This window comes from Danaus plexippus, chromosome 17, assembly GCF_018135715.1.
Source record: "Danaus plexippus chromosome 17, MEX_DaPlex, whole genome shotgun sequence".
Taxonomy (NCBI): domain Eukaryota; kingdom Metazoa; phylum Arthropoda; class Insecta; order Lepidoptera; family Nymphalidae; genus Danaus; species Danaus plexippus.
Window position 1 is genome coordinate 8,695,340 of NC_083548.1, and position 72,089 is coordinate 8,767,428.

The following is a 72,089-nucleotide window of genomic DNA, read 5'->3' on the forward strand; positions in this document are numbered from 1 at the left end:
AGTGACAAATGTTTGACAACCGGAAATATCACCAGAGAGATTGAAACCGGGGCGCGAAGGCTGAACACATGTTTATAGGACATGGATATGTTGTAATGAGATCAACAAATAATAAAGTTTAAGGTGAGAGTCGGCGCCACAGTCGTGCTGCAATGAGTCATTAATTACAGGATGTAGTGGGCACTAGGTGTAAAGAAGGTCTCGGAGTGGAGACCAGGTCGCTCAGTAAGATATTGACCCACACTTCATAATGTGAACATTTATAATATCAGTAAGTTTGTTTTCGTTTCACGTTCAAGTCGGGGACAGTATGGAATTTCACATGGACCAGTCGCACGGCATTGTGTACGCTATGGCTCAGAGATAAAGGTTAAACTCGCAGGGGTTCCGTCTGATGATTAGTGTCACGCTCGTGGGAGCCCGTAACCACGCACTAACACTCGCAATTTGTTGGCTCGGGGCTCGTGTTACAGAAATCAATACAGATGAAATACATCCCAGGAAATTCCGAATTTGGGAACGACCAAAGTATGGCAATAAAGAATAATATGAAGGATAACTCGCCCTCACTATCAAAAGACGACCAGCGAACGGGAAACGGACCTGATGATACCACGTCCTGTATAGTGGAGGAGCTACTCTTAGGAAATATTAAAAGACAAAAACAAACACAATCAGAGGAGAGACGACAAAAAAATTAAGTGGTCATAATAAGATGATGAGGCTGGGACCGCGACAGACCTCCGCCGGGCATCGTTAAAGAGAGATGAGTTCTTTTAAAACATGGTATCATATAACAATAAACTTGGAAACATTCTCCTCCTCCTCACGTTATATTTAATACAACAATAAAATGCCTACAACACTGTCATTCTGATCGGGGTCTTGTTATTTGAAGACCGTTTTGTCAAACCCTCTCAACAAACGTAACTAAAAGGTGACCTTCACAGAAACACTCAGACCTCAGACACGTGTACCCTCATAGCTAACTGATAGAATGAACTAGGGAAAGCCCAAGAAATTATTTTTAAATATATATACATATGTACACATGTAGAATACGTGTAAGAAGGTTCTCATCCGGCGAAGAAAGAGACAGCAGAGCAGTCATTCAGGACTTAGGGCAATACAGAAGAGATGTTTACCGGAGAAAAGAGAGAGATGTAGATATTAAAGATGACGATTATAAAGTACTTGTCTTAGTAAAACTAGCCAAATATAATGAAATATGAAAGAAACGAGACACTCCTGCCAAATGTTGAACACGCAATGAAACACGGTTTGAGCCTAGTGTTTATTTGTGTTGGGACAGACGCGTCGGGTCCGAGACAGTTACAAAAATGAAACTCATTATATTCCTTGACTTCTTCATCAGAATAGACTTCACTAAGTTCACTGGCTCAGTGAACGGCTGCTTGTCAATATTGCTCAGAGCGTTAAGTGATTCCATTACGATATGTCGGAACCGAAGAAAAAACTCCAGCCGCCGTCCTCCACACACACCTAGACCACAACCTGGGACCACAACCTGGGACCACCGGCCACTTGAACATAACAGCACATACATACACATGTACGACGCGGTGTCGCCCTATCATTTAATTTCCAAACACAATATCGTCTCGCCAACACTCAAATCTTAAGGATCGCAGGTTGGGTCTGCTAAAGAGCACTCAACAGTTCTTGTAGAGGTCCATCTTGGTTTCCACGGTGTCGGCTTCGAACTGTTCCTCGACCTTCATCAGCACGTCCAGGACTTGCCTCTTGATCTGGTTTTGGTATTTCTTGGGAAGTCTTCTAGTACTCTGGCAGACGCTGGCGAAGAACAGGTCTAGCGACTCCTGGTGCTCGTTCCCTGGATCCCACACTTCAGACTCTACATCCTGGTCGGATGGGACCTCCGTCTCGTCTATCTTGATGTCTTGTCGGACATGACGTTGGTTTCTGGAAATATGCTTAATTAGTTAAGCGACTAGCTACGACCTGACGTTCATCGCAATTGAAGAACGACCAGGCCGTCACGAGTCTAGTGTGGGAAGAGACCCCTCACCTTCTCACGGTCATGTAGGGCAGGACAAAAGCCATCCGACTCTGAAAGCGCCACTTCTTGCAAGGCACGCCGGCCTTGGTGGTGGCACCCTTGCTGATCTTCTTCAGAGACTGTCTAAGCGAGTCGCGGAGGATCTTCCATTCCCGCTTCAACACCTCACCTGGAGACACACACACAATGTAACTTACGAGGCCATACTTTAATACCTACTACTTAATATTTCCTGGTATAGCTCGCTACCTTCCAATATAAATATCACATAAGTCATCTTCACAGCAGACACTTGTCTAGGTTAGTTAGGTCAGTACATGAACATGTTTAATACCCATTCAATCGGACATCAGAACATACCTTACTGAAGATGCCCGGAGTCACACTTCAACCGGACTGACCAAGTCCTCGTTGCTGTCTTATATCGATTCATTTTCCTGACAACGAAATCGATCGACCGAACAATGCTCTGTTCTTGATCAATAAACAATAGTGTCCAAGATGTTGCACATTATAAAACCTAACATTGAATACACCTCTATTGGTACGCGTATATGAAGGAACATCTCTCATTTAATATTCGACTTTGTGACATATGTCTAGTAAAGTCACAACACAATACGGTTGTAACAAACGGTGAAGGTCGCGTCGAGTCGTCTCAGTCGACATCCTTACCGTGGGTTTCAAACGGTTACCTCGATACGGACCGTTTACAGTTCTTTAAGTAATGGAACACCGAAGGTCGGCGAACGCGATACTATAATACAGTGTAATCGGTTTCGACACACAGCGGCCCGCAACAACACAAGTGTTAACCAGGGCGAGGGAGCGCGCGAGCGGTTCAGCGAGGACTAGACACTCACTCTCCACGCCCAGCCTGTCGGATATCTCGCCCCAGCAGCGGTCCCTGACGTCGATGTCCCGGTGGTTCTCGTGCCTCGTGTCGTACAGCACCGGGTACTTCTTCACCTCGTCGATGATCTTCTCCCTGTACTCTCTGACGCTCATCCCGTGTCCCGTGTTCTAGGAGCCGGGGGCACGTCTACTCAAAGCGAGTGGCTCGCTATACTGCGCTAAGGTAAGCGATGGCGAGGTTGCCGTTCCGTGCGCCGCCGCTCGCCGCCTCCATCGCTTATCGCGCTCGGTGGTCGGCGACGCTAACTTTCAGCCGAGTGATCGCCGACAAACATCAAACACGTCTTATATTATATCAATTTGTGGAAACCGTCATTAATATTAATAATATTGTCTTTATGCACATGTCGCCTTATTAACGATTAATATTGATTAGCAAGTATGTACATACAACAGTGATATGTTTTTGAGTCGTCAGTCACAGAGCGCGGTCCGCATCCGGCGCGAGGCGACGTTGCCAATTCGTCACCGCAGGAGACACTTTACAACCGCGGCCGCTAGATGGCGCGCGACATAAACTGTTACTCCGAACAGGTTCACCGTTGCAATATAACAATTAGGAAAACTACTAAAGCATTCCCGTCAATATGTATGTATGTCCCCCTAGAGCCAGCTGACGACTGTAGATATAGTTCGTTCTATAAATAACGTAGACCGATATAATAGAGGAGCTGTGATCATTTAAAATCAGTGCGTTGTACTCACATTGTAAATGTACACAACAAAACGAATTAACAACAGCGGCGTCGGTTCAGCTCACAAACATCTCCATGTAGTGACATATTCCATGGATCCCTGGTCGCTGATGTTTCTTTCTTTCTTTAATCGCAGTTGTTTTCGCCTCCTCGGTTCTTACAATTGTTGTATGTAATGTATTGCAAGGTGAGATATCGTCATACAATAAAAATAGCCGTTTACAATAATTATAACACGGTATATTTTTTATATCTTTTGTTTAAAAAGTAATTTATTTTCTTGCACGCTAAGTATGACTCATGTGTTCAAACTTGAATTGTAAGATATAAATCGAGATAGGAGCCGCTCTAGAGAGTGTTTACGATTTATAAAGAAGTTTTCTGATATTGAACACGTCCTCTCCCGTCCACCAATCCCTCAGTCCTCGGCCAGTGAGTCGCGGGGTCGCGGCTAGTCTCAATGTGACGTGTCTTGGGGTAGGTAAGTTTTAGAGTGAAGGGAGTCAGTCCTCGTTGAACATTAAATGAACACTTTCTCTATTGTTATCATGCATTAACACACAAGAGCAGACCTTCAAACAACACGTACTGCCGAGTGCCGGCGACCGGCAGCACCGCCCGGCAGACGGTCGAAGGTGAGCCGGAGACCTCAGGAGTCAGGAGGAAATATAAACATATAGAACTTATATAGTCTTCACCTCTTACAAGTACAGGAAGTACAAGAACATCTTTCAAGGAGTGTCGCTCCGTGTTCCGTTATACTTTGTCTCGTATTCGTGCCGGCGGTGGACACGAGCACAGACAGTGTGACACCTGAGTCCTGACTCAAACTAACAAGATCCTAACTAATACATTCATACTCGCTACACATCCATCCACCCACCGGTATCTGTGATTCGTGATCGTGTGGCAGTAACCAGTTCTATTACTTAATAATAATAAAAACTATGATTTCATTCCATCTCATCCGATACTTTAACAACTTTTCCTAAGTCGGTTATTATCTTCATGTAAACTGACAACTGATTTGCTCGTTCCAAGGAGCGTCGCTCGCTTCTCGTCTGACATCTCTTTCGTTCGCATACCATGTGAGGGAGCGTGAGTGACGTTGCCGCGTCGTGTGTGCCGTCTCTGTCGCACTCGCTGGCCCTGTATAAGGCCGTCCCTCTCCGCCGATGGGGCGACTAGACTCCTGGTCGCCACAGGACACTCGTATGTTACATAGCAACAACAGTCAACAGTCACTCAGCCAATATCTGAATTCCGACGCGAGTTGTTAAATGTTCGTAACGATGTGTTTTTTATTTCAGGTTCTTCGTAACACATAATATATAGTATAAGAGAGGCAATTCAAGTTTTTTAACGGGATCTAAAGTCGATGTATTAAGTTCGGGGAAAACAAACCTTTTGTCTCGAGAGAATACTTTTTTTAGTTCATGACATGCGATTGAAGAGCGTTAAATTATATTCAATATAAGTTGTTGCTGTTTAATGAGCGGGGAAAGTTTTTCGTCAGCGATGAGGTCATATATGTATATATTAAATCGATGTTTTAAAATATTTCAATACAATATTCAATATTTTTTGTTCCTTACTTAGTGGGTGTTTCAGATATTTTTTTTATTTTATATATTGCTTGTACGCCTTCTAGGCTTGGAGTCTTACAGGTACTCTGATATGGATGTTGTGTTGTACCCCCTAGCAGGCCTGCCGGGAGTCGGTCCTTCATATTAATGTTCTTGAGTAACAATAATACATTCGACACACTTCATTACCTAAAACATTTTATTGTCGACCCGTCTCCTCCGTTCCCTCCTCGGTCCGGGGCTGTTCACTTGTATGCATAGCTCGGAGATATACAAAGAACGACGCGGGGAGTGTCTCATGAGGTCCTCAGTGAACAGTACGATACCTTCAATGGTTTCAGTGTGTTAATCATTCATTATCTTAACTTTCTGAGTACGCAAAAATCTCCCGGTCCCCGCGCTGGTCCGTCCATGAGATTCTCTACTGATTCCTCATCCTTCACTTCTCAGTCTCTTACGACTAATTTTCTCGTTGTTTTTGGGGCCTTTATTATAATACTGTCATATTTACTATAGCCGTCCAAATCCACCAGGCCCAGATGGCACACACACCTTGGATCTCAGATACCTCGGGCCCTGGTACTCGTGTCTGAGGGATCATCGTGGATGACGTTTTTCTTCTTTTAACAGTCGCTGGTGAATTATTGTTTTAAACATCGCCAGTGAGACCAGTTAAGACGCCGGGCGGAGCGAGGACATACTGATGATGACGAGGGACGTTGGTGTGTAGTGGAAGACATCCAGCTGCCGGCTACCGTTGTTTTGCTTAGATTCATAAAGTACAACATCAGGAGAAAGGTGTCGGAACTAATCCATATTATAATTTATTGTATAGAGACACATCATCATCGAGGTCAATAAATATCCGGCCTCCGAGGGGGGGGGGGTGGTAATAATGTCCTATATACATTTATAGTATATAACGGTCGCGGGCCGTATGTGCGTGTCAGTGTAAATTGTAAACTATTCTATGGAGGTGGAAATATGAGACAGATTTAATATTAGCACACGTGTATCGGAGAGAGCGCGGTGCAGCATGCGCCGGGCGGCCTGTGGGGGTCATGGAGGGTTGTGTGGAGTCGAGCTCGGGTCGGGCCGGTCCGGGCAGCGCGCGCGGGGGGCTCTTTCAGTCGGGCGGAAGCGGCCGTCGGGGACGTTACAGGATGGTCAACACCAGCTGCGCCGTGTTCCAGTGTGACTCCACGTCATTCCGACACAGGGGAGTCAGGTTCCACCAGTTCCCGAGGGATGAGAGGTGAGCGGATATCGGTCAGTGTACTTCTAACGTGTGTCGTCGCTCGTCCAACACTATTATCCTGTAACAGTAGCGATTTATCGGCGATCCGAGGACTCGCAGCCTGCCTCAGCCCGCCTCTTACCGCTTCTAGTTTAGGGTGTAGCGCGCGGTGAGGGCCCCCACCTGTTGCTGTGTACGCGGCATCGCTCGTTCCGTACCGGTCGAGACACCCACCGTAGCGGTCAGAGATCTCCATACAATCCACGCGGTCGCCGTGGACGAGTTTTAATCTGAAAGAAATGTTTTCATACAGCGGGTGAACCATCCGTTTCAGGGCGCTGGTGTGGCTGGCGGCCTGCAGGCGGCCGGAGCTGCAGGGCAAGGACGTGGACCAGCTGAAGAACTTGCACATCTGCAGCCTGCACTTCGAGGAGTGGATGTACGGGAAGCAGCTGCTTAAGAAGACGGCCGTCCCCACGCTGAACCTGCCCTCATCGGAGACCAGCGACCGCGGCACGCAGACGGAGGTGTCGGCGCCGGTGACGCTGCACGTGGCCACCAGCCAGGGGGTGCAGACCGACGACGAGCTGATCATGGCGCTCACTAGGGCGGCCATGATGAGGGAGCTGGCCAAGATCCCAAGCGTCGGGCAGGCTCGCAAGAGGTTCTTCCGGGTGTACGGCACGGATCGCAGGGCGCGCCTCAAGATAGGAGTGAACTCCTCCATCAGCGTGGGCCAGTTTCTCCAGAGCTGCGACGCCTTCCTTCCGGACGCCGTCAGCGCCTTCGTCAAAGCGCACGTGGTGTGAGGCCGCCGAGGACACTTCCGTTCTTCGAAGAGCTTATCATTTTTGTATACTAACTATGCTCGTAATTCTACTAAGTCTTCTAAGTCGTTGGGGCCGAGGTGCGGATCGCTCACTACAGGGTAAACTCGACCGAGATATTCTTTAAGTTTCGGTGGTTTAAGCCTAGGTTAGGTCAGGGTGGTCGATTCTTTGAGAGACTTGTTCCAAATTGTTGCTAAATTTTTTGTGACTGTTTTCTAATTTTACGATCGTATTTAGATAGAATAATTAATGTACTAGTTAAATGAAATCTTTTAAGAAAATAAATGTGGAGTCGTTGTGATGATGTGTCTCATTGCTTCCGACCTTCGCGCCTCTTGACCGACTGAAACGCGCACGATACTGAATCGTTACACAGACTGGCGCGGGCGTAGAAGACTTGTCTCGATATAAACATTTATTTAACCTATTCTTTACCGCTCTTGATTTATTTGTTTTTATTTGACTTTACCTTAGATCGCCTGCAGTAGTTTTCAATCAGTTCATTTCTCACTTTATTATTAAATAAACGTTCGTGTGGTCGTGACGTCAGCTCGTGTCCGTCTTCCCCGGGGTCGGTGTTTATGGATCAGTATTGATGTACCGTTGCCCCAGGGACTGGTCGACCTATATACAAATCCACGTGACACATGTCGCTGTATGTGTGTCCCATGCCTATCGTTTTAACTTATTTTACAAGATTATAATCTGTAAAATGTATACATTTCTCTCTGAATCCAATTACGAATTCCACGCGAAAGAAGTCGCGGGCAAAAAGCATTACATACACATAATGAAGTGTAGTCCGCAGACATCCGACGCGATAGGTTTATAATTATGTAATATGAACGTCGGCCTGCTCGCAGCCTCCCGGTACAGCATGAGACGTCTCGTCGCTCCCTCTCGGTTCTCTGTTCACGGTTAGTTTTTTGCATTTTGTTAACTGAATAATTTTTTAAGATGCTGACCTTCATATGCTACTCTATGTATGGTACTGTTACTTATATGTATATATATATATATATATACATATATATATATATATATATATATATATATATATATATATATATATATATATATATATATGTTACTGCGAGAAACTGTCAGTCCGTCATATCTGTATAATTTAAGTGTGTGTTATTTTCTTACATTTAAACATAAAAAAACTAACTTCACAGGCTGACTCCGTCCTTATGTCGCTGGCAGTACGGTTTATACTGTGTTGTGATACAACCTTCTCTTATTATTAAGCTCGCGGTCGGCCGAGTGACATAACGCAACAAAAAACTGGCGAGTGTTTGGCGAAAGACAACCAAAAAACACATCGACTCCGGGACTGAGGAGTGAGGAGTGAGGAGCGAGGTGTGCTGGATATATGAAGATATGAAAGACAGGAGATAACTCCTCAGATACAGACAGGGGAGGATGCTCCTGGCGGGAGGAGAGGATGCAAGAGTTGGATAAGATATCGATTGCTAGGAAGTTCACTTATAACGTCATCTACGCTATCAATTCAAATCATAGTTAAGCTCGACGCGACCACAGTATTAGAATACTACACAGGAAAAACAGCAACGGATCTCGTGGAGCGTTTAAGACAGCGAGAATCAAATAACGACGAATGTACCTCGAGCGACATCGCCCATCAATATATCAGAGACTCCGCCAGGCTGGTGCCGGGCCCTGGCTAGCTACCGGGCCCGGTAGCTAGCCAGGTAGATATCCTACGCTACATGAATGTATGTAAAAGTATATAGATATATCACACGACGTCTAGGCGAGTCTCCTGACACGCTCACGTTTCATCGGCACAGATGCGCCGTACTTTATGTATGGGTGTGTATGTTAACGTTTCGAGCGGAGATGGGTGTAGGATGATAGTACGTTAATACGTAAGATGCTATGTACTAACAGAGGAAGCTCACTCCTCCCAGGTCAACAAGTCAAGCCTTCTATATACAAGTGTAGCTTAGAGTGTACTACATCAACATGCTTTTATATGCTACCAGCGGCTCACTTCGCCACAAGCGGGTGGATTCCTTTTGGAGTGTGGAGGAACACCTTCAGGCCAGTCACAGTCACCATACACATGGACAGTCGCCAGGACACGACGGCAGGTGGTAGGTGGTAGGATGGACGGTTCGGTAACACGTAGGTAATCAAAGATAACCAGTTTGTTAGAGGATCCGGATACCTTGATGTCTCCCAGGACCCAGGGTAGGGTTAGGCTTCACAAATATATTACTACCATACAATAGGGGTTTATCAATAAGTGTGTGTGTAGCCAGGAAGCAGACTCCCCTCGTCTGTAAACCTCGTCCTCAAGTCCCTCACACTCCGGCTTCTACTGAACAAGGCCATCCTCACCTGAAAGTACGAATTATTAAAATCCTAACAGGAACAACAGAAGCGGCGGACGAGCCAGGCAGCAGCTGTGTGCAGTGACGGGAGTCGGTTATAACAAATATAATGTTTCATAAACATATATAACGAAGCAAATGACACTATGATAACGTCGGAATCCAAAACAAACAAACAGCGATATAGAATTGGATTATTTAAAACCGTTTAAATACAACTGCCTGTATATGTATGCACGTCTCTATCTATAGCCGATACCCGTCAACGCTCCAACAAAGCATTTCCGTCCACGGTAACAGTTATCTGAAGGATCTCGTCTCTCGCTTCTCCGTCTGACTGACGAGTCGGCGCGGTAGCGCCTGAGCTGACGCCATCGACACATGGTGATGAACCGAGGGAACAGAACATCCTGTACATGATGAATGAGTCTGTCACATGTCGGTGAAGAGCCCGTATGTGAAGCTGCTCCGCGCCACTCGCCCCGGACTGCCTTTTGTCTCCCTCGCTCCTCGTAGAATTCCGTGGCTGTCTCTGAAGAGTTTTTGTCTAACCTTTGGGTATCTGAAGAGGGCCGGTATCCTATGCGGGTTTGCGGGTTGTCTCGAGAGTTGTTCGAGGGCCATTATGGTTACTTTTGTTCCTTTTTTGCAAAATATTTCTTTCGCACGCGAGACTTCGTTTGCATTACAAGGAACGTCGATTCAGGACTCCGTGTACGTCTTCCAAGCTGCCTCCTGTCTTGGTATATCCATCTGACAGTCTATATTCGGCGCCGGCTGGTCATGAACATCGTCTACGTGGTGAGGCGCCACCGCTCCGGGTCCCCGGTCGGCAGTCAGGAGGGATGTGACGTCGAAGTAACTCAAACGTTGAAATATATTTTATCTTCGGATATAAAACATTGCAGCTGAACGGACGGTGTAATAAACAAGCTTTTATTCGGTATTTACGACGGAGGCGACGGCGCGAGATCCGATAACAGGTCACAGGTCACCGGCTGAGTTCCACACGAATTATAACCGGCCCAGCTCGGGCCTATCACACGGCCGGTCAAAGGCCGACTGAGAATTATGACTTGTTGCTTACTAATATAATAATATAAGTTGTGTTTTTTGCCTCTGCCTGTAACTGTATAATAACAATTTCATTTAATGAATGTTTTATATCGCTTATCTTTAAACTGCACACAGTGATCTAAAGCCATTAGTTATAGCCCTCTAACAAGTTTAAGGTCGACATGCAAGAAGGACAACTCTAGACGCGAACGAGCCCACTTAAGTTGATTATATGACTTATTTTAATTTCATAGTGACTAAAGACATACGAGTGAGTTATATGACTGGTTTAAAGGAATATAATCACTGTAAAGAGTTACAAAATACAGTTAGGAACTATTCACAAATATAAGATGATGATCTGATGATCTGAGTTTTCCGCATGTATTCATTAAAATTATACTAATCTTTCCCGATACTTTCGTCGCAGATCATGGTCGCTGTAAAGGAACCGAAACGCGGGCACTCTGTCGTTACATAATATTAAAAAACTTTATTTCCGAAAATATTAGTTTCGTTGTAAATATAAGATTGTTCGCTTACAGGTTATTCTGAGTAGCATCAGGAATATCATTCCGTGCTGCATGTCGCACTACAAGCAGCGTTAGAGTAAGGGTGAAATGGAAGATGAGGGGAGAGCAGCAGTGCAGACCAGGTTGGCGCCTGTGGGAAGGCTCAAGTTGACCTCAGCTCAGGGTGGTGTTTATGCACGGTTACTGTCACTCAATCGTTCAGGCGACGGTTGCTGTTCCGTGGTGTGAATAATAAAAGTTAAGATAAAGACGTTTTATCTCCTTCAATAAAAATACAACCGAAAATATTAAGTCATAAGGTTTACTTTAACGTGTAGTCATGTCGTCGGCGTCTTAACAAATATTATAATAGAAAATATATAATTGTTATTGGTTTTAATATTTTATATGAATAACACCTAAATTATGTCCTGAGATTTATCTCAAGTATGTGATACTCCCGGCCATCGAAGCCTGTTCTTTATATCAGTGGTGAGCGACTCCCTGGACGTGTGACTGTAGCTGCTCCTCCTCCTGTAGTTTCCGAGCTACGTGCCAGAGACTTACTGATCTCTATAAATCAGTAGAACCCATCCCAGTAGCTGTATAGGAACTGTCCATCACACTATTTACTCGCGGTGATATTTTTTATTGTATAAGCTTAATATCTCCCAAATAACATTATTGACCCTCGACCCTCGACCCTCAACCCTCGACCCTCACCGGCGTGTTTACTTCATTGATATATTTTTTAATATAGTCTTTAATATTATGATAATGAAACAAGTCTGTGAGCCGTTTGCTGTTTTACTACACAGCTCTATCACCTCCTGTAACTCCTTATCATTGTACACCATTATAGCACGTATTCCTTCTGCCATAAGATCTATAATGGCACCGAGCCACCCAGGGACCGGAGAGGAGCGTAAGCCGGTAGCGAATAGCGAATAACATGTTAGGGTTTGTAACTGAATCTGTAGTAGGAAACTTTGTTAACAAAATTGATGACCACAAATATAGAAGGCTCTTTATAAACAGTTAGTACAAAATAACAGTTAAAGTTAGTTACCATTTTATGTTAATTTTTGTTTGTCAAGTAGTATCCCGTCTCACTAATATCCTCCGAGCCGACGGTCGACTTGTCAGTGGTCAGTATTATCTGAACTCTAGCTTTACGTCTTCCGTATCGATCGTGACTCGGGGGTCCCGGGATACATTATCAAAGAATTGAATTTAAACATCCCAAAAATATAATAATATAACTGATGACCCTGGCCCGACCGGTCGAGCGACTCCCGTCCCCCGACCAGCTCCCCGCGCCAGTCATCGTCACTCGGATGCAACCCTTCCTCCCCTCGACTTAAGGTGTATGTTCGCGCGGGTTCTCCCGAACTATCATCCGTCCCTGTCTCTCCTTTCTCTCCGTCTATGCCCCATCTCCCTCACTGTATCTGTCAAATCCAGTTATCACGAAGATGACAATTCAATATGAATACGTAGGCGGTAGGTCTGTAGAGTGTAGGAACACACAGACCACATGTATTATATATAATTAATATTAACGAGGCATCAAGTCAACGTTTGCGTGTAAGCTGGTGGTAGGGAGGACACGAGCTGTCGGGAGACGTGGTCCTTACAGCGATAGTCCTCCGATAACGTGACGTCACAGTAAAGTTACATCTAACGACAATGATTTGTACAAATGATATAACAGTATTGAAGTAGACTGGCAGACAACTTACAACTCTACGACATACAGTGATAGGGTCGAGGATGACCCGGCGCGAGTTCCTTCATGTGCCTCGTAAATGAAGATCGTTTTTAACTCGCTTTTATTAGCTTCACCTGTATGTTTGTATGTTTGTATGTTTGTAACCGACTCCTTTGAGCTCGATTTTGCCATACTTTGACCGATCAGATTTAATTGAAACTTTGCACACCTGTCAAAGACCGATGACAATGCAATAATTCGATTAAAAAATCCGATTATCCCAATTAGATTCGCCAGGATTAATTAATTCCTTTCCGCATCCTTTGCATGCGAGTAAGAGAGATAGAGCTAGTGTGCGAACTACGCATGCGTAGTTAATAGCTACACATTAAAGTCTGGCCCGGTTCATGTTCTTAAAAATAATAGTTTAGAAAACTAAAAAAACACGCTTTTATAAAAAATCCAACTAAAAACCAGAAAATAAAATTTAATAAATTTAGATTAAGAATAGTGTAAATAAAAAATTAATGTACATTATTGTAAAAAAGCGTGGGGTGCATTTACAGTGCTTCTTTATGATATTATCAAAGTAAAGATCATTCTGCTCATCTGTCAATTATATGTTTATAACTATTGACACTATGCACCCCACGCTTTTTTACAATAATGTACATTTATTTTTTATTGCGACATGCAATAGATGAACAAGAAACTATGAGGCAACATTATAACAGTTGAACTTTAATAAGATGTTGTCTGCGTGTCTTGTCATCTGTTACAACTCGCAGTGTGGCCGGCGTCTGACAGCTGGGACAACAGTCGCCTCACAAAATAATAGACACGATACTTCAGTTTCAGGAGCCGTGGTCTTTGATGGTCGCTGTCGGCAGTAGCAGCTCTTGCAGAAATACATTAAATTCCAGGATAGCGGAGGTGACCTCCCCCTCCCCTCACACCCTCACAGCCTGCACCCCTCTCTCCTCACCCCTGATAAACTCATTAGAGGATATATTTTATTGTTTCTAACGGGAGATATTCCATTTCCTTTCATATTCATAAAATTTGAGTGAAAAATGTTCCTGGATAATGAAATAATAAATTAATATTTTTAAGAAACGAATTTTCTTCTTTGGTCGTTATTTTTCCCTCGTGCCACCCTTCTTTCCAATATTTCTTTATTTGCTATCAAGTAACTAAATTAAATTTATAATTAGGAGAAATGTCAATGTTGATGTGGAGACGTCTGACGAGCCGAGTTTCAATGATTAAAATTTTAAACATTGTTAAAATACAACACACACTCACACACACACACACAAGTGACCTTCCAGCAACTTGTCTGTAATATAGAATGTGAGCTGAACCCTGGGGCCTGGTCTGTGAGCACTGTGCAGTCACTTTGTGTCATGTGTAACGCGGTAGGCACTGGCAGTGGTCAGCAGTGTGAACTATGAGCGACGCCTTCGTGTACATCTCTCACCTCGATGGCTTCTATTTAAGACGAAATCCTTAACTGTCTGTCTCCTGGTCCGTCTGAGGAGAAACGCTGATTCCTAAGTTCAGTGCCGTATAAAAAGTAGGAATATAATCTTAAAATGACCTCCGCCGAACTCCGAACGTATTGAACACGGATTGTGTAAGCTTACATAACGGACAGACCTCTACAGGGGAACAAACAAAAAACATTGTGGCCAGTGGGCGACCACACAAAAACATCGAGTGAGCGGACCGGACTCGCCGAGGACACACACGGGCTCACGAGACCACGAGGCGGGACACGGACCGGAGTGGAGCACTGAGAGGTCCAGGGGGGAAACACAGGAGGAGTCGCGGCTCACGATCAGCCCTCGAGAACTAGTTAATATTATGTTATAAGGAGACATCGAACGACCTTGACTAACGAAATAATATAAGGAGCGGCTTTGTAACTATTGTAATGTAACAACAGCGAATCACTTCATGGATGTGGAAATATTACACTTGGAAAATTTCTAACTTACCGGGTTCCGGTTTGCTAACGTACTTTAAACATGTGATGCGGTTTATTAATATATAAACCCGTGTGATTATAATGTAATGTACACACACGGCACACCGCCGTCTCTACCCATTACAACTTCATTTGCTAGTTGTTTTCCCTGTTTTTGTCCGCTCCTCAGCGGACTCGCCGAGCACAAAACATTCGTACATTATTTTTTTGTTACAATTGAATTAATGTTTGACTGAGAATGAATAAGAAGATTAGAGCTCTGGTAGATACCCCTCCCGGTGACGCTGTAAAAGCCAATAGGGCTAAGAGCCACAGTCACGACGAAAAAAAAGCTCTGGTAGAGACGACGATATTGATGGAAGAAGAGACGACCTTTACAGACAGACGAACTAGTGACAACATTGAATGATGTTTTAAGGTTCGGGTAAGACATGACCGGTTCGATCTAACGGATAATAAGGAATAATCATTGAAATAAAACCATCAAAATATGTCAGAGGAAGACGTTACCTCGAGTTCCATGCGAGTCCTCCAGACTCCTGTCACTTGATTATACTATAAGCGTACAATTAAAAAATATTAAATGATGTAGTTGTGGCAATGAATCAGAGCACAACAAATTAAAAGCGACCTTGAAGCTCAGTACACACAAGTTTATTGTTAAAATTAAATAATTACAGAATCTGTTACTGCACACAACTTCTTTTTGTAAAGCAGCCCGCTTGGCGGCCATTTTACATTTTAGTTTAAGTTATAACAATTTTAAAACATGGCGAAGAGTTCTGATCTCGTTTCACAATGTATTTTATTTTCGATTCAACGGATCAAGCTGTCAGTATTAGCGGACCGTCACCTGTGAGTCTCTTGTCACTCTTATAATATTTTAATTTATTTTTTCATTAAGAGTTCATCAATAATTTAACAATAATTTCTCCACATCTTGTTGCGGCCGCTCCGAGTGACGTCACAAGTCTCTCCTTTCTCTCTCATTCCCTTTCCGTTAAACGATGGTCCGTCTCTCTCGCACTCCCGATCTCTATTATGACGATAAGTGACATTGAGCGTAAGATTGGTAGCGAAATATACGACCATATTATACGGTCCATTTAATTGATGAAGCACAAAAATAGACCTTATTTATAGCATGATAAGATTCATACAAATATTAAAAAGGACATGTGTAAATTTGCTGTGTGTCAAAGGATGTTATGTTTACTCATATGCAGTCGGTTTATAGAAACACACAAAAACCGACCTTATCTCTTGCTAATAAGACGCACTATATATATAGGGAGGATTCGTGAAGGAAGATTTTCAGGCAAAAAGTGTTTTAGTCAGGGGGTGTCACCAGGATCGAGGACTCGAAGATGACTAGAGAGAGGGTGAGGAGGAGAAGGAGACTCGACGATAAGGAGTGCCACGAGACAGCTCAGTGGGGAGACATCTAGGAACTTAGTACTAGTGTCTCCGGTCTGGCCCCGTCGGAATTCGGATACCAGGCGTATTGATATTAAACTCCTGAAATATCCTGAGGAAGATCAGCCAGGGACATTGACGCTGGCTTCACCCAGGAGGAGCTCCTCGTCCACCGACCGACGAAAAATATTTATATCGGAGTAAAACAAAAAGGACTTTGAGTCACGACTCTCGGTGAAGGCGATTCGTTTTTCAATATTTCGCATGTTACCGTTTGTCGCACCCGAGACTAAACGTTACTTCACCTGCGACGGATAACATGAGTTCGTCAAATAGTTTATCCAAGCTCTGGACGACATGAATCAGTTGAAGTCTTAGAAGTAATGTTCTAGTAAAGTGAAGATGTTCCGTACACGCTGCTATCATCATATTTTCTATTTTATTGTAAATCTTCAACTCGACGCACAAGAATCGTAAAATAATAAAACAAGCAAATTTATTTTTCGCCGTGCTGTAATCACTAACTAGTAACTCCGACCTGCCGTTCGTGGACTTCACTAGACCATCCTTATATAAAACTCGGCCAATGACGAGTCACTTCAAACTTAGGTATTTTATTTTCTTATGTTGAGAACGAACCATCGAGCCTTCTCTCCGGCGGTGACTCCCTCCGACTCTCCCTGGTGGTGTCGGAGACTGCTCTCAGACGTTCCGCGTCCTCTCCCGGGGACTGGAACAGCTGTTTGACAAAAAATATTAACCGTATACTAGAAGTGTCCGTGTGTGTCTGTGTGTGTGTCCCTACCTGCTGCACACACGACCCTGGCGGTGTCGTACAACCTGCCTCGTAGTACAATACATATTGTAATAACGGACTTGCGACACTTGCAGAAATGAAAAAACTAACAAAATATTGTTATAACGTACAACCAACTAACTCACGGTGCACAGTGAGTGAGGCACCGCTAGAGGTGATATAAAAACAGATGGAGTCCAGACACGGAGCATAAGCAGTAGGACAGAGGAGGCGCTCCGAGAGGAGGTGGAGTATCTGATGGATGCAATACTTATATAGCAGGGATCCCTGAACTAAACTCTCGTAATAAACTATGAGTTCTGAATAAAGTCTCCCCCCCCCCGTCTCCTCCTATCCACCGCTCTCTCCTCCGCTCCTGTCGTCGCTCGGTATCCGTCGTATTCCGTATCTTCTTTGTTTCTCCTCCTGAGCGTCCTCGGCCCCGGTGTCCTCGCTCCCCGGCGGCAGGCCTCGTCTCCTCCCGCGACTCCTCCTCACTCTTCTCGCTGCATTATAAACTCATAGAATCTTCTAGAACGAATCAATTATATTCTGTTAAAACCTTTTGCTCAATAATTATTTCTATCTACGGTTACACACTGGCAACTTTTTAGTGAGCTTCGATCAATAGCCGCGCTCAGAGGAATCCCGACCTTCGAGCCTGGACTCATGGTTTTGATTTCCTCGAGCGGAGTCCTAGCGGGGTCTCCGGACGGTAACAGACCTTATGCCGCCGACATAGAGCTCAGCCTCTACGCGGGCCGGTGCGCCCATCCTCCTATCACAGGAGAGTCGACCTTATTCAATACACTTAAGGTTTAGTCTCCCCTGCTGCCGGTCTCCGCTTTCGTTCGCCTGTTACCAAGCGCGGTTCGCGGATCACCAACCTTTTTTTAGGGCGACCCCGCACCAACTTTCACCTTTATTCCTGAGCTTCTGTTTCCAGGCGCTGCCTCGTATATATTTATCAGAAAACAGTTTCATATTTTTTTTTATAAAAAAAAACTCCATGAGAAAGTTTCGTTGGGAGCTGAGGGGTGCATTTTTTGTTAATTTCTCATGAACAAGTCACTAGTTGCCAGTGGCTCGTGTAGATCGCGAACAAAGACACACGATATTCGAAAAGTTCTAATATCCGAATCGTTTAAGTCATTTATCCTTATATTGTTGCGCTATGGCCGAACATCGCGCCAACATATTTTCGACCTCGACACTACATGTCTTTGTTGTCGAAAAATAAAAAGTAAACAACGACCTGAAGTATGTTTTGTTTAATTTCATACGTAATGTTGAGTTCTGTAATAGACATTGGCAATACGGGGAGGGTCGCAGGTAAAGACATGTTCGGTGTAAGCGTGTCACGAGGACTGAGGAGTGAGCTACGTGAAGGAGAGATTAGTGATTATGATACACGAACACACGGACACACGGACGGTAAAAAATAATAAATGCAAAAAGGTTGTCGGCGGGAGGCGAGCCATAGATGCACTCACCCGCGCCACGTCACGTACGCACTAACCGCCTCCCGGCCGCCTGTTCTGTAACATGCCTTATTCCCTAGTGTTAAGGTCCACCGAGGCGTTCTTTTCTTTGTGAAGGTCGATGTCTGTTCCGTCGTTCCGGTCTTGAGCCGTGTCCGACCAGCTCCGTGTCTCTATGTGTGCGTGTATTGTCTGTGTGTGTGTGTGTACATCACGCCGGTCACGTAGGCTCGTCTAAGTGAGTTGCTACAGCGTATTTGGGACGTCATGATGTCGGTCTTTGTCTTCCTATATGATATCTTAAAGTTTCATGTATCGTTCAATATCACTCGCTCTCAGTCTTCACTCCTTCACGCCGTTGCCAAGTCACATATTTAAACTATTAGACTATATAAAAAGCGATAACTTACATTTTTGCATTTATAGAAGCTAAAAACATACAATCCCTCACCGTACTTGTTAATTTAAACTTTTGTGTGTGCCGGGTGCAAAATAGTTTGTATGTCCGTTTCGCTCGTGTGTAAGTGCACATAGCAACAGTCCATCAGCTGTGCCGAGCACGACCGAGGACAGGCGAGCGCACACGAGCACGGTCGAGCACAGTCGAGCACACGGTGACGAGCAGTCGAGCACTCGAGCACTCGAGCACACGATCCGTTGGATGTTTAGCTTGTAATCCCAAATATTGTAAATGTATCGAGAAGCGGTTTGTGTGTGTGTGTGTGTGTGTGTCGTAACCACACACTCATGTATATTGTGTGTAAGTAGAGTATAGACAAAGATGTGGGGATACTTACTAACAGATGATATACATACTTCGAGAAGATAAAAGATAATGTTAAAGATGAGGAGGGAGAGTGTGTGAGGTGGAGTGACCGACATACATACATACATACATACAATCAGGTGTGTCACTGAGCAGCGAACACAAAGGTGTTTGAGTGACGACAGACCGTCCCCTGCAGGGGCGGAAGAGCTGGAGTGTGTCGGGTGTACACACAACAACGAACACTCTTCCTTGTCTTCACATTGTTGTAAACGTTTATAACTCTTAGCTTGCCCTGGTTCCCGACTCTCCCTCCCTCCCTCACGGACTATTCTCGTCTTCGTATGTCATGTTCACCGAGTTCATTACTGAAGTCTCTGTGTCCGCGTCTCCGGCCATCTACGGCCTTCTGACTATGGGACTCCTATTCCTGTATTCAAAAAGTGCATGATCAAGTTAACCAGCCAGCCAGCCGACTACAGCTCGCCTCTCGAGCACCTCGCTACAAGTAAACACGAGGCTCCAGGGTGCAGGACATGAACTGTACCCGCGGAGGGTTTGATTACAGAAAATAGAAATAACAAAGTGTGGAGTTTGAGAATATGAAAAAATACGATTAATATAGCCTACTTAGTATTATGAAACAAAAAGAGTAAATAGTATTTAATGTATGTATGTTTATTGCTTATGTCTCGCGTCATAACTCCTCACATCTATTTAATTACATCTATAATGATGCAAGTGTCGGAGGGTTCCGTATCAATGGGTTCGTAGTTTTCTTGTTAATTTTTAAGACTTCTCGTGTTTGTTGTGAACCCAAAGGCCGTTCATAGTCAAACGATACCCTGGACGATGCTATCATTACCAGGGATTGCTTCGATCCGTACAGAGAGTAGTTAAGCTTGAACTCGCTCCATGTGTACTACTACTTCATCAGCCAACTCAGAGACAAAGAGTGAGAGCCGAAAACATAATTATCCTGTGAATGTGAAGGTCTGTGAGCGTGGAGGCAGCTCTCGATCTCCATCCGCTACAGAATTATGCTAATCCCATTAAGAACTGTTTGGTTTAAAGCAGCTTAAACTGAACCCTCGTCAGCATGACCGCGCCTCCGAGGCTCCTCTAGATGTATATAGTGGAGAACTTAAGTAAAGTTTTATTTATGTCTAGCTCCTAACTCAATGTACAGCCTAGCCCCTGAGCACTCGGAACGCGTAGAAACGGTGATCGGAGATGTGAAGATAAGATACGGAGACATCAATAGAAGCACAAAGAGATCCCACGAGAGCATGGACCGGGGGAGGTTGGCAGAGTTATTGGAAGCAAAAAAATTTAATTATTAAAAAAGCAGATAAGTTGGATACTGCTGAAACAGAGTTACTACTATCATTAGTGGAAACAGATAGGACTATCCGATCGAACGATCGAACGATCGAACGAACGATATCAATATTTTAATATATTGTGTAAACAACCGGGCGCTGCAGTCATCGATCGCCTTCAGATCACAAACAAAGGATGTTTAAAGCAAGTAGCCGGTGGCAGGATACGTGACTCCCGGGATCACTAATTTGGGGACAATTATAATATTAAGCGAGTCCCTCGCTCGTAACTCTCTTCTATAGACACCCGCCCTCCGCCCTCCGTCCTCCGGCCCTCGTCCTCGAAGGGTCGAAATTAGTGCACTTTGCATTTACCGCGTGTCCACTCGTTATGAGAGAAGGGAATTATTATTTCTGACCGGCTACCGACAGACCGCCACCAACGCCACCACCACCACCACCACCATGCTCAGCCACAACAGTTATCGGTATATGTTCATTTAATATAAACAATAAAAGGCGACTCTACTTCATTGTGTTTATTGTGTAAACAGAAAAATATTGTCCTACAGCTGAGGTGTGTGACAGGCGGGGACGGGTGATGAAACTAGTGTACAGAGATAGTTCTTTGTTAATTGCATCATATAGTAAGTAGGACGCGGACCCTCCCCGCCTCCGGAAAGATACGGACAGTGAGACACTCTCCCGACCACGAGGATCCGTCATACAATGTTATCCAGGGAGGACAGCTCCCATCTGAAAAGTGTTCAGTAGTGTAAGGCACACGTTCAGTAAGCGAGTCACTGGCAGTAACAGCATTTCACGTTTTCCTTCCCCGCGAACTGAAAGTGATCGCCACCCCGAGGTAATATTTCACCGACAGCTGAGAGGCTGCGGTAATTGTGCGAGTTGTTTTCGCTGTTCCGACACAGCTCCTCGCTAAGTGAACGGGCGTCGGCTGGGCGCTCGGCGTTCGCCTCGACAACAATATAATGATCCACTTCCGGTGACACTGCACCCGGGAAATATAAGGCTTTACACGTGACACGAAGGACGCGGGAAAATATCCGTCAGGAGCGAGCCAGAAGACAGAACAAGTGCTAGGGCAGAGGGACACGGGCAGCGGCACGAGTGACGTACCTATCGAGAACACGAGCAGTAAGACAAAGACTAGTCGTTTAAACTTTTATCACTCAAAGAATTACAGAAGATTAAACAAAGCTTAGGGAAAATAAGTCAGTAAATAACGGTGAGCTCGGGGTGCGCGGGGCCACGCCGGGGTCCGGGCGGACGGGACGGTGCCGGGGGCAGGGGTGTCGGGGAGGAGGGGTTTAGGAGACCCAAATTCATTCCTTTGTCCCGAAATTATAGCAGAACTTAAATTTTCTTTTGACTTTTACGGGTAGTCGGAACAGCATTCAACTCAGAATGAATGATGCGTGCCTCACGTGACGTATTTGTATTAATTATAAGTTAAACGGAGGAACACCTCTGAAGTAGGGAGGGTCCCTACACTCGTCATCATGAACACGGCCTGTATGTCCCAGCTGCAGGCCTCCAGGTCTCCAGGTCCACGTGTGACCTTTATCTATTATCATTCATGATGCTCGTTGTTTTTACATCTCAAGTGTTTACTCTCGGCCGTCGTCATAACAACTCTCGGTAATATCAAAATAAAGGACTAACTAATTCTCTCTCTCTCTCTCTCTCTCCGTGACGTCATCCGTATAATGAACGTATTTCGAGAACATGTTTTGACAACATAATGTATATATATATATAAATATATATATTAAAGCTATTTCTATAATGTTATGTAAACAGTAACATCCGACCACATTATTATAAAGGTTACAATTATTATTTGTCTCTGTCTGTATGTCTGTATGTTTGTGTGTGTCTACTGAACCAATTCCATTAGGAAGACATATCGGGAACCGAAGTCCGAAAACACTTGAACTACTTTTTGTGAACAAACTTACTTCCTGTACCTGTCTCTGTCTCTGTCATATATACACCGAGCACTAATAGCCGGTCACATCACAGCCTGACCGCAGCAAACAATAAATCGTTGATTGTCTGTAAGCGTGGATCCTCTGCGACCTGTCCGCGTCGCTGGGAGCAGCCCGTCGTATCCCGCCAGCCTCGTGCGTGCACTCGTCGTTCTTAACATTAACTTCATTGTATCTTCAATAAGTTTTTCTACGAGCGTGTCGGGGTGTGCTCAGTCCTCGTCTGCGCGTCGTTCATAGGAGACTTTAAACAGTCAACAAGCAGACGGAAGTATTTTTGAATAAATAAACGTTATACAAGTTTCTTTAAACATAAAGCATGTCCTGTACGTCCTGTGTGTCCCGTGTGACACTAAATACTTCCTATAGTGTATATATTCTATTTTTCTGTTTTCATGTAACTTAGTTCTCCGTCCTCGTCTTGATCACAGGCTGATGTTAAATTAACCATACTGAATCCTGAACAGCTACACTACTCTATTTACTTCAAACCTTATCACTTATTTAAATTTGAATTCATCTCAGTATCTCTATATTTCCGGAGGCAGTTTCGATTATTCTTAACCTTAAATTAAATATCTGTCTTATTGTTATAACATTCACAAATAAACATAAAGTAAGTCTACATCAAGAACCCGAGACCCGGGATCCTAAGTGGACCTGGAAAAGTTGGTGAATGGATGAGTGGAATTCAGTCACCGGCTGGGTATGAGCTGATGCAGATTGTAATGAATGCACCAGAACTAACTTCCTGTTGTGACAAGCTAGTGAGTCGGTGAGCTGGTGAGCCGTTCCGCATTGTTTCCTCAATGTAACGGAAGTAAAACGGAGACTTCAATTCCATGTTGGATGACGAGGAAGTTACCCGCGGACATACACACAGTGTACACAGTAAAGAATACGAGGAGCTGGTACCGAGGAGTGACACCGTGGTCGGGTCCACGAGGAGTCAGGAGACATAGTTACATTTAAAAATATATTCTATTGCGAGAATAGAGACATAATAAAATAATCGATTCATAATAATCATACGGCGTGACACAGATAATATGCACATTCTATATATAGTAAATAAATATCAAAAAGGTATTTATTTCTTATAAAAATGTATGAAAAAAACTTGATCGATGTTGAATGACTTACAAGGAATACCAAGTGCTGGTGTCTCACACCGACGACCTACGACATAAGACGAGGGACGTGACGGCCTGATGACTGATCTATATAGCATGTGAGGATATGGTATAGGTACTAAAAACCCTCCGTGAAGAAGAAATAATGTAATGAAATGTATGTAAATAATGTACACACACACAGACACAGACACGAGAGTCCTAGACTCGAGTCTACACAGTGCAGAGTGGAGACACAGCTGTCAGCTAGGAAAACGTATTATATGACGAAATGCACATAAAACAGATAAACTGTCGTTGATTACAATATAAGGAATAAAGTCAAGACAAAAACAATGTCTTTCTGTAAGAAAGGTCATGAAAATGTGGATGTAAGATTAAGTGACATCAAATCGTATGAGAACTACATACATACAACATTATACAATACAAATATAAATACAATAACTGTACTGCCACACGAGGAGAGCAAACCCGGGCTCGGAGACTAGTGTGTCGTGTCGCTATGATAATAGCAGATATAATATTGATAAAAAGAACTTTGATTTAAAATAATGTTGAACATTATGAAGGACAGGACACATCGAACTGAAAAACGTTCATTGACGAACAGGTCGGAGACCAGGTCACAGGCCTCCGCAGGACCTCTAATGTAATATTACGATTTGAATACAACGTCACCGGAGAGCAGCACCGGCCACGGGCACCCGGACCGGTTAGAACGAGTCGGAACCGGTCGCAACCGGTCCGGACTGGACGGGACCCACCGGGAGCGGGCCCGTGACCGAAATAATAAAAACTATTGGTAAAATAGCATTAATGAGACTTACTAAACTTTCAAATAGTGAAGATACAGTTTGAAGAAAATATCATAGTATTCATTAGTATCGGAACAGACACACAGACAGCTGTTATCGTGTGGGCTTGAAGAATTTATTTTTATATAAGTACAATCTTAGTAGCGACGTGCAGTGACGCGACGCGGATATGCTGTTCTGATAACCTCAGACATGATAACGTTCACTCAGAACCAGTTACAGCTGGACTCACCGACGCCCAGCTCTGAGATCACACTAACAGAGATGTTGACAAGTACACGTTACACTCCTGGATATATATAAGTGTAACGGAGCGTGGGGACATACTTATGACACGGTCAAGAAACACTCCGAGATAATTAAAGTCACATCAAACAATATATGACCCGCACCCCCCCCCCCAATATGAATATTAATATTAAGGAAACATGAGCCTTGTCTACTCCTGACTACACGGAGGATGGGCAGAACAGCCTCACCATGTTACTACTTAAATAAATGTAAAGCAAACATGTCACATGCCCGACCCCGCGCTCACGTCAGTTGCACTGTATTATCTATATTAATTAATAAGACACACAGACACACGCGCACACACACACACACACACACACACACACACACACACACACACACACACACGCACGTGTATTAATGTAGTTAATATTACTGTTTTTAATATTTTAATTTTCTCCTCATAATGTAAGGAACTTTTAATCCCTTGAACTCCTATACTCCGTGTCTTCAAGTCCACCCGACGTCACCCAGGCGCGGCGGGGAACAGTCTCTCATACATATTCCACATTCTCTAGAAATTCAATTTCTTTGGCTACACTATTGTTATTATATCATGATGGAAGCCGTCTCCAAACACTACCACGGATAATAGCTGTCGCGATCTGATGATGAAACAGAGGTGACGAATACTCGGAGAAGACGAGTGGTCAGGGAAAAAAGAATACTCACTAACGAGATCAGTTTGAGCGTTTATGAGAGAGAGAATGAATGCGGAGTCTGGTCTGTTGCAGCTGGTTGGAGATCATTACAGAAGGAAGAGAGGAATATATGAACAGTGTAGGATAAATAATAATAATTATTAAAGGTCATGCGAGTGTTGCATCAGCGCGTCACCGCGTCTCCGCGTCTCCGCGTCTCCCGAGTGTTGCGTCAGACACTTGGGTGATGCAATTAATAATGGATATTGATCGTAGAGGAAACTTTGTGTTGTGTGATGTTGTATGTTGCTATATGTCGGTATATGTTGCTATATGTTGCTGTATGTCGGTATATGTTGCTATATTTTGCTCTATATCGGTATATGTTGCTATATCTCTCCTGTAACACCTGGCTCGCGACATCCTCCGTCGTCTACTCGCCGACTGTTCGGTCTGTTATAAAACGGTTCATGACAGCTGCACCTGTAACACTGAACGAACAGCTCTCGCCCCTACTCCTACAGATACAGTTCTGAGTCTACTGAGCGTGGTCACCCCCTGGGGTTGGTATCACCATCCTGGTCCAAGATCAAGGTTACTGCCGTCACCGTGAACCGTGGCGAATGTGGCGAGTCGGTCCACTCTCTGAAGGGTAAATGCCTCTGCCGCCGGATGTACGTCTGTATGTCTGTGTGTATGTCGATGCTCGACCGGTCCGAGTGTTTGTAAACTCTCCTCGTCACAAACACAGGACATCCGAATGCAATGTGTCACATTTTTGTCATCAAATTCACAGGAACATGACGAGACGGTGGAGGCGGCCACACCCGCGGGCTGTAACTAACTCATGAAACGATTTCTTTAAACGGATCAGGAGCGTGCATGGTAACCGTCCACTATATACCTATAGCGTGACGTTGTCCGTGTGTGGCGTGACGTCACTCATCTCCGAGGGAGGTCACGAGCAGATGTGGATCAGATAGTAATGCTTCACATACAATAAGTGATCTCTCACCTTATATACTATCATGTGACTTATATGTACATACACAACCCACTACTACACTATATATTAATATTAAAGAAAGACTATTTAATTTCCTTCATTTCCTGACCGTCGACTTTATTATATCCGTGAACATTTAGCAAGACTGAAGATGGAGAGTCTTCAGGTGTACCATCAACTTGTATAATATATATACAGTCAATAAGTGACACGTTACTTAATTATTGTTGTTATATCTCATAACTTCTGCAGCATAAATATATTACGTTGTTAATGAATTATATTAAAAGAAGAAATTAAAGATTGTAACATGTATAAAAGTACTGGGAGTATGTAGAGCGGTGGGTAAGCGAGTGGCGTGTCGCAGACAGCTCGGCCGCACTTGTTGATTCACTCGACATTGAGATGACGTCGGCTTCATAGTGTGGTAACGGAAAGATTCCGATTACATACTTTATGATATATACAGGGCGGTGCAGGGCGGTACACGGCGGTGCACGGGGACGTTAAGACGCTCCTCAAATAAGAAAAACTACTCCGGTGTCGTGGTGTGTACTGCGTGTGCTGCCGTACGCCGAGTGCAGGATCAGCTCTTAAATACTAAGCTGGCGAATATCAAACACCTACAGGCTACAACTTAATGTAATGATAATAGTCCATATAGGCGTCCTTCATGACTGTGTGTGGCGATGCGTATGGACAGGTGATATGAAATTTGGCAACGCTGCTGTTACTATGTGTACCGGAGGCCCGGCGGCGGGGGCTGGGGGGTGAGGTGCGCGGGCGCAGGCGAACAATCCACTGCAAAATATTTACATTTGGTATGAACGCCGAGCCGCAGAGCGGGACAGGTTAATTGTGGTGTTTATGAAATGCCGCTGACAAAATGTACACCTTAAACACATGGGTATAAAGTATACAATACACTGTAGGGTGTGTCCGGGGCTCCACGAGTCCCGGTGTCGCAGCCACGAGCTCACTCTTCGTAATGTTTGCTTAGCGCACAACATGTTAATAATAACAAAGATATGCTAAACGAGATCATAAGAGCCCAGCGTCCTTGCAGGCGGTCACCCGTCACCGGTCACCAGGAGACTGTCCTGTAACGCGTAAAGGGAACGCGGGGAGCTCGTCAGGCGTGTCAGTTTGTGATGTATTAAATAAACTGACACGGAGAGCGACGGGCTCGTTCTGAGAAGCTTGCATCCAAGGAGGCGGCCGTCTTTGAAGTGCTCAGATGTGTACCGACTACCGGCAGGTACAGTCTCGCCTATTATATATGAATGTGAAACTCTCAACGGATCCATAACAATACTCCTAGAAGACCTGCCGCCTGCGCCCTTTGCCGTCCGCCTCGGCTACTATTAACATCATTAGGGTTCTTCATAGTTTTAATTCTCGATTGCTTGGAATTTCTCTTTATGAATATTTCATGGAAATGATAAACCCTACCAGCCGTAGACATCAAAAACATTAAACCTTTTTTATAGTTAAGCTCCGGGGGCATCTCATCGGATCGTCCTTCATCAGTATGAGGGTACGATCGGCGGTGTCGAGGAGCTGGTGACTCACACGGGACGTTGTTGTTATTTAAGTATTTCTTTATTATTGTAAACTGTTGTCGATAATGAACACGCGTCACAGTCGTTAATAAAATACATGTTTACACACACGTACACACAGGATACATGTCGCTACGCTCGTATCTTGCTGTTATTTTCTCTCTCATCTGATGAAAGTGTAATGTCGTATGTCCTACTTATGGTTACGTATTGCCGCACCCTGTTTTAATTAAACTGAGGGCAGGTCGGAGGCTAGAGGTCAACAATCTAAGCTGAACCGCCGTCGTGTTTCAGCATCTCCCAGTGAGATTAAACAGACAATGAAAACCGTTCAAACCGACAAACTGTTATATCTTTATAGTCATGTGATGTGATATCGGTCATATATTTAGACGTCGAAATTCCCGAATACCAATGAGACCTCGACCTCTGACCTCACACTGAAATTCAAATTAGTTTTATAAGACCCACAGAAAAACAGCGACACGCCTTTCAGTATATGTTAATGATGACACGATTATAATGGCATAAACAAAATATACACGATTTCATACGAGCGTACACAGAGAATGATAAGTGATACACTGACGAGACTTACTAGAACAGTTTGTAACAAAACATACAAAACAAATGACTAACGTGACATGACGAACCACGTGAAACATTAAGGATTTGTAAAAGCATAGGGTGATGGTGCTGCAGGCAGCACGTGTGTGGAGGAAGGTCTACCAGAACACGAAGGAAGCCCTGCGGAACTAAAATACATTCGTCATAATTAGGTCATTACAGACGACGGTCATAAACGATAACAAACGAATTGTGTTGAATTTATCACAAAATACCTGGAGCTGCTGCGACCTGGAAATCCGTCCTTACGGTACTACTACCACAACAGAGCGTATGTTAAAAGGGCCGCGAGCGGAGCCTGTAGGCATATATATATCGGCGCAAGCAGCTTCAATGACGGATGCAACATGGAAATAGCTCAAGGCTGGCATCAATTATTATAACAACTCATTGGTCGTCGTTACTATTGTTAAAAGTAAAACGAAATCAAAGACTGTTTAAAAGGAGAATAGAATTATGTTTGAATTCTGGTATAAATATGACGTCTGGACGGCCGACAGCGGACTGCAGAGTTCAGCGAGTGCGGATCATCAAGAATGTGATTATGAAGAACCTTCGAGAAATACAAGAACATTTAGAAGAATTGAAGTTTCATTTTAAAATATCTGGAACTTACCGAAACAAGTGACATTAGTGACGTCAGCGAGGCTGGCGTCCTGTCTTTAAAACAATGAATTTATAATAAATCCGATATATATGTATCGTTCAGTTCACTCATTATTCCGGCCGCTCGTAAACCGGGTCCTACCTATTTTGCACTCGTAAAAGTGTCTCGTAAATCGGTCCTCCCAAATGTTCCTTTGTCTGAGGACTGGTGGCAGAGGGTCGAGAACTGAGGGCGGAGGGCGGAGTGCGAGGGCCGGCTCCTGATTGTCCTCGATACCCTCCCGCTATAATCTCCGGCGATAAGCGCTCCCTCCGCCACACAACAACACAGAGACGCCATAGACGTCTAGAGCTCGACAATCATCTCACACTCACCGGCTTCCTGACGATATAAGATAAAATAAGTTGACGTAAAACGAAATGGAGACGGAAATAAGGAAATATATTTAATTAATTTAAATAAAACAACAAACAACTTGGAATATAACGGGGAAGAAGTTTTAACAAGCCGCATCATCAGGTCGAAGGTCACGGGCTCCCAGGCTCACGGGCTCCTCCGCCAGGGAACATTGACAAACTTTTAATGATGACTTTTATCCGTCCAGCCGAACCTCCTGAAGTGAGTTCTTCGATAACAACCCACAAGAGGCGAAGGAGCTCGCTCAGACAGTACGTATAATATGATTATAATACTTAATATTACAAAGAGACTTGAGAGTGTCCGTGGCGAGGAAACGACGTGTCTCTTATTTCCTAAACTTGTTCTCATCTATTCTTTTGTAATTAAAATTTTTGAACATAAAACAAAGTATTCGAAGAGCGTTTAATTTGTCCGTCCCCTGGGGGTGTGAGCGGACCCCGGCCCCGGGCGAGGGACGAGGGCACTCCTTGACCCCTCCGAGGACCAGTCATTAGATGCTATTTGAACAGGACCGCTCCAGATAAATAAGGACTACTTAATAATATATTAAGTATGTAGTTTTATGACTGGAGCAAGGAGTCCACGACGACATTTTAAAAATGTAGTCTAACATACAAATGAACAATCTCACAGTTTTCTTCTATTTGAAGTGTTATTCATCATAATTGATGTTTAACAATGACTCATCTCGAGTACATCTTTAAAAAGTGAGTTGACCTGAGGGTCGCCTCTGTCAGCCCCTACAGAGCGTGTTAACTGTTAAGTGTATAACATCACATGGATGTATAACAATGCACTCAGCGATCAATCAACTCTTCGATACCTTAACCTCCTTGTCTGGTGAGCGCATCACATCACATCGCATCAACAACTAATTAGTTCTCTCTGCAAACAACATGGCAATACGCCTGTGAGGTGAGAAGTGTGAGGTGTGTCTCCGGAACAGAACGTAATTTATGTATACAATTTAGTTTATACATTACGTGTTAGAGAGTTAAAGTACCTAATATTAGTTTTGTTAATTTTAAGTTATGTTCGTCGTGTCCCGTTCCGCGCCGTTACTATTCTCCGTTGACTGGTCCCGTAACCTCGCTCGCCCCGAACGGTCCCGAACGTGTCCGAACGTTCTCGAACGTCCGCGAACGAGGCGTCATTTCCCGCGCTCAGTCGTGACCGCTCTCGCGGTTGGTGTGAACCTGAATCGTCGTTCGTCGCTCTTTTCATATAACCTGTCTATGTTGATAGGTCACAGGTGATGTGCGGGGACGGTGGCGATGTGACGACCTCCGGACTCGGTCGCCTCACACCCGGCCTAGACAACACGATGTTCTAGTGAGTTCGGTGTCGTGTGTAGATCACGTCCAGATTCCGGGTCACATGCAGATGCGAGATGTCCGAGATGGAATGGACCAACGATCAGATAATACACCTGGTGAACGAGTATAGGAACAAACCCATGTTGTGGGACCCCGGTCACGACATGTACCGCACGCAGAGCATCAAGTACGAGGCGTGGTGCGACATCGCGGAGACCTTCCAATGCGAGATAACAGATCTGAGGAAGAAGATCAACTCGATCTTCGCGTCCCATAGGAGGGAGAAGGCCAAGGTGCGCGCCGGAGGACGTTCCAATTGGTTCCTGTACAACCACATGAGCTTCCTGCCGTCGCACGTCGAAAACGACGACAACGCGGAGCCTAGCGGGGTCAGAACAGATATATATATATATGTACATAGTAAGAATATATAGACACAGTCGAGAGACTGCAGGCGAGCGGCGACGACAATGCAGTAAGCCGCTTGAAGCCTGAGCTTCAACACGGGAGATTACTTTACACAACGACTCAGGAAATTTGATTCTTCATGTTGTCACTACACGACAAGCCGTACATGCGTATTGTTTATTATATTATACACTTTCATAGAACAAAAATAAAAGTATAGCGAACTTGTCAGTTTTAAACATTGGTATTTTGAAGCACGCGGCGCCTTACTGCCTTGCGGTTATTTTTTAAAAATAATAATTGAATCACAAAGTTACTCTTGAGACCTTAGGCGGAGTCGCAGTGAATCGAGCATCATCAGATATTCAAGATGAGAGCCGGCAAGAGATACACCAGCCATCGATGACTGCTGCTGGAGCGGCGCGGTCGCCTTTACGAATATAACGAACCTTCTAGAAGGAGCGGCGGTTCGCTCACTCTAACACAACACTAATATGTAATAACACTGTGTGTGATGCCGCCGGTCGGAGCTGGTCCAGCCTGACTCCAGTTCCTCTGATGGCCGTGACATACAGACACACATGTGCTATGTATTCATAGTGGATGGTTTTAAGTCCTCTGATAGCGGCAGATCTGCTGAATATATTTTTCATGTAACTGTCGCATTCTCGACTCTAACCACCGACCAGTAAGGCATAGTAGCGCGTCAACTATGAAGCGGAATTGCACACACTCACGCACACACGCACGCACGCACGCACGCTAACACGCACTCACAGACACACATACACACACACACACACACACACACAATATATGTACATATATTAAATTATTTTAAAATATGTGAAACGAAAATTAAATATACATACATATGTATCTAAACAAAATTTCCAAAAACTTTTTTCAGTTTAATTGCGTGTTCGATATTGATTAGTTTTCCATTTTCAGAAGAAAACGAGATCAAAAAGAAGGGAGATAGAGGAAGAAGAAAAAGTAACTACAGAAGAAGAATACGATCAGGAGGACGACGCTCCCATACATATAATAGTCAAAGAAGAGACAGACGTCGAAAGAACTCCACAGAAGACGAACCAGGGTAAACCGAGGTTACGGAGAGTCGTGAAGAAGAGGGTAGCCAGAGATGCTGAGAGATCTCGGTTCCTTCGACGGAAGGTCATCAAGAGGGCCGAGTACAAGAAGGACGAGTGTGACACCTTTGGGGAGTACATCGCCTCGTCGCTCAGGAAACACGACGAGAGGACCAGGTCCATGATCAAACAGGCCATCAACAACATACTGTTCGAGCAGGAGATGAAGAAGTACAGCGGAGGAGGGCATTACGTGCTGCTGTCAGGGATAGAAGACTCCAACCCTCTGGTGATAGGAGACGGCGGTGAAAAGTAGATGCACTGTCCTTCATCTGAGCTGCCAATTGTCGCGCGGGCTGAAGATGAAGGGCTCAGATGAAGGCTGCTGGTGTATAGTGACGAATTAATAAAGGATTGTTTTCTTTGATTGCTTTCTCTGTTTAAATCCCGTACTCCTGACCTCAACAGTAGATTTATATGTCAAGTTTCTCTCTCTGTCGTATCTGTGTTGTCCTCGAGTCAGTTTCGTAGTAAGTTGTTCTATAGCAGGGTGCTTCAACCAAACGCAGTACACGATAAAAGGAGAGCCATTACTCCACTGCACGTCATATTATTTATGATTATGAAGCCAGGCCTTTGTATCATAACCTGTGAACCTGGTTACACTCTGTGACACCATTAAGATAAATTTGGACATGGCGAGTCACAACAAAGGATCATAATGTTAAGAAGTGGAGGACATGTATTTTTGCACCGTCTCCACCATGCAGTCATCCCCTGGCTCTGACTCCACCAGACTGAACAGCGTCACTTAATAACACTGGAGCGATGAAGCCACACGATGATGTGTGTTGTATTATAACGTGCCGCGCCTCGACAGAGGTTAAACAGTTCATTAGTACAGAAACAACTGGAAAACACGAGGACGCCTCTGCCTCATACATTATACCAGGGAGAGAAGTCTCGACTTTCGTGTCGACAAACAAACAAACAAACAAACGTGTCGTATACTCGGACAATGTAACACACGCGGCGACGGAACCCGGCTCCAACAGCTAACGTATGATATAATAAAACATTGCTCTCGGTCTCCTGTCTGTATGTGCGATCAGTGTCCGTGGGTGCAGCTGTGACTCCTCTGTCTGTTATCACTAACTTGACTGTTATCAGTGCCTCCATCAGACTCGCCGTCGCCTGTCCCTCTATAACTCTTATAAGTCTTATTCTCATAGACCCAAAGTCTATTTTCGTATGATCGTTTCTTGTTGCCGGTTTGTTTTTCTTTTATATCACCTGTCGCTATTTGCGCTTATCGACTCGTCGCCAGCACCTCGTGCGTTCTACGTCGGCTTTATTTTTAATGCACTTAGATAACTTTTCCTTTGTCCCGGATGTACCTGTGGTGGTGAGGAGCTCCTAGGTGACGTCATCGTGGTTATTGCAGTGTAACAAATCGCCATTATAAAATATAATCAGGTTTAGTTCTGATTACAATAATAAGATAACGTTAACCTGACCGTGGTCAGACCAGCTCTCTCGACACGGCGCTGTACTACGATAGTTGACATATAATATATCCACAGAGAACCCCGAGCGATCCGCTCACGTACGTTTGTTAGTCATTCGAGTCAAAAGAACCGAACGAATTCCTAGAATTTCTATTAAACTGTTTATCAATGTACATATTACTTTTTATATAAAGTTATATATTCATTGAGCGTGTGTGTGTGTATTACAATACATATAACACACACATACACACACAGACAGCGTATCGAGGATCCTTGACACCAGCTGATAATTATAGCTCGTTGTATTGAGGACTGTCAGACGTTGGCATGCCGGGGCTCACGTACACGCGCGACCAGCTCGGGGAACGAGGCCGGAACACGGAATGAGGAAAACTGGTGAATTAATTCTAGTGAAAATACATTTACATCACCCGCTGTATGGGAAAAGTTAGGAGGGCGATAACTGACGACTTTTGGTCAGACATGACGGGCCTTGATTGAGTTACAGTAGACAGTTAGGGGCCCGTTACGGAGCTTCCATATCTTAAGTTATAAGCTAGGCATCATTGTCCGTGTGTCCGTGTGTCTGTCAATAGTCAACCTGCCCGATGAACCTTGGCTCGTCTGCAGGTAGCGCGTCACCTTCCCTATAAGGGTCCCTAGCCCTTCTCTTACATCTCTGTTTCTCTCATATGAAGCCGATGTTTCCGTCTCGTCTCGATTTGCTCCCCAGTTACCCAGAGACAAACTCGCTGGCCGACCTTCCTCGATTTACCCGATATTCCTCGCCGGGTCACATTCGCTTCGTCGCCGCCATTTCGTTTGTTGTAGAAACGATCCCAAAAGTGTGATTTTTTTTGTTTTGTGGTTCTAAAATTTCATAAAAATAAAAAAACAACCGGGTGTTCCGATTGTACGAGTTCGGAACAACCGCGGGCCCATCAGTCATGTGTGATGTATTGTTAAGGGTTATTGTAACACAGCCACGAGTTTCGAGTAGGCATGCAGTCGTCTAGACTTCACTGAAACCTAGCAGGTGTCAACTGACTCAGCGCTCAGCGTTATATTCACTTTAATATAAAGTAGGTTAAAATATATCATTGTGCATTCTTTGTTTCGATCGGTAGAAGAAATGTAAAGCGCCGAGTGTAAGGACATACGACTTTACTGAGTCAAGTATCTACACATATAATGTTAAAAATAATCATTGAACGACTTGAATAATTGGAGTAGAGCCGGTGAAAATGAGTCACGGCTCACGAGTCGCTAACTCTTATGGCTTCGGTAGAACTTTAAGCAATGATTCATATAATGTCACGGCGGTTGAGTGCATGCCATCCGCACGCCGGCCAGCCCCCGCCGCCCCCCGCGCCCCTTCGTCGCTCACTGGAAAACAGTTTTATATTCTATTATTACAAGTCCAGTTAAGATTAAAATTCAAGGTCGCCGGAATCCACGCGCACTTCGTTTCCTACCGGAAAGCGTCGTTTCGATTCCGAAGCGATCGAGACATTTACGAAAGTACACAATCAAGAGTCACGTAGAACGGTCGGAGCTGGTCTCCCGCTGCGACCCTCGCTCCGTCTCACCGGGCCACCTCACGATCTCCTTCTAAATGATTCTGGCGTTTTTTGCGCACACCATCATTACCTATGGTGTACTAACGACTGAGACGAAACGGTCACTTGAGTACATCCGCGCCGGATCAAATTTATGATAGGACTGTCGATTTAAAGCATTCAAAAAACTGTGTTTGAATTATTAAAGCAAATTAATGAGGGATTCGAATATAAAAACATAATTGTATCAGTAGCGAGGACAAAAACCACGAACACACTAAGATAAAGTTTCTTATAGAGAGGACCTCACAGCATAATAAGAATATAATTGAAAAGGAAATTACCTCACGTTACTGAACCTTACATGTTTTTTATCAGCGAAGTAAACATCATTAAAGCTACTCTACATATTTTATATATTAGCATTGCAAATCCCCGTGGTTGCAGTTCCCGCAGTACTTTGCTTCGGTCGCTGCGTTGCGCCACACACCTGTCACAGCTGACCTGTCCAAATTTAAGTGTTGAATCATGAGATTTATAAAATTTAAAATGTTACCAGACTCTTAGTGAATGTATCTGTTGTACTCAACTCGTTGGAAGTCCGCTCTTGGATCTGGCGGGGAGGCTGTGTCGGTGTTACATTTAAACCTATGATTCATTATAAACGTGTAGTAAATCTATAAATTTTCCACAGCACGCCGGCCAGTCTGGCGTGTTATCAGCGATGTGATAAGACCAGCGTTACGTGACTCGAGCGACTCGTCCAGAGGAGGGGCTCCCGGTCCAGAGACGTTGCGAGACACTCGCACACTGTTACAGATACATATAGATTAAAAATACGTCTTTGACTTCATTCCGGGTCCGTCCGTCCATGTACCGACAGTCAGAGTTAAGGACTGGAGAAATCTATTATATAGTATATTAATATTATTATTGTCGATATGATGAAATGGCACTTGTCTGGTGGTAGGACTTGTAGGTACTTTGGTTAACAACTTACAAGTGGTGAACATCCATCACATCCACACCGGCAATCACATTGCAAGTAGGTATAAGGTGGTCGGTAGGCATACGCAACGACCGATACTTCGTCTTTTTTACGGAACCACTTACATTACAAAGACTTTATATGTTTTGTGATTCACATTTGTAACTATGTATATTAAATTTCGTTGTCAATGTAGAATGTTAATGAGATTATCTAATTGATGTTGTACGTGACTCGCGCCATCTACTACAACATTAATACCCGGGTGACAGCGACCAGCCCAGACAGTCAGCACTCAGGCACTCACATCGGACACGCTGGAACTGAGTCGTGCGTTCACGTTTATGGTCTAACGTAAATAAATCCAAAAGTCACCTTGCACTGGAATAGTTTGCTATAAAAATACTATAAAACAACATTCAAAAGTTTTTCAATCCTTCCTTAAATATAATATTTGTCATTTCTCCTTACCTGACGACACTATCAGTTCATTGTCTGATGGTATGTTCTGCACACCAGCTCCGCCAGCTCCGCCAGCTCCACCAGCTTCATCCGACACTCGGTTTATTGTATATATGTAATTTAATTACAAAATCTGTTCATTTGTAAAGTACAAATATTTTTATAGTAATGAGGATGTTTGATAGTTCCGAGTCGCCGAGCCTCGAGGGATCACATTACAATATCGATCTGATTAAAAGTGTCTCAAGCGCGGTGACCTCTGACCCCGTAGTGAGCTGACCCAGAGCTCCCATCATCATTCCTGTCAAATATTGTCGCGGACCAGTCTCATGAAATAAACCATTCGTATTAGAATAGCAACACAACCCTTCCGTTTGACGGACAACCTTCAACTTTTCTTATAAATAAAACCAAATTCGAGCTTCTTGTATGAGTGAGTGAGGATTCCGGGAACCAGGGGTTACTTACTATAGTGACTACAAATATTACGAAATTATTGCAAAATATGAAACAATACGCGATGAGGTTAACGATGTGTCTGATTGTAGTTTCATATTATCGGCCTCTCACTAAAACTAACGACTTAAATCTTTTGTTAAAATTGTTTGTGTGTCCGTCTGTTTGCTCCGGTTAATCTCTAGGAGGGTTCTGACTCGAGTGCAGGTAATGCCATAAGGTGTACCGGATGCTATTTTGTTAACGGTTTACAAAAAGGGCGTTTTCCTTAAATACGTTCAAGTTCAGGTTCAATACGCGGGCGATGAAGCAGGCAACGGCCAGTATATAATGATCTACAAACATTACAATATTACATTATCGTTACAAGTCATCACGGACTTCTTTTTGTTGGCGACAGTTCTTTGTCGCTCCGACCATCCGCTGTCAGAATTAATTATTTGTTGAATCCGATGACGTAATTGATAAATATATTTCTATGCGACGAGTCGAATTATTTTAATATAATACTCGCACAACTTTTTCATTAATTTTCGTTAAACACACACAGAGTGATTCAGCGTCGACCGGCTTGAGTTATTGTGAAACACATCGGAGGCTCATGTTGCTGCGCGTCAGGACATGACCGGTGACTACACCTCGCTCAGCCGTCGGGCGACAATCAGGAAAAGTTAGGAGTCGACAAAGTTAGGAGTGAGCTGATTCAGGAGGTCAGAGTTACTGTATCCATTATTATTAGTTATTGGTTGTAATTACATTACTATTTAAATTTAAAACTATATGATACGCGTTTGAACCTCGAGACGCACGTTTTTTTTCTATGCGTTCTTCGTAATTTAAATCAAAATTTTTTTAGAGTAATCATTTCTTGTATGAAGCATCGCTCATATGTTTAGAGTTGAGACACGCCGGCTCCAGAGGCTCCAGAGGCTCCAGATGCTTTTTTGTATAATAATCATCAAATTGTTATGACTGAACTCGGTTTCTCTTTAAACCTTTCATTACACTCGTGTATATTAAGTTGTCAGGCAATTAAATAAAAAAGGTCCTGGAGGAGCGATGAATGTCAGTGAAACTCCCTAATTCAATCATATTTCCTTTTATAAAGAATGACGGTGAGTGAGTGAGTGAGTGGGTCCACGTCGTGCCCTCAGGAAACTGTCTCAGAACAGCTAATTGTTGATTGTATTGTTGTATGTTAAGCAAGACGAGCGGAGACACGCGACACACTAGTCCAGCGCCCAGCGGCGGCGGACCGCAAGCCTGCCGTGTAACCAACTTGCAATATGAATATAAACCAACACTACTTCTTTATATTAAGAATCCATGTTCCGTATCAATCACAGGTTCGATCGGTCTGTGGGTGGTTCGTGTGACGTGATCAGTAGAACTCGTTGGTTTTCACATTTGATGTTTTACTATTATTAACAAGTGTTGAATAAAATTGACATCTTGAATGTATCACGTTTCCATTGCTGTTACAAAACTTCCATATATATTAACACACTCACTCATATATAATAATATTTTATACAATTATCAGTAAAGACATGTTCTCTCTAATATTTGTAATATTCATTTCAGCTGTGTCACGTCCTGAGCCGCTTAGCAACAGACGCCGGTGACGTCACCGCCAGCTGATAGCGCGCCGACACACACACACACACACACACACACACACACACACACACACACAAACAGTAGCTCGAGACTTATTCGAGACCGTGTCTTCGTTTTTATATAACCTGTGAACAATGGCCCGACCTCATGCGGAATCTCATGGACGTGACTGACGTGTGTTGAAATCTTCTCCCTGGGGTATAGCCTTCCTCCATTCCTCTAGGTCTTACAAGAGTGTCTCTCGCATTAACACAAGATCTTAATCACAAGTAACATAAAAACGAAAAAAAAATGTTAAGTGGCTGAGACTTTGGAATTCGGAGGATGTTCAGGATGAAATAACACACACAGAGCGAGTGAGTGAGTAAGTGAAGGTGTCGCTGAGCCTTGGGAGACTGTTACATTAGGTTATGAATAGAGAAAAATTTTGTCATTACAATGACTACTTCTACATAAGGTTCTTCTGCCAAGTCTGCAGTGAGGTCTACCATGATCGGCAAACCAGCTTCGAGGTGTCGTCAGAGCACATTTCTTTAAGATCAGTTTGTACACGGAGCCGTTCAGTATGTGAGTGTGTGTGTGCGTGTGAGTCTGTTAGTGTTGTTTCAGAGCCTCGCCTTCCCAGTTAATCATATATCATGATGGAAACTGTGGAAAAAGACGACATAATAACTGGTCGAGTTAACAGAAGACACTCACTCACCGGCCACCACAGCAACACTCACACCAGACCTTCATGTAGGATTAGCGTCCCTGGACAGTTGTTGTTAGGACTATATTATTATTGAATTGTTTAAATAAAACGATTGGTTAATATTCTGTAACGAATTTATCGTTATCTAAGTACAAGTAAGTAAAGTCAGTTTACTATCAGCCGAATATATTTATATCATCTCTGTGTAACGTCACGCAGTGTCGAAGCACTGGAACTAGTTACACACGGCCAAGTGAATGAGATTTAAATCTAATCGTTGACTCGTTACATCGACGGGGTTCAGGCTGGCTCCCGGGGGGGCGGCAGGAGCCCCGGGGGAAGGATCGGGGGAAAGACAGGGAGAGCGGGGGAGAATTGTGTTTAGAAAAATATGCACAAATTGAATATATCCCGATGACAACTAAAACTCTTCAAACAACGTAGATATTAAATAAAAGATGAGTCAGTGAGTGCTGGTCGGCTGTGCGTGGGAGTGGTAGCGACGGTTGTTCTTCGTTCGCAACATTGTCTGAACCCAACTCCGCCGTCCACTCTCCTCTTGCCTTCGTCGCCATTATTATTTTTATTACTGACGGCCTCTGAACCGTGAACGTATTTTGTGTTCTAAATGAATTCTCTAATCATGTCCTCAACTTATAATTATACATCTCGAGTAAGCGGCTCATCGCCCCGACTTGAAACATTCGGTGATTACAGGCCTCGCAAATGAACTAACCAATTTTTCCCCCCACGATCAACTATTAGTTTATTATAGTGTACTCTATGTATACTGTAACTGAAGGAGAGGAACTGCTCACATTTCATCATAACTCATATATATTCATCATTCACAACTAATGTAGTGGGTCTTTACTCGCTAACGTGTGACGACTTGTGACTTGAGCGCTGTCCGCGACTCGGTTGTGATTTGTGTTCGTCGATGTGTTGCCATGGCAACCCTCAAGGTCACCATGCGCGGCCGGGGACATGCTGGGACAGTCGTTCTTTTCGGCAAAGGTGAAATTATTACCGTCACGGGGTTACCAAGGCGTCCCAATGGTAAACAAAGCTGTCGACCGTCAACCGTGGCAGGCTGGGGTTGACTGTGTGATGCGTGTGATCGATCTCAACTCATCACACTGTGTGAAGTGTCCACCTAACATTATAATACAAGCCGTTTCACACTCGCATCGTTGTGACGTCGACTTCAACTTTCCCTCCATCGCCAGGCGACCGTCGTCTTTATGACTACAGATTACATAATATATTTATTATATATATTTCGACTTGATTTGTATTACAATAATTTTTAGGGAACCTTTATAACCGTGTACTTGAGGATAGTTCGTTAATTGTTTCCGAACCCTTTTTATAGGTTTTTTATTAGCTTCACCTGCATGTTTGTAACCGACTTCTTTGGGCGCGATTTTGACCTACTTTAAACGGCAAGATTTCGTTCAAACTTTGTAGATTTATCGAGGACGGATGACAATACACTAATTTGATAAAATTATTCCATTTTTCAATTTGCAAAATGTGATTTTTGTTAATTTATATAATTTTCATCTATAGTCGATAAGGTAAGAAACTTAATTAAAATTGAAAAAAAAAGCTATTATAAATAAACCAAACTAAAAAGTAGAAAATAAATAATAGTTAAAAAAAAACTAAAAAACACGCTTTTTATAGAAAACCGAACTAAAAAATAGAAAATAAATTTTAATAAATTTAAATTAACAAAATAGTGAGATCTAAGATTTTCGCGAGTACTCATTTAAATGAAACTAGTATTATTCGGTTTTACTACGCGGATTTTATTATTTAAAAACTACATTTTTTTTTTGATTTCTATAAAAAGCGTGTTTTTTTAGTTTTTTTAAACTATTATTTCCAACTTTTTTGTAGTTATACAAAAACCAATCTTATGTATCAGAAGTGCGTTCCGTGTACCGAGAGATCGCTCGCGTTGAAAAATAAACTTTGCCAAAATGCAATTGAACTCGAATTACTTTAACAGAATTACAAAAGAAGCTATACATTGTTCGTGTGGAGTGAAGGCTCGCATTGAATTTTGAGCTTTACTGCCACAGTACTATATTCCGTACTACAGTCTACATTCCGATGGGTGGACGCGTCAAAATAATGGTTCAATTTTCAAAAAGCGAACAAAGGAGCTGTCGAGTCTCGCGGGTTGTGTTTCGACTTTAATTACAACAGTTTCTTTAATAGAGTGGGAGGGCGAGTCGGGAGACATCATATGTAAGTTTGTTGAGGTTATATAATACATAATGAGAAATAAACAAGTGAGCTTCGGGCCGCGGTCCCCGCGTTGTTTGTAAGTCATTATGGGGAAGGTATCGCGGCCGGCGACGACGTATAGCTCACGAGCGATTACGACGAGGATATAATATGAGAGGAGTTTCATTATAACCCTTATTAGTGTAGCTACTGCAGGAATGTGGACGCTGGGCCGAGCTGATAGGGTCGGGAGTGGCTCGGCGAGGGTTGCCGGTGGCGCGATACATAAATCAAAAGTTATAGCCCGAAATCGGTGCTTCGGTTCGCTCGCTCGGGCTCCGGCTCCGGCCAGCGAGCGGGGCTCGCTCGCTGTCATTACGGGGATTTAATACTTTAGTTACGATCCTCTTAACGGACGAATAATTGAATATGGCTTCCGATAAATCATTAACATAAATGATGTTTGGAGAGTTATGCGATGCTGAGAGCTATTTATATAGCTAGAGGATATACCTCAATGTGTACATACAAGTGGAGCGAAACACTACAACTGGGAGACTTCAACGATCTGACGGTGTAGAACTGTAATCAACAAAACAAATTATTGCTTTACTTATCAATAGGTATCGGCGACCTTGAAACACCAATATTAATACATATTTAATATCGCATTACGAGAGCCAACTGCCCAAGTAAGTTCCGCTTACTCTGCCAGCACTGGCTTCTATTGTCTTGTAAGCAGTTTCAATATTTTATATTAAAATTATAACAATATAAATGTATTTAAGTTTTGAGAGCTCTCGATCGGTCCATAAGACATGATTACATTAAGATCAGTCGGTCAGAGATAAGTCGAACGTTAAAACTGCTGATAACCTCCATCTGTTAATCTCGTCTGTGTACGGACGACCACATTAACCTAAAAGCTAATAGCGTAAAGTATTTAAAATAATGGATTCCTAGATAACAGGGGCGGACGCACCGAATGAAAAACAGTCTCGGTATCATATGTTTATTTGTATATTAACAATAATCATTCATATCACTCACGTTACAATCATTTTGGTATCAGAAGGTCACATTATAATGTTTTAAATCATGTATATATCAAGTGTGTGACTCGCGAGCCGCAAGCCGCGTACTCTGCTCTAGTGTTAGACAAAATGGCGGCCGGCGACTTGCGAACAGCGAACAGTCACAAACATAACAACTACTCGGGTTACAGAACAGTTTACTCCAGTGACTCGTTGGATATTAAATATAATAAACAACCGAACAAAACAGAACATGACATGACAAGAGGCAAGCTCATGGATTATTCATTACATTAATTAAAATTTAACGCACAGTTCCCACAGCTCGGACTGGTACACTACACAATACAGGCCGTGCTTGATACGTGGCAGCTATAAATAAAATAGGATTATAAGATTTCATCGAGCCTCTTAGATTTCTATTTTTTATTAACTTTTATTCTTAACTCTTGTTCAAAATATTTAATGAGGTAATTTACACTATCGATCATTTATCGCAGTACAACAATAGTTAATTCTAGGAAGTTCTTTCCGAAACTCACCGATCGGGCTTAAACATTAGGAACAGGTTTGGACAGACTAGAGGAGACGCCGGGAGACAGGCACTCGTTGTAAGTTACAATGGAGACGTAACTATATCTATATCACACATAAACGGAATTAAATCCCGTTTGTGATTTCGCAACGAAACGATAAGTTTATTAGACGGTTCTTATCGTCTTTAACCGAATTATTACTCTCGTATTACCGACTTCACGTTACTGTACATTTAAATTTACTCGCTGATAAAGAGCGAATGATAACAAAGGAACCGCTTCATAATTTAACATAACTGAATTACACTGACGTTAGTACATCCTTATAGAGCTGATACTTTCTCTATTGTAATATGACATATTAAATATATAGACCGTCATGAATTTAGTTTTATTTTCAATGAAATCAATTTTCAACGGTCAGTAAGTTTTTTTGCATTGTCGTTGGTGTGAATCAGTGCCGAGAGCGCAGACAAACATTTGAACACTTTTTCTAGGATTGTCCTAACCTTATATTATCACTTTAAACACGACTTTACTTACGTCATTGAATCATTTTACTTACGGTTTTATAAAAACAAACATTTCACCAAATCCGTCGGAAATGTGAATAGAAAGATCTAGCGAGCTGATGCAACGTAAGAACTCGGGACCTAACTATACCTAATTTATCATTATGTTATCGACTGACTGCTACGATTTCAATCACGAGTTGACGTCACTGTTGCTAAGTGCACTTATTCCCAGACCGGGGACAAAACTACCACGACCATTGTTAGTGGAGTAGGTTCGAAACAATGCTTATTTGGAAAATTACAAAACCGATAACTAATGATAATTCTGTACCACCTTATGAAATGTGTTGTTCTGTTTGCTCGCTTTATTTAATATTTTATACATATTCAAGATTTATAAGTTTTTTTCTTATCACATAAAAGAATAATTTGATATTGTAAAATAATTTTATATATTTAAATAAATTTTTTCTATGAATACTACGAAGAAACTTATTTCCAATTCAATTTTAACAATTTTGTAAGAATATACAAATACGAACAATGCTTTGTTTTCGCTTTGTACACACACGTCACTTCACGTAATGAAATCACAAACAAGCAAACAGTAAATAAATGAAAATATTGTTGAGAACACTCGCAAGCCTTGGACTCATATATTAATTTACAATTCTTATAGTTTTACAAGATTTTTGGTAACTATAGCTAATTAAAATATTACATTTTCTGTTAAAATTACAACTGAAGAGGTTAAATAACAAATGTATAGAATATACTATACATGTATATGTATATGTATATATATATATATGTGATAATAGACTAAAAACGTTTAACATAATTTTGTTAAAATTTACAGAAGTGATACTGGTGTACGTGACCTGGCCGTTACGATATAAGACAAAAACCTTAATGATATCAATGTTAAGAGACTAATGAACTGTAAGCACTCTGTTAGCTAAATGTATTCGAAACCTTGTCAACTCCCAACTATTGCACCGCTACGACAAGAACAAAGAAGCCGGCCGGCTAACGATCGAGAGCCGGCACGAAGACATGCGTCTATCACCGCGGCCGAGGGCGGACTGGCGGACGGACACCCCGCGCTCTCCCGCGGAGAGTCGCCCCTCACCCCCCTCTCGGCTTTCTATATAATGGGGGTTCGGAACGCGGCATCGGCAATCGTCAATCCAACACACAGAGAGATAGGGTCCGTGTGACGGTGAGCCGAGGGTGAGACACGAAGCTCCGAGGTCACAAGAACTGATCCGAACTGAAGCTGTGAAGTTGGCCTAAGACCTTCTCTCGGTTCATATAGATCTCTCGACAGTGCGCGTTTGCAGTACAAAAGAGACGTGATATTTTATAGTTTTTTAGATTCCGCGACGGAGCGGTTCCATCTTTTCGCGTCGGCAAGTGTACAATATAAGTGAAGATTTGGAAGACATGGAGATACTGCCGGTCACGAGCCAGTTTAGAGTCGGATTCAATAATGAGAAAGGTGAGTGTCGCTTTCTATAGAGTATTGTGAGGAGGAAGAAGCGGGGAGGTGCGCCGACTTTCTAACCGGCCACTAACTGAGCGTGCGACCGCCGGCCGGTTGCTTGGCGGCGCGCGCAGCCTCTGCCGCTGGAGACGGTGATCAAACTGTACCAGCTCCACCAGCTGGGTCGGCTCGCGACCTTGTCATGCATTCCATTAAATTTTTTAATGTTCTTATTAGAGTCCCCATAGCTTTTCCCGTTCCTACATATTTCAGCCATGTCGGTCGATAATCTGAAGGGTGTCTTCTTCCGTAGCTTGGAGCGGGCCGACATGGCGGGAGGCGGCGGCGCCCGTCCCAACGGAAGCGGCGCTGGCCCAGCGGCTCGAAAGAGAGCTGCGGGCGGCCAAAGGAGCCAGCGACCTGGCCACGGCTGAGGTGCTGGTGCCCGCGGAGCTGTTGGCGAGGGCGGCGCGCCAGGCGCTGGTGTTGGCCGAGGGCGAGCCGTGCGGAGCCCGGGGCGCCGCAGTACTCGTGGACGTGGCCGGTCGCCGCCTAGCGGCCTTCAAGATAGACCCGAACACCGTCACCACCCACGAGATACACCTTCACCTCGAACACGACGCCACCAACTGGACCAGCCTGCTGCCGCAATTCTTAAAGTGAGTATCTGCTTCTGCCCACGACGACTCTCGCGTCTCGAGGAGTTGAAAGTAGACTGACGAGTGACCGTTTTCGCAGGAACCTCACGAGAGGCGGCACCATCATCATCAGCCCCCAGTTCACGATAGAGAAGAAGAAGCTATTCCGGAGTCAGGCGGAGTAAGGGCGAGGTGGAGTTTTAATCGGATATCAATGTTCTATGTATATTATATTTTTGTTAACGAAAAAAAAGCACAGCGTGATATGTAATGTTAAGTCGCGACGGAGTGCTGGTGGTGTGGTGGTGGGCGCCTCATGATCTCAGTGTACCGCGGACGTGGTCGGCAACTCGTAATAGTATTTATTAGCGCCGCCCGGGTGTGTGTGTCCGTACGTCCGTACGTCCGTACGTCTCCCGGGACCGTACTGGTTGGTACATTTATTTGTGATACTACTATTGTAATGTATTATAATATAAAGAAAATTAATGAGAAAAGAGAATATACTTTAACGGAGCCGGTCCCCGGCCGCAGCGGCCGCGGGCCGGGTAAATATACTGCAAAGATCTCAGGTTTATATTATATAGCGTAGCATAGCATAGCATAGAATAGTATAGCATAGCATAGTCGTAACGAGTATTAAGTTATTTAAGTTAATATAAATATTGTACTTTTTAAGATTGTTTTGTATCGCATGGATGCGTTCTCCGACCCAGTGTGTTGATACTTACCACTGTAACATTAATACCGTAGTCCGTCTCTGTCTGTCTGTCTGTGTGTCTGTCTGTCTGTCTCTGTCTGTCTGTGTGTGTGTCTTCAGACAAGTTTTTTATGAATCTAAATGTTCGTAGGGTCCAGTGTTTTGAAATTTGAACGCACAATATAATACAACTAGACTTCACTCCAGTAAAATATATATTATGTAAAGTTACTCGTAAACGTGTGAGGTGGAACAACGAGACTAACGATGTGTTATGATGCGTCCGTCGCTTGTGATCGAAAACAAAGTTAAGTAGACGATGAGAAGTAACAGAATGAGGAATGTAGAAGATATAAAGAAATACATAGTTTCAAAAAACTCTAAACATGCTTTGTTATTTACTGATACACTCGCATCTCTCACTCCCTGAATCCTGATACACTCACGTCCAAACGACCTGCGTCCAGCAGGGAGAGGGCAACGAGGCTCTGGAGAGGATCCAGGGCTTCTGACGATACGATTAAAGTTACATCTCATACTAAATATAATAAGATAAGAGGAGAATAAAATTAAATTTGAACCAAAATATAGAATTGATTTTGTCCGTCAACTTTGTAATACATATTATATTAATCTCGAACTTAAAACCCGAGTTCACTCCTGTGGAGGCAAAGATGTTGTTAAGGACGCCTTGCTGGGTCTGTACATGTATGTACATACATGTGACTTGAAAGGAAGTACATTAGATAATATATGTTCCAGTAGATCCGAGGTCCTCTCTGTTCCAATTAGGGTCTGACGAACGCTTTTTATAATATAACAGCATGTCTTCGCTGATATCGTACTGAGCCCTATGGCAATTTAAAATGCTAGCGTATTTAACTTTCTAACCGCAACGATCGTAACGAGAAGACTGATTACACGATATCAGAGATTACTTCACGGGTGTCGTAACTAACGTGAACAGCTTTGGAACATTACAAAAGAACCGTGACGATGTACGGTCCCCGAGACGCGGGCCGCAGCACCCGGGACCCGGGACCCGGGATACAATTCAAGACAGAGTTTGTACGAACGCCGTGCGAATGGTAAAGATCGGCTCCTTTAATTGATAACTATTTAGGTATACTAGATATATATTTATGTGGTAGGAGTCTCGCAGTGGATGTCGCTGGTACAGAGGGGTATAAAATATTAGCTAAACGTTTTATCTTGTGAGGACAAACACCACTTCTGTATTTTAATATTAATAAGATTTTTTTTTTTTATGAAATCTCAATCGTTAACTTTACAAGCGGATTAGTTTCTAAGTGAACTAGCGCCATCTGTTACGGGCGCCAGTCAACAGTGCCGGTGACGTCACAGCTCGTCCTTAATCATCATACTATAGGTACTGTGGTTGGAACCAACTACCAACAGATATATGTTTTTTTTTTAGTGTACATTATGTTATGAGGAAGGTGTGCTCTCTGTTCTGTGTGTCTCCGCAGACCCTCTAACAGGTTATCATACATGTCTCTGTCGCTGGCTCCAATTCCCTCAGTCCATCTGATCAGTGTCGCTGTGGTCTGTGGTCTCCTAGCGAACTCCCCTTGTTATTGTTGTAAATATCATAATAAGTTATAATTCCGACAATTTCACAGATCTCTTTGTATTGTTGTCAATAACCAGATGAGTCGTATCGTTATACTCTCTCTATGATTCGCGATCCATCGCTAGTTGCCGAGACATCTTCTCGGTGGTTGTGGTACGTGGCGCGCAATGTACTCGTTATGTAAATACGAACGCTAACTGTATATCGTGTGTGAGGTCACGGTAGGGGATCGGTATAAATCCATCCTGGATCGTTTGTAAACAACGTAATTAAGGGCCGGCTTGTACCGACACACGACACACACAGACGCACACGCAGGCCCCGCCTCCTGTGTGTATGTATGTATGTTACACGTGTCGTCAACTGTGGCTATCTATTTTGGAAGGTATACGTGATTTTATCCTATTCTTTTCAATAGAATCCCATTTTGATATTTAAGTTTATGTAATGTAAATAACCTGTATCATACGTCAATCCATCTAATATATGTACAGATTAGCCGACAGTGTGTTTAGTCAGTAACCCGTTACTCAGTGTTGCCACTGAGTTTCTCCACCTTATGGTCGACGCCTCGTGCGTGTTGTTACTAGGACAGTATTATAAAGACTACCACACCAGCCCCGCCCGTCCTTCCGCGTTTTAAAATTATCTTCAATTAGACAATCTAACAATCAGTCTATTTGCGGTGCAATTGGTCCAATCTATCTTTATAAGGGGACTCCTACCACGAGATCACATCGAGCTGGCTCTCCGTGCCGGTGTCGCTGAGCGTCGTACATGGCGTGTTCCGTGAGGAGTTCGCCCTGCAGCAGTCCCAGTGAGCAGTCCATGGCAATTGTTTCATCTTTACGTAAAGGTTGCGGTAGGAGTGAAGTATCTCAGTCGGGGTTATTATAATGTCAGTTGAGCAACGTGACTACTGACTCCTCTCTCCTAACCCGCGGTTAGTTCCTCACTGGCGATCTCTTTTTATCATCCTCCTCTAATCTTTCGACCACTAAAGACTTTAAATCACTCACTTTGTTATTAACTACGTGTACTCACACACGCACACGCACACACTCACAGCGCGTTAAGCCGCTCGCCCTTGACACCATAAACCGTTACGACCAATCAAAATCTCTCCGCACACACTTTAATACACAAATGTTATACTTAAACATTGGCATATTATAACATGTACATGTACATGACATATACATGTCACTACTAGCAACTGTATATTACGTGTAGTACATAGCGCGTCCTCTGCTGTTTATTTGCCGCGGGTCGCTTACAATAAACAACTATTAATTTGTCTTTGTATCAAACCGGAGTGTCGCGTGTCATGACTTGTGTCAGCGTTCCGCAGCTCGTCACTTCGGTATCTGTCACTTTAATTATATATTAATGTTCTGGACTCCGTCGCATCGAGACAACCTCCCGTGGCTGCGTGTGCGACTCTCGCTTCTCCTTCAAGCCTCATAACAATAAACCTGCTAATATTTCTTTCCGGTTTAATAGTCGTCATAAAATAATATATATATTAATAATTCTGTTATTTATTATGCATATAATATAATAGAATACATATCGCTTTGTGTCGCCGGTCGAGAGATGTTCGTTATCAATGAGGGCGACCGTCCGTCTGTATGGGAGTCGCATGTGAATGTCGCCCGGTGGGTTCGTTTCTGAAGGTCTGTTTCTGTTTTATTTCGGTATATTAATGTATGTGAGTCACCGGTTAGCATACAATTGGGTCGCGACCCCTGGCCTTCTGGAAACCTGAGGACATGTGATTATATATAAGCTATGGGCCAATTCAAATGCATTCATATATAAAAGTACGAAAAGTGTGTGTGTGTGTGTGTTGTGTGTGTGTGTAAAAGTACTACAACATGAACTGACTCGACGTCGGCTTGTATTTTTGATGATTTGAGTATTTAATGTTAGTGAACACTTCACTAATCTAATATGTAAAAGGATTTTTTCAGTCGTTCGCGCAATTACTGATCTTTATGAAACTTGCCAGTACTGTAGACACGCCAATGATAGCAGCTATATGTAATCCTACTCGGCGGAGCTTCCGATAGTTTGTAGCATTATTATTTAGTTTCAAACAACAGATAGCGCTGGCTCTTTTGTCACGTTCCATTCCTCTACGAACAAAATTCGGAAGTCGCCGTCGACAAAGTCATATTACAATTTTTCCGTCTAATATTTAGATCAAGTTGTGCTGGTGGGAGGTGCGGTGTCCTCGGGAGGACACGCTTCGCCGATGAGCGGACGGTGGACTTACAACATCCTACAACTAACTGGAGAACTACGTCTGTTTGAAAATTTTTATTTCCGATAAGACTAATTTCGTCACAACATATTGAATATGACAGCTTCCTCCACGCAGTAAGTGGCGGCCAGGTCTGCAGGTCTGCGTGTCTGCGTGTCCTTCCAACTCCCCAGCGCACGTATAGGTGTGTGTTTGTTTGTCATATATATAACTGGTCATGTCTATCGTTATCTCATGAACCGGTTCGTATTGTACAAATCGAGCGTCGAAGGAGACCCGCACTGTTTACTAATACTTCGAGTCTAACAGTTCTTTGGTAAGCGGTGTTCACGTACAGTGTGCTGTGAACCCGGCCGGTCCACGTGTTGCTCCTGACACAGCCTCTCTCTAGTTCCTGTCTGCCAGCTCCGACTGTTCCTGTCTGATGACGCCGCTCTCCCCGCGGCCGTCACTTCTAACGCTAAGCTCACTTCTGTTTCCTTGTTAAACATTTGATGTGTAATTATTTTATAAACATCTTCTATTTGAGTTGACGTTGTGTTCGTTTTAATGATACGAGCCGGGGTGACATTTAATGACTAAGAATGTCGGAAGCTGATGAAGAAAAGTACAAAAATGTACACGAACATTTGATCAAGAACAGTTCTACAAGCAGAATGTGTCTTGATTGCAATATTACATCTGTTCTTCGGAGAGGGCGGACCGTGGACACAGGTTGATACTGATAGTAACGATGTAATCTCCACTCCACTGCAATGAAATAGATCTTAAAATCAAACGGAGCACTCCGCCAGCGGAATAAGTCACTGGAGAACTGTAGTTGTTGAATTATCTCAAACCGGTCGACATCAGCCCTGTGAGCCGAGGTTCTTCATCACAAGATGTTAGGTCTCATACAAACATGGTAAACTTAGACACAGTGTGGAGGCGCTCGCTCCGCTCCTCGGCCGAGCTGATTATTTATTATTTTATATCCAATATGCTCGGTTTCCGTTATCGTCTCGTCTGAAGCCGGTCAGTCGTCCAACTGGGTCATACGCTATGCTTATCACTAGTACTACACACACGAACACACAGACGCATGGGCCTCGTTGTGATCAATAAAAACTCTAGTCTTTAGTAGGCAGGAGATAATTACTAACCATACCAGATTCTCGTAGAGCTTAGACAACAAAAAACACGTACTAATATATTATAATGATTTAATGAATGCCTATTAATATAATAAAAACTATTGACAAAGAGCGACAGCTGCGACGGTGACGACATCTGTGGCCAGAGAAACGCTCTCATGATGGACACACGCACGAACTTGTATGTATTAAATATATATAATAATGTGCTGTCTCGATGTCCTCCTCGCTATCTGTTGTTCGATAAGATTTATTTTGTTTAAACGACTGAGGTGACTCGCCCGTCAAATAGCATAGGTTGAATCTAATAAGAGTCGAGCCGGTTATCGCCGGGACGATTCATGTCGGCCATTATTATGTAGTGATGTAATCGTGTATGGGTGCAGTCGCTGTGTGAGCTATGTTCATTGAGTACACGCCGGGGACGAGTTCATTTACATACATTTAATATTTATTTAATGTTATCAATATTTCCGTGTGGAGACACGAAAACATACGCCGATAACGACGGCCTTGGAACTCAGATAACCGAACGCTAAGTAAACATCTTGTCGTTAGTGTGCAGAACGGAATAGGTACAAAATATGTTATTGGATTTGTCGCTGTTTGTTTTGTCTTGAGGTGGTGTGTTTCATTTGGGAGGGGGCAAGTGGTGGTGGCCAGGAGGTCGATCCGATCCCTCTATAATCTATGTAATAGCGTCGGAGGCGGGTGATGGAAACGCTTCGTCTCCGGTCAATTAATAAGAATTAAGAACATAACAACAACAAGGTCAAAGACATTATTCACGAGGCTTTAATGTGAGATATCGTCTGTTAATAAAAAATGTTTATTCAACTGTTGTTACATGTTATATAAAGCATGAGATTAATATATATATCGGATTTATTACAAATTCAATATTTTAAAGACAGGACGCCAGCCTCGCTGACGTCTCTAATGTCACTTGTTTCAGTAAGTTCCAGATATTTTAAAATGAAACTTCAATTCTTCTAAATGTTCTTGTATTTCTCGAAGGTTCTTTATGCTCCGCACTCGCTGAACTCTGCAGTCTCCTGTCGTGCGTCCAGACGTCATATTTAAACCAGAATTCAAACATAGTTCTATTCTAATGAGATCTAAGTTTTTCGCCAGTATTCATTTAAATGAAACTAGTATTATTCGGATTTACTACGCGGATTTTATTATTTAAAAACTACATAATCCCGACGTTTCGGTTACTTTGCAGCAACCGTGATCACGGGCAGACGAGGTGTGAATGTCTGTCAGTTGGTCCTTGTTATTTATCATCTACCGCCATCGATTTCTTAATTTTCTGGCGTACCGCTCTGGATGGGGGCAGAATGCGCTCACGGTGTCACGAGGTCCTGCGGTGTGGTTTCGGACATGGGATTTTATATTTTTAAGAACGGGGTCCCAGGTGTTTGATAGATTCCAGCCATCTTCTCTATTGAAATTGGGATGTTTTTTAATTTCAATAGCCTCGCGAATTAATCTCGGTATATACTTGTCTTCCCGAGCGAGGATTTGAGGTTTATCAAAACGAATGTAGTGGCCTGGTTTGTCCATTGTGTGTTCCCACACTGCTGACTTCGACGCGCGCCTGTTTTAGATGTCTGAGATGTGTTCCTTAACCCTTGTACCGATGCTCCTCTTCGTCAGTCCAATGTATGACAAGCCACAGTCACAGTCGAGTTTGTATACACCCGCTTGTTGTAAAGGAATGTTACTTTTGATTGGTCTCAAGAATTAGCTCACTTTCTTACGTGGTTTGTAAATAGTTTTAATGGAAACCTTCTTCAAGATGTTGCCTATTCTGTCAGTAACTCCCTTCACATATGGTAGTATCGCAGGTTGTCGTTCAACTGTGGGTGGCTTCAGGTGGTTCTTGCGATGCTGGCGAGGCACGGGCAGGTTGTTGATGGTGAGAGCATGTTTAACATGCTGCAGCTCGGCCTCTAGGTGGTCAGCATCACAAAGGTGTTGGGCTCTCTGTAACAAAGATTTGCCAACGGTAGCTAACTGTATAGGGTGGTGGTGCGAGTTACCGTTGAGGTACCTGTCCGTGTGTGTGGGTTTCCTATAAACAGTATGTCCCAAAGTATTGTCAGGATTCCTAACGACAAGTATATCAAGGAAAGCTAAAGAATTATTTGCCTCCAATTCTATAGTAAACTGAATCTTACTATTGATAGAATTAAGATGGTTCAGAAAAGCAGATGTTTTATTTTTATTTAATATTGTGAAGGTGTCATCTACATACCGTTTATATATTAAAGGTCTTATAGTAGGAGAGGAAAGGGCTCGCACCTCGAAGTCTTCCATGAATATGTCAGCGACAACGGGGGAAACCGGCGAACCCATTGCAACTCCATCTACTTGTATGTAGAATTCATCCTTCCACATGAGGTAGCCAGATGTAAGGCAATGCTTTAATAGTTCTGCATATTCTATAGGCATACATACCCATACATGTGCAAAACCTCCAAAATTGTATGGGTTACCTAAAATCCATAAACAAGATGTTCCATAACGCCCAATAGTAAGCCAGATTGACTCACCAACTTATAAACTGGTTAAATTTCTTTCAAAGATATTATCACCACTCCGGGGCCACACAAAGTCATTCGTTAAGGATTCCTACCAGTTTGTCAAAGATTTAAAACACCTAAAATTGAGCGACAATGACAGTATGGTCAGTTTCGATGTACAGTCATTATTCACTAGTATACCTGTTCTTGACTGCATTGAGATTGTAAGAGGTAAGTTAAAGGATAACAATATGCCTATAGAATATGCAGAACTATTAAAGCATTGCCTAACATCTGGCTACCTCATGTGGAAGGATGAATTCTACATACAAGTAGATGGAGTTGCAATGGGTTCGCCGGTTTCCCCCGTTGTCGCTGACATATTCATGGAAGACTTCGAGGTGCGAGCCCTTTCCTCTCCTACTATAAGACCTTTAATATATAAACGGTATGTAGATGACACCTTCACAATATTAAATAAAAATAAAACATCTGCTTTTCTGAACCATCTTAATTCTATCAATAGTAAGATTCAGTTTACTATAGAATTGGAGGCAAATAATTCTTTAGCTTTCCTTGATATACTTGTCGTTAGGAATCCTGACAATACTTTGGGACATACTGTTTATAGGAAACCCACACACACGGACAGGTACCTCAACGGTAACTCGCACCACCACCCTATACAGTTAGCTACCGTTGGCAAATCTTTGTTACAGAGAGCCCAACACCTTTGTGATGCTGACCACCTAGAGGCCGAGCTGCAGCATGTTAAACATGCTCTCACCATCAACAACCTGCCCGTGCCTCGCCAGCATCGCAAGAACCACCTGAAGCCACCCACAGTTGAACGACAACCTGCGATACTACCATATGTGAAGGGAGTTACTGACAGAATAGGCAACATCTTGAAGAAGGTTTCCATTAAAACTATTTACAAACCACGTAAGAAAGTGAGCTAATTCTTGAGACCAATCAAGAGTAACATTCCTTTACAACAAGCGGGTGTATACAAACTCGACTGTGACTGTGGCTTGTCATACATTGGACTGACGAAGAGGAGCATCGGTACAAGGGTTAAGGAACACATCTCAGACATCTAAAACAGGCGCGCGTCGAAGTCAGCAGTGTGGGAACACACAATGGACAAACCAGGCCACTACGTTCGTTTTGATAAACCTCAAATCCTCGCTCGGGAAGACAAGTATATACCGAGATTAATTCGCGAGGCTATTGAAATTAAAAAACATCGCAATTTCAATAGAGAAGATGGCTGGAATCTATCAAACACCTGGGACCCCGTTCTTAAAAATATAAAATCCCATGTCCGAAACCACACCGCAGGACCTCGTGACACCGTGAGCGCATTCTGCCCCCATCCAGAGCGGTACGCCAGAAAATTAAGAAATCGATGTCGGTAGATGATAAATAACAAGGACCAACTGACAGACATTCACACCTCGTCTGCCCGTGATCACGGTTGCTGCAAAGTAACCGAAACGTCGGGATTATGTAGTTTTTAAATAATAAAATCCGCGTAGTAAATCCGAATAATACTAGTTTCATTTAAATAGTTCTATTCTCTTTGATTTCCTTTTACTTTTACCAATAGTAACGACGACCAATGAGTTGTTATAATCATTCATGCCAGCCTTGAGTTATTTCCATGTTGCATCCGTCATTGAAGCTGCTTGTGCCGATATATATATATATCAGCTCAAGTGAAATATACAAAGCAGATGTATGATTACTCCACAGCCAATGTACGTATCGCCAGGTCACAGGACTTCATCAGGAGAAGTTCAATGTTATGTATGTGTATTAAGGAGTTCATGCGACCGCCGAGCCTCAGCCGCAGCTGAAGCCACAAGCACAACCTGGAGGCATTCAAACACACGACTTGTAATATGTAATATGATATAGTTACTTAAAATTACCTGGTAAGGAAACAGCAGCGATACATTAATAAGGACTAAGGGGCTGACAAGATGTGTGTGATTCAGTGCTAGATGTATGGAGTGTTTTTGCATTAAGTGAGATCACTTTAAGGTCGCGCTAACTAACACATGTTGTTTTTAAAGTCAGTCTCCGGCTTATAAAGGCCTCAACCGCTATCGCACAGATATGAACGCGGCGACTTGTTTCGTACATCAATTAATATTTTTTTGTACAAGTTTTATCTCCTCCATACGCTGTTTATCTCCGTCTGAAGTCTGAACTCTGTCAACATTGGTCGTGTTATCACCGTATGCATTAGGTCATGCACGTTGGTGTTGGACTTCATATGGTGTTTCTTCCTCCCCGTAAACACGAGGGTGATGTTTATTTTTCGACCTCACACATTAAATAATGTCGTCCGAGTTCCAGTCCAATTAATACAAAGCACACTTGTTCTATATTATTAAATGTAATATTTTAGATGAAACTAATTTTAACAGGAATAAAAGTGTTTTAATGACAAGAGATAATGACGAGTGATATATAACAATTGAGCTACATATATATACCGTCTCTGTAGGCATATCAGTGCGGTCTACAGACAGGCTCTTCTCTAACTATATGTCAATGTTAATATTTTCTTCAGTCGTCTTGAAAATGTCCATCTATCCTGAACTCGTGTCGGTTTGTGAAACCAATCAGGTAACCACGATGAGTAGTGATGAGTTATGATGAGTAGTGATGTAACATGTTCTTGTAATGTTTCTGAGTCATTCATCTTCAGCCGGCGATCAACGTCAGCTGAAGAAACCATGAACACATACTTCAACTGTTTCTGTGCCGATGTGTGCATGTGCGTGTGCGTATGTGAGTGCGTGCGTGTAAACAGCAGTTTTCATTTGTTCTCGCGGTTTCGATGGCTATATATTACTCGATCTGTGTTATAAACCGCTCTTCTTCTCCTTTTGCTTCTCTCGATTATTTTTATTAGTTACGAGAATCCCATAACCAGTGCTAACTCCTACAAGTCAGCCGCCGCATGTAACAAGTGTGTGTACATTACTTTCGTAGTTGTGTTTGTTAGTAGATGTTTCTGGTCTGTCTGTGTGAGGTCAATATTAACTTGAATCATAATCAATTTTCCACAGCGCCGTGTAACAGTTGTTCAAATAGAGTCCATGTATTGTACACAGTTGTATTAGAACTGATACAGTAGTTGTAGTTGTACACTCCTGTATTGTACATTATAAAATGTTAGTTTGGTATTGTTGATTTCCATATTTTTAAAGTCATTCCGTATAAGTATTTTATTGACTTTCTCTCACTCTGTGGTTCTGACAGCGCAGATCTCTTCTCCTACACATACCTGTATGTATTCGGAGGTGCGTCACATCTGAACCCCGTGGACCACGACACCTCCTATTGGTCATCGTTTAAGCAGATAGTTATTGCGGGATTTAGAGCAATGCACTTATACTATACGTGTTAACAAAAGATAGACAGAAAACCCGCAATAAAGCCGAAAACAGACAAATTGTAAACACAATCTCTGTGATAGGAACAGCCGAGGATGACGGACTGTTCGTATTCATATAATAAACATTATACACGTAGCTCCCGGGCTCTGTGTGTGTGTGTGTTTCGTTAGTATCTGGCGAGGTCACTGACATTTGTATCAATCTGATATTCTAAGTTTAGTGTAAGTTTTATGAAGGTAATTTATTAACTGGAGACAGTGCTGTTATGACACGAGGCGGTAATTAAAAACAGATTTACTCAACACGGGGAGTTGTTTGATCAGAATGACGTCATGAAGGAGACGTTTTGGAGAGTGCCCAGCCAAGGGACGCGTTGACGACACACTGTACTGATGCTGTATTTAGGTACAGTCTGTGCGTGTCGGGGTGTCGGGGTGCTGTTGTTACGTACTAATAATACTTCCTAGTTATTTAACACAGTCTCGTGTTACGAGTGTATTTCGCTATCAACGGAAATTATATTTAAAAACTTAATTATAATATTAATACATCAATTATGTGAAACAGCGCGTGTCCACGGTCCCGACACTCCCCGCGACACGACATTCATCATAATATCCTAATTCCAATGTTATTATTTCTAACTCTATTTAAGTGGAAGTGACTTTCTATCTTTCTCTCTTTTCTCTCCACCCCTCTATTTATGTATTACATAGTGGAGAGTACTATCGGCAGTGTCACAGGTTCAATCTACAGTTTTTCCTATATGTATATGACCGCTGTCGTCCGCGGACCGCGCCTGTGGTCGCTGGTCGTCCGCCCGTCTTCACACCTCAAGTTACGTCTGTTTTAAATGTCTTATTACCAAAGTGTTCCAAAACATACCAAATATAAGAGGAACCTTCAATTTGTTTCCGCTGTTTATTTGTTAGACTTATATTTATACGGAATTGTTCTTTAACCATTAAATAATTAATAATAATTTAATTTAATTAAATAGCATCCATGTAGGGACGTCGTGAGAGCGAAGTAGACCGTATGTTCTGTTCGGTAGAGTCGTATTCGGCTCGTAGCTTGCACTGTAAGTGGGTCGCGCGGTCCTTGCGATAGGTCAGTAACCGTGCATTGCACTTACAATAAATATAAATTCAATAATTATTGTAATACTATACCTATAGCGAACTAGTTCTATTGAAGTTATATAAGTTATAGTTTAGTGTTCACAGTACACTGTCACGCAACTGTAGGTATTGTTTAAGCTTATATGGTAATCGTCGTGAATGCGCGACCCCTCTCTTCACCCTCCACCCTGCACCCTCCACCCTCTACAACCCTCGCTGCAAGTCACTTCAGCTTCATTTATCTCATTTTAATAAAATTATCCAGCCTCTACTCCTGGGAAATTTCAAATCGTAAGGAATTGTTTTTGCTCGGTCGCTATTGAGATAAAATTATTCTTCGTTTATGAATTCGAAACGTCGCTTCTGTCGGTGTTTAAGTTAACGAGACAAACCTACAGTCATTGCGAAGAGCAATTTAAAACGAGTGTGTTATCTCTGTAACTCTTCAATGTATAATAATACAAATGTTTCATCGAGTCCTCCCCGCAAACAGCGTACCCTTTCCCTCCCCTCTTCCGCAAGGGCCACTCGTCATATTCCTCGTTAGCATATTAACGTCTCTCGTCTTCCGACCTTTGACCTTCGACCTTCGACCTTCGACTGCCATAACATCTACATTTACTCAATAACTTATATTACATAGGAACGGATCAAACACAGGAGATGTAGCGGCGGAGGAAACACTAACTGGAGGCTGGGATAGTTCTGTAACATTAATTATAAAACATCTCGACTGATCTTAAATTGTATTTTAAATAGTTCTAGCACTTGTAACTTCACTGATATCACGTTTGCACGTAAAATTTGAATGAACCAAACCGTCCCGTCTCTTCGTAACTCCTGGCTCCATTTCTGAACTGTTCCCCTCTCGTCTGATACATCACAACTCCTTGAATACATCCCCAGAAGAAGGACCAGCTCGAATCATTCCCGACACGTTACGATTAATGATATAACTTACAAGACACAATAAGGTCAAGAGTAATATATACAAACAACCTCCTGGAGTAGCAATTAGCAATATCCTAGAACCTTAATCACGTAAGCCAGCATCCGGTGAGATGAAAGTGGAATGAGGATGTGCTCCCATAAGATCATTATCTCGTTATCGACTCGGTTACATTAAAGCTGTATCCATGTTAACATTGAAGTGAAAGTTTTAATTCATGCTCGCGGTTGTTGGTTCGGCTCCACCTGTTTTTAATTTCCCTCCAACAAATTACAAAACAAATGACTATTCATACAACAAACGGTTCAGGGAGCTCGGTTACAATACGGGGGAAACGTTCACAGAAAACATTAAACACATTAACGCAACTGTTATTTTTAACCCATTTAACGATTTAACGAGATAACAGAATAATAGCGATTTAACCGGATGTTGAAACTGGTTAACTAGAGATGGCTGACGGAGCAGATCCTTATCATTCAATGTTCATTTAGAGCATCGTTATGATACTAGGAGTACACGCGCTACCAGCCACGCTCTGTGGATGGACAAACATTCAGTTATGTAAAATTTTGATTATATCGGACTACTCTTTTATAAGGTCGATATTTCTGAAATCAAAATACGATAATCATAAAAGCATTTCAACCCCTGCCTGAGATAAATCTTGCGAAGCGGTGGGCACATCCACAGACTCCGCTCCGATCTCGATGAGATGTTTTCAAACGGACAAACTGACTCACCGTCGTCGTGTTGTGAGGTTGTCCTCCTCATTCAATATATATATATTTTAATATAAACAGATTCGTCGGCGGCTTGGATGTCTTCGCGTTGTCAGTTAATTTTTATAACAAAAGGTGTATTCGGTCGCGCGTCACGTGTCCACACACGTACTGCTCGAACCCTGGCTCATTCATTGAAACCTCCGATGAAGTAAACATGATCACATTATATTATTGCTTACGATTAAAGTATGAAAAGTGTACACAGGGCAAAACATGTCAACGTGACCATTTTTATTTTATCTGTTGTATTAATGTACACGCTAACTCGATGTTTTCCGCTAATTTGAAAACAAACTCCGAACCTCCCTATGTGTATGTAGTTGTATGTGCAGTGTGTAGTCGGCCAGTCCGCGAGTTATTATTGTTATAAAAGTAAAACAGTATAAGTCAGTAAGAAGTAGGTCAGCGGTCAGCGGTCAGAATATATTAATGAGCGAAGAGGGACTGTTAGGACATCCGGCTGACAGCCGATGTGTCGGTTCACGGCGAGTTAGCATGTGGGTGCTGTTGCGGAATATATTGTATTATAATAGAGCAGATTACGATAAACGTTACTGATGTCTTGAGATGATGAACCTGGTTGTTAATAATATACTCTCACATTTCCTCGTAAGAAAAACATCGATGGCAGACCAAAACAATGACAGATTTAATTCATAGATTACACGACGAGGACTCCAAGTTACGATGAAATTGAACCTAGTTCGAATCATTATAAGGAAAGGCTCTCAACATAATGAATCATAGTTTAAGTAAATATAAGGGTAATGTCATGCTGTGTCGCGTGTCGTGTCGTGTGTCAGCGAGCGTTGACGCTATAAATTACGAAGTTGTCTCCAGACCATTGAATGTGTTCAGCGACTTACCGCTACCCCCTGGGGGGGAGTTACAACCAGACGTGTGGAGGCAGCGGATGCCTTAACATACACAGCCATTTATTGAACCGTTACCATTATCATTATACAAGTGCTTATATTACAATCTCATCGTTCACCGCGGAGTCCTGCTCCGCGCACGATATCTTATTACAAAGATTTTTCTATATATCTATATATAACTATATAATACGTATACACGCATAATCCATCTCGGTACCGTATCCTGGAAACCCTCGTCCCCACACTTCATTGCGATATCTTTCGTATGTTAAGTTTAACAGTGATGTTTAGTTCTAAAATGTTATCGTCCTATATACTCGTATAGTATGTTCCGCGGGTCGTCAGTTTGTCTGTGCGTGTGTCGTGGTTACACAAAAGGTAATGTCTCAGATTACGTCACCTGATACTAACGGAGCGTCCTTTTCAAGGTCACAAATACAATGACAGAGCGACCTGACACCAACTATTACATGTTACATAATACCAACACGCCGTTTACAACTTACTTGAGTTATTATTTGTATGTTCGTGTGTTTTTAATATTCTACTACGTAATGGATGTATTCGGAGTTATCTGTCGCACAGCGGGTGTATATAAACGTGAACTATTGAACGTCTATATACAGGGTGAGGCGGCGTGAGGCGGCGTGAGGCGGCGTGAGGCGGCGTGAGGCGGCGTGAGGCATTTGTAAATGGCTCCGTCGTTGAATTTATAAAGCCTTGTAAATCTTGTCTCTCCACTATGTACATATATAACGTCTTCGGTTACTGCCGCTCGAACCTTCATTACACCGACCTAGTTATAACGTAACACTATAACTATTATAACAGATAATGAACTCAAAGAAGAGCGAATCATAGACGAAATAACACTCAGTTTGACATTAAAGATTGAGGCTTCCTCTAGACTATATAGAGAAGGACGATAGAGAGAAGAGGAGCCGGTGAAGCTGAACGAAGTGTTGATCGTCACACGATAATGACGAGAACTGATAGCGAGAGATGCACCAATTAAACTGATGACAGATCAACAGGTTCAGTAGCTTAAGCGTTAACAGCTGACGGGGCAAACGTACATGCAAACTATTGAAACAACTCTGGGTAGTAACCGGCTGGTTAGATGTGAACGGCCAATATACGTATTCATGTTGAACAAGCTCAAAGATGAAGTCTCCAGGCGAGGTGTACGTTACGTTCAACGTAAAAGTAAGTGATTTATATTGATTATTCATTGATAATAATCTCTGACCTCTGACCTCTGACTTCCTCACTGTTGTTCTCACAGAGGCAAGTAACAGTCCAGTGATGCGGAGCACTGATTAATGTTCATGATAAACATCATATCTATCTTATCTGCAACATAAACAGAGATTTTAATAACGTAAAATAGGTGCTCTATAAAAAACATCGTGGATGTAAAACTAATAGAGCACCTGTAACAACTGCAACACCTGCAACACCTGCGAGCTCGGGGAGACATGTCATGTGTGAACCTTGTGCTGCATTGACTGCTATTAGGATATGAAATATTTAATCGACTTTTAATATGATCTGATCTCGTCGTGTGTATTTAGTGTGTTGAGTGTGATGTGTGTTAAGGCTCCCTCCGATGGCCGCCGTTCGCTTTAATGGACCGCTGATAGGGCCCGCATCTTAAGGTTTACGACAATGATAAGTCAGTAATAAACAGTTAGTGCTAATACCTCCGCCAGACGCGAGTCTACAGCTCACACTACGGGACACGCTGCGGGATGGTTAGACACGCGGCGATTCGAAATACAATGATTCTGTGTCGTGTGTGAAAAATCATATGTTTGATGAAAATGATAAATCCAGAAATATGATACGCGATCTACAATAAAGAAAGCGTAAGAATAAAGAGAAACGACGCGTTCTGTCTCCTTTACAACACACACATGGTACACATTAGACGCGCTACACGCGGCGTGCTGCTGTCAGTGTGGAGACGTCTCCGCGGGTGATGATAAGGTGAAATTATCATAAAACTTGATGTCTTCTCCCTCAGTGTGTCTGTATGTACGTTAGATTAAACTGTTCGGGGATGTTACGAGACACAAAATGACTTGGAAGTGTTTTATTGAGAGCTCATAAAACATATTACATAAAATGTTTATTTTAATAAGCCCCGCCATACAACTACACTCCGGTCTCCGGGCTCCGGGCACCCTCGTGTCCGCTACTCATTTGTTTGTCACACTGAATCCTCATTACAACACAATTGAAGCGTGCTGCTAGTAATTCAATTTTGAGTTCAAACAATCAATTAAGAATGTACTACTTTATGAGTTCGTCTGTGGGAAACAGAACGGGCGTTGGTTCGCTGTACACGAGACAGCCCATGGAGGAGGCGGCCGTCCGCGGTTGCCGCGTTTGGCGTCGGGACGTGACGACCCCATCGCCCACCGGGCAACCGGGCAATCAGTTACGAGGGGGGGGGGGGTTCGCCGCTGAATCCGGTGAACGGAAACTCAGGCCTCTTCGGAGGTCCGGGACGCTTGATGGCTGGTATCCGCTCTGTCTGCCGTTGGACGCTTGCGCTCGGCGGTGGGTGGTTGGAGACTGGCCGCGTGGGCTTGGGTGGGAGGGGTAAGGGGTTAACCCTCTCGCTATTAAGCAAGCTCGCCAGGCGGGGGGACGCTCCTTGTCACGTGGAGTGAGCCCTCGGGGGAGGTGGCCGCTCGCGGCCTGCCGCCGGATCGTCGCGGATGCATGCCTTGAGCGATTCCCGCGTCGATCCACCAGGCGGTGAGGAGAGTGACCGCTGGTGTTTTAGTGGGTACCATGGGCCCTTCTGGCCCGTGAATCCCACATAAGATCCTCCGTCTCCCCTAGACGGAGGGGTAGGTATAAAACCTTTCACTGCGTTAACAAAAAAAAAAAAGTTGTGTGTTTGTCTGCTTTTAATAATAATGAATTCAAGTAAAGTATCTGATAAATTTCATATTAAATAATTTTTATAGTCTTATTATATTTTAATAGTGATCTGCTAACCTGTTGAACTTGCAAAGTAAACACATTTTATAAATTAAATGTTATACAAGGCTCAGCCGTTATTTAAATACTAGTGAATAATGTAACTCGGTTTTGTTTAGCGTCAGCCTTCGTGTTGGTAGGTGTTGGCGCCGGAAGGCCACACCACAGCACCGCTGGAGACTGGTATAGTCGTTCCATGACCACTTTCAGCGCTAGCGAAGATAAGTCATGGTTTAAATCGAGACGACATTAGTATGAAAATTAAAAATGAAGCGTCTCAACAGGAACGTATCTTATGTTTATACATACTTTGTTATTTCAGCAAGTTGAGACACTGGACTTTGTTGTAATTAACTTTTTTAGATTCATTTTATCACATAACCTTTGTTTAATTTCTTGTTCATAGTTTAATATACTTATCAAATATGTATATAATGACGCCTACTTATTTCTCAGCAGAATTTTTTTCTTTTACCAATATAATTTTTTGTTAAATTGAGAATACCTATACTATAAAATACTTTGTGAACAAGATAAAGCAGTCAATATTACCTACAAGACATACAGCCGAAGTAGATACATACATAGATATCGAAACATGATAAAGAAATTAATATTAACGATGATATTATATATAACAAGTAATAATCTAAATATCTATTTGTTAATGATAACTTAAATCTTCACTAATATGTATATTACAATTCATTTTCACCTTGGCATCATAATCATGATTCGTTTTACGATCTTAATTTTTTTTGTTGTAATGGAAGCCGTAAATTGTACGAGCGAGACGGAACACGTTCAAAGCTGACGGGACTCATGTTAGAGCGAGACGGGTGTACTGTGTTTAAACAATGGCGGTTATTTACGAGGTCCGCTGTGAAGGTATTGTTTTTAAGATTTATATGACACTAGCTCTTCCCGCGGCTCTGTTCGCGGGGAGTTTTTATGAGGATTTTTGATTTAGATCGCAACTTCTGAACAATCTAACAAAGTTTTTATGTTCGCTGTATTTTTATGAAGTAAGTAGGACGCCACAGTATAGTGCAAACAACTCTATTATTCAGAATATTTATTTATATTGTTTACTTGTCTAACGTTATTTCTAGCTTTAAGTTCATTTACTCCAGTAAATATAATATATTGAGTTGTATTTTGACGACTGCTGATGTCATCTACTCAGTCTAGAGAGCTGGATATGTCGAAACGTAAGTAGGTAAGTGGGAAGTGCGATCCTAGCTCGTAGCTCCTAGCGACATTAAAACAATTATTTGTGTGCTAACCTCTCTGTTATCAACGCCCGTTATAATTTCTTTTTATATCTTTATAATGTGATAACCGCCGGTGACGTCACGCCATGTTAAAAACAATATCAGCTTACACAACCACACGAGCTCAGCTTCATTCGATTCCATATTTTTCTGTACACACGCGTCAATTACTGAGTTTCATGTATAGCTATAACCATAGCTATAGTGTACATGTTATGCTGTAGGAATTTATTTGATAGTCCTTAATAACTGTCAAACAATAATCTGGATGAAGTGCGCGTTGCCGTTCTTAGAGCTCCCAGTTATAAATTATATTAGCAGTTGTAAACATTAAAAACAGGCGAATCTGCGGAACGTTACTACAGTTTACTGTAAAGTTCAAATGAAGGAGTTCAGCCGGCGAGGAGTGTGACTGGTGAATGTCAGAGAAAGGACGCGATAATTACCCATAACAAATACCAGCTCATTATGATGGCGTCGTAAACAAACACGTCGCGCCCTCCCCGCACGGGGCTGGATGGGCGCCATGGTTCGGTGATAGGTTATGGGGAAACGTGTTGGATCGCGTTACACAAACAACTCGCGGCTTCGGGAACGTTATTGAGGAACATTCTCTATTTTCGTAACTCCCGGAATAAATATATATGGCGGAAAATTGAATCCAATCTGCGGAAACCTGCCTCATGCTCACTCATTGGTTCCGAGACTTTTCAGAGTTCTGTATGTTCTGTTCGAGTGTTGTGTTTGGACTGTTTCGTTATTCACTATTTATATATGGTACATAATAATAAAGACTGTGCTTTATGGAGGATCCTTCATTCTTTTATGATTTTTATTATAGCTTAAATTGTATAGTCAATGATGAATTTCTGAATATTTTATTTACTAACATTACCGGTTTTAGTAGTTGGTATCCCCAGCAATCTGGTTCAACCAGCAGTAAGAGAAGCCTGCATCATGATCTGGAACGTTCCTCCTTACAGCGGTAGTGACCTGCCAACATCAGTCTGTCATTGATACTACAGACAAAGCGGGACAAAGACATCACCTATAATAATTATGGTTCATTATATTTTAAGAATTCCGTTGAGGGTATCTCATCTCAGGGTATTTGATCTAATAAGTGGAATGAGAGCACTCATTTAGACCGACTGTGAGTCTGGAAGCTTTCTTCACTTTCTATTAATGGCTCTTATTTAAGATACTATACATACTTTGTCCTCTGTGTCTGTCCGGCTTTAAAAGTTTCGCTGAATACATAATTTTATGCAGTTCAAGACCACAAACACGCCGAGTTTGCGTCAGCGTCGTCTCAATATAAAATGACAGGTTAACAAGCGGTATAGAACGGAAAGTTCGTGACTTAACAATAAATGTATCTCGTAAGTCCGTATAAGACGAATCTTAATATAAATTATATACGACAGGAATTGACTTTAAAATATATCTCAACAAAAAGGTATCTGACGTCTTTAGTCGATGTTAATACAGTTAACAGAATCATTGGCTATCAAACTGCAAGTGGCGACGTACAGTCGTCGAAGACGCTGAACCAGTACTAAGGGACAGCTGTCTGTGGAGTCTTTTCTAAAAAATCGTTTGAATTGTTCGTTGGCTTAGCAACAACCGTGAGAACATACTGTGTGAGTGGACGCGCTGCACCTACTGTTTACTTAGCACATTAAGACATGAAGTGAAGCGAACCGAGCGCTCCGACCACTACGAATTATATCGTTTTCAAAGTTCCCGTACAATTATTATCTTGAAGATCCAGAAACAACATTTTAGACCGCTGTCGTCTCTGACTCGCGCCAAGAAATTAACAAACGGAGAGATTTCAGTTCAATTAAACTTGCAAATGAGCCGCAAGTCATTAGGTTTGTATTGATACAATAATAGTCTAATCACCGATCGACCTCTGTGTTATAATATTAATCTTTTGATTCGCTTTCCTTCAACGCGAGTTGGTTGTCTTTGTATATTATCATATTGTAACCGGCGGCGGCGGCGGGAGTCGGCGGCGGCGGGAGGCGTGCTTTGTCACGATAAATTAAATCTAAAAAGGATTTATAGCTTTTTTTAAAGTAGGTTATTATCAAAGGTCTTGATTATGGAATGAATTGTCTGTATACAGGTAAAGCCGTTTACACAATAACGTGATGAACTGAGACAGAACACAATAGAACACTAACCGTGTCGCGTAAGCTGTGAAGTGTTCATCATAAAAATAATATCAGTCTGATGTTACTTCGCGTAAGGTAAAAATGATCTGACTTTCGTTAGCTCCAACTGCACTTTGAAGGACAGATTTATTGACGATTCTCGTCTGGAAAAATGTACGCTTTTAAAATTGAGCATGATATTTATGTTAAGTACGATTTATTACAATGATATCGTTACAACACACAGCTATTTAATAATTTGAATGTTAATAGAAGTGAATGTGTGAGAACTGTTTAATTACAACACAAGCACCCGGTCACGCGATGCCGGCTGATGAAGCCGCGCGGCCTGCGGAGCGGAAACGAAGCCTGCTATCAGAACAGCTATAAATATGAAGATTTGGAAAGCAGTGGACACCTCCTGGGACCTGCCCGGGGAGCCGTGGTCCTCGTACTCACGCTGTACTCGTAGTGGACCGTTTTTTGGTAACGTTGCCGGAACAGGCGACTCTTTTAACATATTTTTTTTGTATTAACTTCCGTATGTCATTATTTTTTATTATCTCGACTGGTAAATGTTGGTTTATGTTTTTTTATTGTTTGGCTAATTGTCACAGATAATTTAATATATTGTGGCACGATATGTGGTTTCTCTCTATTGTACCATTCAACACAGATTCGAAACGGTCATCTGTCCGTCGACAGGATGGGGATATTGGAGGAACGAAGAAAAAGGAGAAATTATGAAAAGGGACTCTTCAACTTTGACATATTATTTTCATAATGAGATCTAAGACTGTCGCGAGTATTCATTTAAATAAAACTTTGATTTTCGGATTTACTACGCGTATTTTATTATTTTAACAAACTACATACTCCCGACGTTTCGGTTACTTTTCAGCAAGCGTTACGTTAATAAACAGTTTTCATGTATAACACGGAGTAGAAGCTTCACTCAAATCATGGCGAGTAATTATGAAAATCTCCCAGCGTCCGCTGTGAGGCTGTTTATTTCACGCCACCTTACGACGCAATTACTATTGGTTTTACATCACTTAAGAGTTCCACGAACGCAGCTATCCTCTCCGTCGACGAGAAAGTCTATATTTAATGAACCGAGTTACTGAAGTTACTGGTGACGGTTCAACTCCGTCCAGAACCGTCCCGTGTCCGCTGTCGGATGTGAAGCGGACGATATATTTTATTTCTTTCATTTCCATGATTTATTGCGCCGCAGATAAAGGTCGTCTCAATTTTTCATTTACCTTTTTCGAGACAAGGGAGAGAAGTTTACGAATCACGTCAACTTTATGACGGAGTTCTGTTCCTATTGAATTACAAGCAATACTCGCAGTGATTACAAAACGTTTAAGAGATGTTATAATCAGAAAGAGTTCAGCTGACAACTTACCGAGATCGTTCATTTTCATGTTATATGAACTCCGCATAATATAACATTGAGTTTCTTGTATTATGTTAGTAGATGTGTGTGTGTGTGTGCGCGTGTACATACACATGGCCCATCACACCAGAGCGACGAATTTGCCTCCCAAATCCTCGATCAGCAGTCGGCATCACGTGCGCTCTCAATACACTAATATAATGTGTTTATTTCACGAATCACCTTCTTGTTTTATACATTTGTTTATTGTAATAGAACACTTCAAACATCCGCTTGTCCGTGTCGCTAGCGATCAGACCGTTTCTCTGTCTTAACATCATTATGTTCTGTGTCCCTGTCTGTGTCTCTGTCTGTGTGTGTTAGGACTTTAATCACGTTCTTATTGAAACGTGTTTGCAAACTTAAATTTCTACAAGCATGTGTTGGAGAAACTTCTTTTTTTTTTGTTCTAAATAAATAATCCGAGTGGACCTCTCCGTTCAATTATCCTTCTCGTGGAATATTATTTATAAATGAAGGGATAACAATAAAGATGGCGCCGGAACTTCCGGTCTCATGACAAACGGCGGCACGGGACCCCCGGGGGGTTGCTAAAATTGCTTATGGACAGGCTCCACAGATATATAGAGCAGTCATTTAGTTTTTGTTATCGCAGCGTCGGTCGTAATGGCTCACCTTTTTATCTTGTATTATACATTATGTGCATGCTGCTCTCTCGCATTTTCAGCTACTTTTACATTTTACTTCACTGTTACAAACTAATATCATTGTATCACTCGGCGTCACCTTCGTCAAGGTATTGAATAAGTATATTTTAACCATAATTCATAAACCCGACTCGCTCTCCCCGTTGCTGTGCTGGATGGACACGCTGCCGATTGTAAATAAGGAAAATAATGAAAATGAAAGTTAAACTTATGATTTAAATATGTATTTGCTATCACTCAGTAGCGCTTATAATACACGTACCGCAACACTAGTCTAATATCCAGGCTTCTCCTGGAATACTTCTCGCTCATCAATTTCATTCTCCTTGTTGTACACGTCATTTATTTACTATGTGTTCACGGTGTAGCTGCACATCTAGTTGTTCTTGTCAGGTTACTCTCACGCGTAAGTTGTCCTCACCGAGACGTCCGTATAAACAAGCTTCTGACTATGTAAATAATATTTTAATATTTTGAAAATTAAAACGGCGAGATGTTATCGCAAAACAGAAATAAACGACTTGTATCATACAATATTAGTAATATATTACCAAAGGAAGCGAGAGAACTCAGTGTAAGACATTACAATGCTGGATCATAAAATGAAGAGAAATATCTTCTATCACTGAAGAACGACTATCCAGGTCTCCTGGAGTCCACGCCTGCGGACGGAGTGTATGAAAGACCGTCTTCTAATGTGTCAAGTTTCATGTTCCTTTATCCTATCTCTTAACCATATCTCTGTTTGCGAAGTGCGTAACACTGTAGAGTGGTCATGTTCTACAGCAACACAGTGAACCAGGGTATGGACAACCTCCCTAACCTGGCTCCGAGTCCTATACTTGAGTTGAATCTAATTTGCATTGAAACTTTTCCTACGTATCTTAAGTAGCCAGTTTAGAGATATCTGTAAAGTCTGACTGACAAATCCTACCTCACTAAGATACAAAGATAAAAAATATATACCTTGTCAAGAAACATATTGTCAAATCCAGTAATCAGTGCACCCATAAGTTATTTGTCGAGGGTACAGTCTGCCTCACAGACCCTCCTGTACATTCCTTGTCCGTGTTCAAGTATTTTAAATCTGTCAATGTAGATTCTCCATCCGACTGGGACTCTTTAGTGATAGTAGTAAACATTCTCGAAGGTATAATACTGAGTTAAAGGTTATTAAGACTTGAGATCGCTGTATTATATATATACAAATATAAGAGAGGCTCACAATCATAGGTCGTGGAGGTCAAAGGCAAAAAAATCTCGCTGGCGGTGACAACTCTATCGTCAACATCTCGTACTCCGAGTGCTGCGAGTATGAATAGAAGTATAATTTTTTATATTTAGACTTAACTTCGATCTCATTATGAGCCGACACATGTCTCGTATTAAACAAACGCCAGCATGTGACACATCTGCTGTGCATCATTTCTTCACACACTCGGCCAGTCCTCATTATTATAATATATATGGCGATATTACGACTTATTCTGTTGTTTCGGTAATTATATTGTGAGGTGGGTGATGTAACAGACCGACGTACGGAATCATATGCAAAGCTAAAGTTATTGTTGTTTTATTTGTATGTTGAACTTTACTTAATTTATCTATCTGATTCGAAATCTTCAAGTTTTGCATCATTTCATTACATGAATCATTATATAACCCATTTAATTAAACCGGCCCACTCTACACCAGTGTTTATATTAATCGACCTTTTATAGGAGCTGCGATATATTTTTTCTATCTTCGTTTTTGCGACTTTTATTGCTAAAAATTGTTGTGTAGTAAACA

At 42.6% G+C, this 72,089-nt stretch overlaps 4 protein-coding genes across 4 annotated transcripts; 3 read left to right on the forward strand and 1 right to left on the reverse strand.

The window, feature by feature from the left end:
• Positions 1–1,280: 1,280 nt before the first annotated feature.
• On the reverse strand, positions 1,281–4,322 carry LOC116771591 (uncharacterized). The gene is made up of 3 exons (XM_032663486.2): positions 2,905–4,322; positions 2,051–2,210; positions 1,281–1,944 (listed from the first exon to the last, which is right to left on the reverse strand). The coding sequence occupies exons 1-3, from the start codon at positions 3,047–3,049 to the stop codon at positions 1,674–1,676; spliced, it is 576 nt and encodes a 191-aa protein (XP_032519377.1). The 5' UTR covers positions 3,050–4,322; the 3' UTR covers positions 1,281–1,673.
• A 995-nt stretch (positions 4,323–5,317) lies between these two features.
• Positions 5,318–7,605, forward strand: LOC116771589 (uncharacterized). The gene is made up of 2 exons (XM_061523115.1): positions 5,318–6,492; positions 6,809–7,605. Exons 1-2 carry the CDS (start codon positions 6,299–6,301, stop codon positions 7,281–7,283), a joined length of 669 nt encoding a protein of 222 aa, XP_061379099.1. The 5' UTR covers positions 5,318–6,298; the 3' UTR covers positions 7,284–7,605.
• A 23,408-nt stretch (positions 7,606–31,013) lies between these two features.
• LOC116771592 (uncharacterized) lies at positions 31,014–33,080 on the forward strand. Its single transcript, XM_032663487.2, has 2 exons — positions 31,014–31,539; positions 32,510–33,080. The coding sequence occupies exons 1-2, from the start codon at positions 31,225–31,227 to the stop codon at positions 32,963–32,965; spliced, it is 771 nt and encodes a 256-aa protein (XP_032519378.2). The 5' UTR covers positions 31,014–31,224; the 3' UTR covers positions 32,966–33,080.
• A 12,375-nt stretch (positions 33,081–45,455) lies between these two features.
• LOC116771086 (protein charybde-like) lies at positions 45,456–47,471 on the forward strand. The gene is made up of 3 exons (XM_032662779.2): positions 45,456–45,763; positions 46,062–46,407; positions 46,487–47,471. The coding sequence occupies exons 1-3, from the start codon at positions 45,709–45,711 to the stop codon at positions 46,569–46,571; spliced, it is 486 nt and encodes a 161-aa protein (XP_032518670.2). The 5' UTR covers positions 45,456–45,708; the 3' UTR covers positions 46,572–47,471.
• The last annotated feature ends 24,618 nt before the right edge of the window (positions 47,472–72,089 follow it).

What these genes read in the sequence shown, in the direction of transcription:
- LOC116771591 (XM_032663486.2), bottom strand. Translation starts at nt 3,049, where the DNA reads ATGAGCGTCAGAGAGTACAGGGAGAAGATCATCGACGAGGTGAAGAAG. An exon ending in CGACAGGCTGGGCGTGGAGA is followed by an intron (nt 2,211 to 2,904) that starts GTGAGTGTCTAG and finishes GTGTGTCTCCAG; the next exon opens with GTGAGGTGTTGAAGCGGGAA. An exon ending in CCCTACATGACCGTGAGAAG is followed by an intron (nt 1,945 to 2,050) that starts GTGAGGGGTCTC and finishes GCATATTTCCAG; the next exon opens with AAACCAACGTCATGTCCGAC.
- LOC116771589 (XM_061523115.1), top strand. Translation starts at nt 6,299, where the DNA reads ATGGAGGGTTGTGTGGAGTCGAGCTCGGGTCGGGCCGGTCCGGGCAGC. An exon ending in CAGTTCCCGAGGGATGAGAG is followed by an intron (nt 6,493 to 6,808) that starts GTGAGCGGATAT and finishes CATCCGTTTCAG; the next exon opens with GGCGCTGGTGTGGCTGGCGG.
- LOC116771592 (XM_032663487.2), top strand. Translation starts at nt 31,225, where the DNA reads ATGTCCGAGATGGAATGGACCAACGATCAGATAATACACCTGGTGAAC. An exon ending in ACAACGCGGAGCCTAGCGGG is followed by an intron (nt 31,540 to 32,509) that starts GTCAGAACAGAT and finishes TTCCATTTTCAG; the next exon opens with AAGAAAACGAGATCAAAAAG.
- LOC116771086 (XM_032662779.2), top strand. Translation starts at nt 45,709, where the DNA reads ATGGAGATACTGCCGGTCACGAGCCAGTTTAGAGTCGGATTCAATAAT. An exon ending in CGGATTCAATAATGAGAAAG is followed by an intron (nt 45,764 to 46,061) that starts GTGAGTGTCGCT and finishes CTTCTTCCGTAG; the next exon opens with CTTGGAGCGGGCCGACATGG. An exon ending in CTGCTGCCGCAATTCTTAAA is followed by an intron (nt 46,408 to 46,486) that starts GTGAGTATCTGC and finishes CCGTTTTCGCAG; the next exon opens with GAACCTCACGAGAGGCGGCA.